At 34.7% G+C, this 72,089-nt stretch overlaps 1 pseudogene; it reads left to right on the top strand.

Moving 5' to 3' along the window:
* The first annotated feature begins 35,799 nt into the window (after positions 1-35,799).
* Positions 35,800-60,834, top strand: LOC126032582 (ornithine decarboxylase-like; annotated as a pseudogene).
* Positions 60,835-72,089: the final 11,255 nt, after the last annotated feature.

Genomic DNA, 72,089 nt, shown 5'->3' with positions numbered 1-72,089 from the left:
ACTTAAAGGATTTTATACTTAAGAAATAAAATAAAAAGAAATAAACCCAAATCACTTCTTTTCACTTTGTAAATGATGAAGCTGAAGTTTATTTAACATATCCAAAACATCTCTGCATAACAATATCTAGACTTTTGGGTTTTAGCTTATTCTTCTATAAGATTATATAAACTACATTAGATTTATATCAAAATTCTATATTTATCAATGTGTTTTATTTCATTACTGACAAGTTGAGACTATCAAAGGAAAATAATTCAACAACTAAATAGTTCAAATTATTTAAAAGTTGACACAACTATGTTTGGTGATATTTTCTGATGCTATCACTCCTGTAGCTGCTTTGGAAGAATGTGTATTGCTATACATTGAAGTGGGGTCACAGCATGCAAGGAATGTGTTTTAATTCCTGTTGGAGTCAAATAGTTATCAGGCTGGACACGAGAAAGAGCTGCCCGCCAGGGCAAAGGCTGTAAGGAAAAATTCCTGATGATGGGTCCAGTATACATATATAAGTGACTCCCCAAGATAACAGATACTTGTGCCTAGCACAGAGGTCTCAATATCTGCTTTTTCGGTCATTTCCTACTGCGTTTTGCCACCAGATTCAGACATCTGTGTCTTTATTACTTCTTTCCTAATGTAATTGCTGTTTACTCCCTTCTTGTTTCATATTTTAACTCCCCTTTTGGTTAAATTTTCTAGACCTAGCTATGTGGACTTGGTCAAATAGGGTATTGCCAGTAGGCTATAAAAACCCTAAACACACAAAATAAATTTGCTATTGGCTGTCAGCCCATTTATTGACTATTGGTTAGTACAGTGTATCAGGCTGCTGATCTTCAGTCTGATGTTGGTCTCAGATTGGTTCTGATAACCACGACCCCTCAGTAAATACAACTCACAATGTATTCACTATTTCTACAGCTGATTGTTCATAACTTTTGAATTAGAATGTAAATATTGTTTAATAAACTATGCAATGATGCAAGACAAGGACAATGTGATAAGTGAAATATGTTACTCACAAATAGACAAATATTGGACTAGAGAGAGATAGTTCAGAAAGTAAACTATCTTGTTCTGTCTCACAATTTAAGGAGGAAATAATGGACCAAACAGTCATCTCAACATTAAGTAGAAATAAAAAATGATCAGACTTAAACACCAAATTAAAAGCCAACGACAACAAAATCGATACCCAGTCTACAACAAGCTAGACACAGAGGGGACCACTTATACTAGCAGTCTGGGAGGTAGAGAAAGGGGATATGGGGGCCAGAGAAATAGCATGGAAGTAAGGCATTTGCCTTTTATGCAGAAGGTCATTGGTTCGAATCCCTGCATCCCATATGGTCCCCTGTGACTCCACCCTGGATGTAGGTATAACTACTTGCAAGACCCCGCCCATTCCTGGGAGGGGTCTTGGGAAGGTTAGATAAGGCCTTGGACCAGGGGATTAGGTCTTTTGCCAGCAAGGAAGTTGGAGAAAAGATGGCTGAAACAGTTAAGATGCAGGGCAAGCTAAGAATAGCAAATGTTTAAATAGGTTTATGATATAGGCCACACAAGTGATGGTCAGGGCCAATAAAGATGTTATCTCTCCTGAAGCCTGTCTGAGTGAGTCTGATTCCCCACGCGAACACCTGAAGATAATGACCTGCCGGTTAATGGGGGATGGAGCCACGTGGCCAGGACCTAAGGACAAAGGCCTCCATATCCATCAGAGCCCATCCTAAGGGCTGTAACTCTACAGTCCCCCGAGCCTGCCAGAAGCGATTTCTGAGCGTGAAGCCAGGAGTAACCCCTGAGCACTGCCAGGTGTGATCAAACCCCCCCCCCAAAAAAAAAGAAAGGGCATATGGGATGCATGCTGGAAACAGGGGTGGTGGGAGCACAACATTGGTGGTGGGAATGCCCTGATTCAATGTCACTATGTGTCTAAAATATTACTGTGAAAGTTTTGTAATCCACTTTGGTCAAAATAAAAATTATTATAAAAAATAAGTATAAAAAAATTCCCTTTGTAAAACAGAAAAAGCAAGATCCTATAATTACTGTTAAGAATAATCAATTAAATAACACTTAATCTCTGAACATAAGTAAAACACAAAATATAGAATTTAATATATGGACTTTCCTTCTTGGCTTCTAATTATTAGGAATGGTGAATATTGAGTTTCAGACAAGTAACTGTCAGATCTACCATAAACGATGTTCAGTAACTCATTGGCTTTTTAAGTTTACAATTAGCTCAGATTGTTTTTTTTTTGTTTGTTTTTTTATTTTTTATATTTTTGCAGAATTACTCTGAATGCATAATAGCAAGATAACTACTATAGTTTGCATAAACAATTTCAAAATCTCCTCACAAATCAGTTCACTTTTGTTTACTAGGCAAATACTTTATGAGCATCTTGTGCTAAGTGTGTTTTTTAGAAAAACTTGGCATTTTAAAGAATGAGCATTGCATTTTTCCAACCATAAGAGCAGCTATAATGCATCAGAGAATTTTAAACTATTCATTTGAATTGTGATCTCATAAAAAAAATCACATAAATTTACTTTCAGAGAAAAAGGGAAGGTTATAAAAGTGTTTTTTCAATAGACATTATTTTGAATTATAATCTAATCCATTGAAGAAAGCCTTGATATAGCTTAAACCTTGAAAGTTTCAAGGCAGAAACTCACTATATTTTCCACATATATTTCTAGTCCAACTTTTATATTTTATGAGAGAAAAATATGGTATATTTCCACATCTGGTCTTGCCATCTGGCTGTCTTGACTGTAGTGCTTAAATGTAATGTTAGGAGAATTAAGAACTACAGGACATGAAATAAATTGGATTCTAAATGTAGAAAGGGGAACTATTGATAGACCAATGTCTATATATCTTCAGAATGGCAGTATGAAAGACTTTGTAATAGTTTCATGAAAAATTATATGAATATCATTAACTTCTTAAAATTCTTCAGAAATGACCATAAGTGAGTAAACATTAAACAAAGTACCAGTCATATAACAAGAGTATGTGGAAAAGGAACACTGATTACTCCTTCTAAACAACTCCCACTTCATCTCTTCCACCATAATTCAACATCTCGAATGCACTATTTTGGGTATGTGTTCCTAAAATAGTGGAAGCTTTGTCTCCTCCCATGTCTAATAAAAAATGACTGCATCTACTTAAGACTATAGTTCTCCAGTATTTCTTATGCCCCTTGATCATTGTATAGCAAATGCTGGATTCCAAGTGAGTTCCCTTGAGAGGTAAGGGCCTCTTAATATATGTTTCAGACCATTTAAAGTCCTGGAATTGGAGAATATCTAGTGTGTAAATAGAATGTAAATTCCTACTCAGTTTGGCTAACATCAACCTGACCATAACTTAATATTTTATCCAGGCACTGATATTCCATAAGAACAGAGATCTCAAGATTCAGCCAGTAGAATTACTTAGTTTTGAATGGAGAAAAAAAGAGTTCAAATCTAGTGCTATTATCATAAACAGTGAAGTCATGACAATAGTGATGCAAATTAGTTTGTTATCTTTGTATATGCATCAAATGACACAGTAGGATACCTCAGTGAAACCAGAAAAAGTGCAGTTTAGAAAATACTTTCTGGTAAGAAAAAAATCTAAGGAATTGTTCTTAGAAACTGGAACTCTCATTCACTGCTGGTGGGAATGCTGCCTGGTCCAACCCCTGTATGTATGGAGGGTTCTCAGTAAAATCAAAATTGAGCAATATGACCTAGCAATCCCAATTTTAAGTATCCATCACCAGGACAAAAAAGCATGTATGGGGCCCGGAGAGATAGCACAGCGGCGTTTGCCTTGCAAGCAGCCGATCCAGGACCAAAGGTGGTTGGTTCAAATCCCGGTGTCCCATATGGTCCTCCATGCCTGCCAGGAGCTATTTCTGAGCAGACAGCCAGGAGTAATCCCTGAGCACTGCTGGGTGTGGCCCAAAATCCAAAAAAAAAAAAAAAGCATGTGTACATACCACTATTCATTGCAGTATTCATACAATAGCAAGAACTTGGAATCAACCTTGATATCCAATAACAAACAAGTGAATCATGAAGATGTTTTTCATATATACAACAGAATACTAAATAGCAGCAACATAGATGGAACTGGAAGATATCATGATAAATGAAGTAAGTTAGACAAAGGATAAATACAGAATTTAATCACTTATATGTGGTATTTAGACTAATGCATGAAAAAAATGCATTGGTCTTATTGGAGTTGCCTCAAACACCCTTGGTCCCAGAGTATAGCTGAAACTGAGTGGAATAGGAGAAACACACAATATGAAAGGAAGTGTGCCTGTGATCAAGCTCTCTCAGGTGAACTGTTAATGTTAAACAAAGACAGAACCAAATGAAAGGCAACAACAATGGAATCAAAAGACACAAACTTTTGATATTCATTGCAGCACTATTTATCATAGCAAGACTCTGGAAACAAGCAAGATGCCCTTCAACAGATGAATGGCTAAAGAAACTGTGGTACACATACACAATGGAATATTATGCAGCTGTGAGGAGAGATGAAGTCATGAAATTTTCCTATACATGGGTGTACACAGAATTTATTATGGTGAGTAAAATAAGTCAGAGAGAGAGAGAGAGAGAAAAACGCAGAATGGTCTCACTCATCTATGGGTTTTAAGAAAAATGAAAGACATTCTTGCAATAATAATTTTCAGACACAAAAGAGAAAAGAGCTGGAAGTTCCAGCTCACCTCAGGAAGCTCACCACAAAGAATGATGAGTTTAGTTAGAGAAATAACTACATTTTAAACTGTCCTAATAATGAGAATGTATGAGGGAAATGGAAAGCCTGTCTAGAGTACAGGCAGGGGTCGGGTGGGGAGGAGGGATATTCAGGACATTGGTGATGGGAATGTTGCACTGGTGATGGGTGGTGTTCTTTACATGACTGAAACCCAAACACAATCATGTATGTAATCAAGGTGTTTAAATAAAATATAAATAAAAACTTTAATCTAATCTTAAAATGGACCTGTTATACTGGCAGACTGGAGGGCAGAGAAGATGGTATGGGATGCACTTGGGGAACATTGGTGTAGGGAGGTGGACACTGATGGTGGGATTGGCTTTGATTCATTGTCTGAAATCCAATAATAAAGATCTTTGTAAATCACAATGGTTTCAATAAAATTAATTAAAAAAAACCCTAACACTTCAAATGGGAAGCTAACAAAAGCTTACTACAACTTTTCTTATTGTATTACTGACTTCATTGAAGATACATTGAATACCACAGATTTACTTGCTACTATACTTCTTTTTTGCTTTATTTTTTAAGTTTCTTTTTTCTTTTAGTTCCTTTTCAATAACTTTGCTGTCACTTTTCTGGAAACAAATGTATTATTTTCAACTAAAAAACTAACCTCAAAATGAGAAATGAGAGCCTACAAAAGAACATGTATTGCACAATTTTTTCATACAAAATATTCATAACAACAAAATAGAGGTAGAGAGTAGATTACTGATTGCTTCGTATTTGACTTGTTGAAATTGGGGTACTCATGGGTAATAAATGTTATTAGGTTCAGAATATCTTTGGGGTCAAAGTATTTGAAAGCTGCAATTATACATTATGTATGCATTGATTATTTCTTTTTTAAGTAAATAATTGTTGGTTTTTAATATCAGTAGGACAGGTGAATAAATTGTTTCTAAAAAATCCCTAAAAAGAAGGTGTCTTTTAAAACTATAGATAAAATAAACTAGTAACATTTAAGAACATTTGAAACTGTTCATGCTTGGTCATTACCAGCATTCTATAGTTATTGTAAACATGAAATTCTGTTAATCGGGCCACTATCTGAAGATATTTTCTACTTTTGTTAATGCTTATCTCCTTATGGCTCCTGACAGACTCAGGACAATGAAATGAATCAAGTGATTAGTTAAGTTTATATAACCTTCCATGCAAGTGGGTCTTAAAAGTACAAAACTTATTTCTGTTCTCTTGGATACTTTGGTCCTTGTAAAAGACATTGGTGAGGTCATATCCCAAGATGTAGAAGTCACTTGTGAGGTAGGATTCCAGGTGAGTAGAATATTCACAAAGAAGTATCCACTAGTCACTTTGGGAGAGTAACTCAGTTTATTGCAGGTGGGTAATAGTTTATAGGAGACCAGGGCTTGGACTCTGTGTCAGCCAATCAGGTAGAATATGAGAAGGGGTTAAAACTGGGTGTGTCCTTCTGTGTTTAAGAAGACAGCATAAAGGGATAAATAAATTAGGGTGTGTGCTTTGGGTTTTAAAACAGAGTGTGTAGTTAAGGTGATTAGCTACAAGCCCTTATCAGATGAGACTTTCTCAATTATAGAAAAAGGAACTCAATTTTGGGCAGAAAATGTATCAAATATAATAAATATGCACAAAAATAGTCATTAAAACAGCTTAGTATCGAAATAAAGAGAGACCCTCAGCTCAGTGGAATAGACCTGAGTATTAAATGTGTCCCAGATATACAATCAATTACTCTTTGATAAAGGGGCAAGAAATCCAAAATGGAGTGAGGAAAGCCTCTTCAACAAGTGGCATTGGAACAACTGACCAGCTGCTTGCAAAAAAGAAAACTCAAATATCCATCTAACACCATGCACAAAGGTCAAATCCAAATGGATTAAAGGCCTGGATATCAGACCCAAAACCATAAGGTATATTGAACAACACGTAGGTAAAACACTCCATAACATTTAGATGAAAGGCATCTTTAAGGCAGAAACAGCACTCTCTATACAAGTGGAAACAAAGATAAATAGATGGAACTATATTAAGCTATGAAGCTTCTGCACCTCAAAGGAAATAGTGCCCAGGATACAAGAGCCACCCACTGAGTGGGAGAAACTATTCACCCAATATCAGACAATGGGCTAATGTCTAAGATATACAAGTTACTGACAGAACTTAATAAGGAAAAATATATCTAACTCCATCAATAAACGGGGAAAAATGAACAATTTCTCAAAGAAGAAAAACAAATTGCCAAAAGGCACATGAAAAAATGCTCCACATCACTAATCATCAGGGAGATGCAAATCAAAACAACAATGAGGTACCATCTCACACCACGGAGATTGGCTCACAACACAAAGAATGAGAACAAGCAGTGCTGGCGGAGATGAGGGGAGAAAGGAACTCTGTTGGTGGGAATGTTGTCTACTTCAGCCCTTACAGGAAGTGATATAAAGATTCCTCCAAAAACTAGAAATTGAGCTCCCATACGATCCAACTATACCACTCCTAGGGATGTACCCTAGGAAGAACAAAAATACAATACAAAAATCCCTCCCTCACTCCTATATTCATTGCAGCACTATTTACAATAAGCAGACTGAAAACAACCAAAATGCCCTTCAAAGATAAATGGCTAAAGAAACAGTGGTATGTATACACAATGGAATATTATACAGCTGTCAGGAAGATGAAGTCATGAAATTTTCCTATACATGGAAGGACATGGAAACTATTATGCTGAAAGAAATAAGTCAGAGGGAGAGAGACACACACAGAATAGTCTCACTTATCTATGGATTTTAAGAAAAATAAATTACATTACTTTAATAATGCCCAGAGATGAGGGCCTGAAGGACCAGCTCATGAATTGAAGCTCACTTCAAGAAGGGGAGAGTGCAGTTAGAACACTAATAACATCCATGACAATGTTAATGAGTGGGAGAAGTAGAATGCCTGTCATGAATACAGACAGGGTTGTGGGTAGAGGAGTGTGGGGAGCATTGGTGATGGGAATGTTGCACTGAGGGTATTCTTTTTGTGAAAAAAAATAGAAAAAATTAAAAAAAAACACATAAATAAACCAACACACAGATAAAAATATGCACAAAAATAGTTGTAAAATATACATAGAGTTTGCGAAAAGCCCAAGGACCAAAGGAAACTAGCAACATAAAGCCAATGAAGGGCCCCAAAAAAGCTGGGAGCACTGTTGTTATCCATGGAGTGGTAGAAAACCAATTTTTGTACCAGCTCTCACTCTGCTCTATATCTTTTTGTCTATTTACTAAATTATCCTCTATGTGTTGAATGCTATCCCTAACTAAGCCGAATTTATTTTAAAAAGCAACATTTTACTCTAAGGATGACACAAATTCCCCCCTCCCTCAAAAAATGTTAATTTTGAACCACGGCGGTTATTCTGCACTCTTTGCTAGGAAATCAACAGTAGTGTAAACTTCTTTAAGTTTGTAAACATTTTTAGCAACAGTTATAAGGCATTAGCAGATTCTAGAGTATGAACCAATGAATAAATATTTGTGCTTACACCAATAACACCTAGGCCTTATTAATAAGGCTAGGGTGATGGCAGTGTTTGATTTTTGTACTGCAGCGGGGGAGAGACACAAGATTATATTTAAGAGGTAATAAGACAATTTTTGATCTAACAGTCAATTTAGACATTAAAACAACCAAAACACAGTGGTACTAGGACTAAAGAAACAAATGTAAAACAATGGGGGAGATAAGCTAGTGAAACAGGCAAAAAACGTTAAATTGGGGGCAATCATGAACTGAAAGGAGAAATCAACGACAAGAATTTGATTACAATTTTAGGGGGAATCATATTGGGTACCAAAAGGCAAAGTTCAAATTCCACCACCTGTTCCAAGGTGATGCCGAAGTGAGGCTTGGGGCTGGATTGCAGGGCGAGGGGGTCAGAGACAGGCAGGGGGTCGCCGAAGCAGAAGGGCGGTTGAGATGAATAGCAGATAGGCAGGGTCAGTGATGGTGGAGGCGTTGACCATCTGCAGGATGAGGTTCGAGGTGGAAACTGGACCAACAGGTTTGATGGTTAATCTAGGCATTAACAAAGCTAATAGTCATGATAAGCAAGAAACATTTTAGTAACAATATGGGGAGAATGTCCAGTGGAGCTGGGGGCTTCAATGAAGATGGAAGTGTTATTAACCACAATGGTTTGATTGCAAATGTTTGATAGTTGGACAGGGGGGCGCATATATGGTCCGAGTAAGCAAGGTCCCACGCCCATGACCTGTGTCAAAGGTATGCCTTGATGAGTCTCAGCTCCCCAGTGGAGGTCAGCAGGGTTGTTGGTAGCAGTGGGCATGCTGAAGGTTTATAGAAGGGCTGCCAGGCAGAGTATCATCCAGCCTTCCCCTTAGGCAGAGTCAGTCAGAAACAGGTCCGGCAGAAATGGTGGGCTAGCAGGAGGGGTGACAGGCTGTTTTAAAGTGAATGAGGACAGGACTGCTGGAAGCTGCAGGAAGTCTGTAAGAAAACAGCTTGGCAGGAGGTAAAATGGTTATTTTTGAATGCCACGGGAATGCCTCCTGACTTCTGTAAGACTTCAGCATTCAAAAAAATTTTATAATTAACAATCGCCAATTGTTTAAAAACTTTTAAACTGAACTTAAATGCAACCAGAAAGGACTCAAAGGTTCTGTACCAACAACTATGCACCTCAGAAGACCAGCTGACACCTGACATCTCCCCTCCTGCCAACTCTCCGCCACTTAAGTTTGAAGTTATCGAGGAGCTGGCGCATAGACCTCAATCTGTGCGCTTGCGCCTTGCCAAGCTTTGGAAACGACAGACTCAAGGGTAGCAGATGCGGTGACTGGAAGCCCCACACCTCTTCACCCAGTGTGGCCAGTCCACCGAGGCACGTCTGTCCCTTCCATATTGTATACTAAACAGGGGGAGGTGTGGGAGACCGAGCACCCCACATATCAAAGGAACTCTGAATGAATTTTTCACCGCCTGCCTGATTCAAGCCACAAAAGTTTGCATAGCCTGGAACCAACAGAAAACTCTGCAAATAAATTTAGCTCAGCACAAAGAATCTGGCTTAACCAGATTCCTTAACCTTTCCATGGAACCTGTTTTTGTAACTGCTCTCAAGCATGTAGTTATAGATATGTTTTTGTAAAGTTTAAATTATGATCCTTATTGCTTGCACAAAAGATAGATCTAAATGGAAAATAGGCTAAACAAATAATTGTATTTGCGTAAATATCAACTAGTTATTTGTATAAGAATTTGCTTCCCCTCCCCCCATCTTGCCAGGTTCCTCTTTATCCTTCCCGCCATCAAAATGTGTTTATGCTCCCATTGGTTAAAATTGTTGTACTTGTATAAATAATGTTTTATTGAGACCGTGTGAATTAAAAGTCTTTCACAGTTAAAAAAAACAACTAGAAAATGAGCTATTTAAGAAAAAAAATGAACAAAAGTCCCAATGAAATGAGACGTTATTTTACAGGCTCTAGTGAAAGTAGATATCTTCCCTAACAACACAGCCAAGGGAATGATACAAAGAAGAAAATTTAGGCATTGCCAGGAAGAAAGATATACTATCCCATGGGATCCTGTTCTAGTCAATTCTAAGCCAAAAGGACACCTTGGCTTTTTAATGAAACTTGGCAAGTTCCAGAAATACCATTTTTAAACTTAGCTCCAAATTTAGATCACTGGGTTTGAGACACAAACCTCTCAGGTGATCTTTCCAGGGGGTTGTGAAAGAAAACACATTTAAAGAAGACAAGAAAAGAAAAGAGGAGGAAGAGGTGGAGGCTAGGGATGTGGTTCCACTGTAGAGTAGATGACCTATATATGTCAATGCCTAAATTTTATCTCAAATGATCTCATGTTCATGCTCTATTATTCTCACAACTTGTATGATTCATGTATATCTGTATGTATAAAAATATGTGATATACTTATGAATGCTCACATATAATAAAGCAACTGTAAAAAAAAAAAGAAAGAAAATATACATAGAACTTGCTTCATGGTATATTTTAAACAGACATTTAATTTATTTAGATTGTGGTTGTATTGGTTTATCTTTGAGGTTATGGGAGAAAATTAACCATATCTACAATTTAAAATAATTGTATAATTTGAATACATTGAATAGGTTAATATTTGCAAAATAATCCCAGAGAATAGCATGGAGATTAAAATAAAATACTTACCTCTCATAAAATCAAACTTAAGTTGATCCCTGTCAGTATATATAGTTCCCTTATCACTGTGAAGAATGAACACTGACACATATCTGTGATTATCTCAACGTGGTGAGATAAGCCTCCCAAAAACAAAAAAATATAAACTATTATTAGTAGTCATCATGGATTTAGGTATAGATTCTACCATAGTAGCATGATAGATAAACAAATGCTGACGAACCACCTAACATAACTCAGGTTAGAGATGATAACATGAAAATGACCATAGTAAGTCGATATAACATCAGGCTCAAGTTTTTCATGAGTTCAATAAGTCAGGACATAAGAATTTAAATAATTGATTTGAAATATTTGTCAAGGCCCCATTAATAAAGCAGCGTTGGAAAACAGAAGAACTCACTGGTTAGTTGCTTAGAATTTAGTCCTTGGAAACTTTACCATATGGGTACTACTAAGCAATCTGTGCAAAGGAATTGCATTTTAAGTACTGACAACCATATAAAGTTCTACAAGCTGAGTTTGCCCATCTATTTAAACTTTTTCTTTTCCTACTTATTTAATCTTTCTACGTACAGATATCCTGGTTCCATCACTCTCAAGATAAAGAAAAGTTCCAGGTTCCAGTTGCAGACTCATGTCTAAAGATGCAGTGCAAGCATAGATTTAATTTTAAAAGGAGTTATGTGTAATGGGTTTAAAGTAGAAAAAAAAATTCTAGGTCAGTCTAACTGAAACCAGAACATTTTTATCTAGATAATCTTGGCAAGACAATCTGCTCTACCAAATGCTAGTTATTATTTTTAAAAGAAAAAGGAATTCATAAAACCATATAAACTGAATAAAACCAGTTTTATAGAATAGAAAAGGACACAGGAAATCACCTTGCTAAACTATTGCACTATATAAAACTACAATATAATAAAATGTAAAAAATGTTTTCACTAATTTTTGGACTATATATAGAGCTGGCATTTTACAGTACAGAATAAAGTCTGTCATTAATATGTTATAAGGAATATATTCACAAGGAGACCAAATGAAGGTTAAAATGTTATATTATCTTGATCCTGGAAATGATGAACTAAGTTCTTCCCAAATCTATTTTCTGGGCTTAAAAAATAAACTTATGAAAATAAAGAAAATAAACAGAAAAATATACAAACACATAAACACAAAAATGCATTTATTGATACCCAAACAAAAATATTTTTGTGGTTATGTGTTTACCTATGTATAATTGCACAAATAAACCTAGTGAAATATTTACACAAGATAAGTATTGCATCATTTGTCAACAATTAACCCATTTGCTTCCTCATGTCTACCACCATGGAAAAATTCTGATATCGAGAGTGAATAACAACAGTTTTGCTGGAAAATTATTTGAGATCTACTCTATGGGGGAATAAACGAGTAACAGGAAGGGTCAAACTACCAGGATACCACAAAGGAAAACTTCTCTGCTCCTTGGGGTCTCTGATCAAAAAAAAAATAATCCAACTTAGGAATCCATTTAAGAAGAAGTAGATCAGGCTTCTAAATTGACACAAACTAGGTTTTAGAGAAAAACCAGAAAACCTGGTCTTTAGCTTTTCAAGGCAGTTTTTCAAGATTCATCACCTTGAGCCAAATATCTTAGAAGATATAAGGACTGTTTTAATTATGAAAGTAAAGAAAGAGTATTTTTGCAGACTCCAGAAAATTTTGGATCTATTTGGTACTTAGAATAAATGGTATAAAGATTTCAATAGATATACTGCATCTATCTTATTCCTCAATCATCATTATTCAGAGGAGGGCTAATCTACTGTGAGACTATTAGGGATGACTATGCAAACTGAGCCAAAGTCAATGTAGATCAGAAACACTCATAAACTTGTAAAATTTATGAAAATTTATGGGTCAGGTATTTATTTCTAATACAAGTTTTCTGAAATTTTAGAGTGTTTTATGTCAGGTGACAGGATATGTGTTGACAGAGGGACACAAATTTATAAAAGTTAAATCACTTTTATATATTCAGCCAACTGAATTAAAGTCTTTGATATAAGGCTGATCATATGATGTTGTTCCATCTCTTTAGTGTTGGGTGCTAATATGGTAATCCCAGAAATAGGAACCACAAGGGCCAGACCTAGTTTGATGGTAGTCTGGGACCCTGCAAGTTTGTGCCTTGTATTGTTATCCAGCCTTGTGATGGTGAGATTCAAACTAAAATCCCTGTGTGTGTGACAACAGAGCTATCTTCCCACCCAAATAAGAGTTTTAATATTAGATATTTTGCTGATATTCTTAGTGTTAGCCTTAAATTTGTTGATGTTAATTTGTTTTCTTCCTTACCATCAATTATGCTTTGATTTAAAAGTATCTATATGAGGCAGATGCAAGTGATAAGATATATTTTATGCTACATTGACAGACAAATAAAACTACAGTATTTGTGCTGTTACCTGAAAGAGGCAATGTAAGTGATGATTAGCCCACACAAAATATAAAAAAATAAAATACAGAGCTCCTGAAATTTAATTTCATATAAGCGACTAATGCTATGTTAGGAAAGTTACGTCCCAAATAGAATATATGACAAACCAAAATATCTATAGACATAAAAAACAATCTTTATGCTTTACATTTGTTTATATTTTGTAAATCCAGAAATCCTATTCACAATGAATGACATTATATAAATTATAAAAATTTGACTTTTATTTCACATTTTCTAGATTTTCTTCAATGCTATCAATACGTTTGCCTAGATAATATTTTTCTTTGTTAAATGGGATAGTGGGAAATTGGAATATGACAGAACATGTAGCTGTGTACCTAAGTATAGTGTCACTACATTTCCACAAAAGTCCCTAATTGTGACAAATAATACCTGTTTCCAGACTTCTTAGATTCCTCTGCTAGCAAAACAGTCCAAAATAAGAACCATTTATCTAGATATTATCTGTAAATCACTTAGATTATTCAGTCCAAATCTTTCTCCTTTAGTTAAGTCATCTCAACAGCAATAAGCAAAGTGTCCTGTATAGTTACTTAAATCAGCTTCATTTTGCTCCATGTTTAAGTTTCTAGCTAATCTTTTGCTGATACATTTGATTGCTTAAAAGCAAACCATAAAAAATGTCTTCTTTCACTCTACCCTGCTTGGAAAGCTATTGTACATCATTTACTACACAGGAGTTAGAATCTGAAATATTTAATCTGACAAAAGATACTTAGAGATATATGAGAAATGTTTCACATTTATACATGGCCTTTTGACTACCGAAGAGCAAATAAACCCTCCTGTGACTTATTTGTTTTGTTTTTGACCTGTTAAAACTTCCGTGGAATGTTAAGGCACAATTTAAGATGTTTGAGATAAGAATGCTGCTGAAATCTTTTGATTCAGAAAGAAAAATAGTTGTGGACAAAGGATAAATAATGTGATTTACACACACAAATGGGTTAGCTCTTAAAGGTTATTATCAATGAAGGGCATTTAAACTCCAGCACCAAAACATTTATCTATCTCTACTCTATTCTCTACACCTGGAACAATAGGTAAGTAGCCCTTATTATGACCCAGGAACTTGTGAATGAAAGAATGACAATAGTTGATGAAGTTGACAGTGTCTGTCTGACAAAATTTATTTTAAAGGTGGAGTTTATTTCCTATATTAGTACTGAGACGTCACACCTAGTAATATTGGTGATCTATGAGATGTCACTGGAGGAGCTAGCTTATCCCTTAAGAGTACATGCATATACTCAAGTCTTATTAGATATCCCCCTAGAGCCCAACAACTAATTAAAAAATATATACTGTTAACTTGGTCTTATATTCAATTAAAGTTTGGTATTTTACAAGAGAAATAAAACGTCATATTCAAATACTTAATAAGTGATTAAAAGTCTCATTAGACTCAACATTATAATGTATTAAGACACATTGCAGGACTTTAAATTTAAACCAGTTAAGCTACATTTTCTAAGTGTTATTTTATAATTTAGAGGATTTAGGCATATGACTAACTAAAACATAAAATATGACAAGCATTTATTCAATAATGAATAAACTAGCAGATGAAAATGTAATAGGAGAAAGAAAGTAAAGGGAAGAGAACTTAAGAATAAAAATATTTAGTTATTTAATCAGTAAAATCATGCAGAAAATATTAAATATTAAAATAAAATAAAGTGATTTTTTTCTAAAATTATTTCTTGAAGAGCTAGAGAAGTTGTACAGCAGGTAGAGAGTTGCACTTGTACGTGACTAGCCCAGGTTGTATCCCTGGCACTGCTTAAGATTCCCTGAACCCACCAACATTAGTTCCTAAGTGTAAAGCAAGGATTTACCTCTGAACAGTGCCAGGTTTGTACTCAAAGCAGACAAATCAAATGTAAGCTTAGACAAGGTTCTGGGTATAATGCTTATTCTCTAAAATTGATAGAATTTTAAAAACCTTGAAAATTTGCATAAATAGTAATTAACTGTGTTTTAGCTATAAATATATAAAAACAAGCAATTTCTCAAACACTAATGGTAATGAGGCTGATAAAACCAGTTTCATCATTCTGAAACAGCTGTTGAAATATGACTAATAGGAAAAAAAGAAAAGGAAAAAAATTCTAAAATGTTTTTCTTGTATTTTTCTGTGTGTAAACAATTAGCTTAGATAAATGTAAATACATATAGAACACAGCTTTGTTATTCCATTATTCAAAATATAGTGAAAATATTTAGTTGAAGATAAAAAACATGCTGTTGTATTTTCTTTAATATCTAAATTGTATTATTTTAATAGCTAAGAAGAATATCTACCATCTTGAACAGAAATCCTCTTCTTTACTTTTTATCCAGCACTACTAGATATCACAACTTAGAGAAAGACAATATGATATGAAATTGCAAAATCATTTGTGTTATCTTCTTGAAATATTTTTTAAAATTTTGTGACTTGACTTTCCTTATTGAAAAAAAATAGAATAACAGTAAAATATGTAGTGATATAGAAAGATGCTTATAGACTATTTAGACAACATTTTGTTTGTTTTGGGGTCACAACCAGGAGTGCTCATGGGTTACTCCTGGCTTTATGCTCAGAAATAGCCCCTGGCAGGCACAGGGGATCATATGGGATGCTTGGATTCGAACCACCATCCTTCTGCATGCAAGGCAAAAGTGTTACCCCATGCTATCTCTCCAGTCCATAGACAACATTTGATTGAAGCGAATCAACAAAGTCCTTCTACTGTGTGGTTTCTTATTCAACTGAACGTTTTCTGATAACATATGAATTCTAATGCTTTGATATTCAAATGATTTCTTGATTGGTTTGTTGGTATTTATTGACAGTCAATGTTATTAAGGAGTTACTATTTGGTCAGTGCTCAGAAGACCTTTGATCAAACCTTCATGCAGAGCATGTGCTCAGTACATTGAGAAATCTGTGCATTATTTTTAAATCTCTATTACAATGAAATACAAATGTTTGCAACGATACAAGAGATATATATGCTCTTCATTGGACTCTAAATCAGTTCACATCAAACTGGTTAGTTCAAGATAACTAGAATTTATTAAATTCAAGTACCCAAAGATGCTCAGAGCCATATAGAATATTATTTGCAAAATTTACTTAAACTGAATCTGAGTGATGAGAAAAATAATATAATAATTATTAATTGGGGGGCTGGGTATAGGCAGAAATGCTTAGGCATCGCTCCTGTCTGTGCATTCAGGAATCACTCTTGGTAGGCTTGGGGGACCATGTGGGAAGCCTGGGATCGAAGCTGGTCAGCTGCATTCAAGGCAGCTATTATGCCATCATTCTAGCTCACTAATAATTAAAAAATTTAAATAGAGAGAATGAATTCTTCCCTTCACCATCTCCATTTGAAAAATCTAACTTATACCTTGACTTCTGCATTTTACATAATCTAACATCTCTTCTGGTCTCAGTTTATGTGTTGTCTGCTGTTTTATAATTTTTGTTTGTAAAGGAAAACTATTTTCCCATAGAACAAAGTTATCTCTATTTGTAAGAGATAAAGAAATAAAGGTAGATTTGAAAATATCAGTAATTCAATATTCAACCCATTATGTGGAGCAATGAGTGATTTTTTTCCATGTGCGTCGAATTGTTCAAAGCAATAAAACATTTTAAAGAAGGCTATTGAGAAACTTCATGGCTTCAAAGTATAAGCAGAACTAAAAAATACACTTGAATAACAAGCCAAGTGGCTGTTTATAATGGAAACAATTCTGTTGAATCAGATTTAAAAATAAAAAATAAAAAAGAATACCATACCCTCAGAAATACGATTAGTTTTGTTTGTAAGAAAATGTAGTCAAGATATTTTTCTTCCTTCCATCTTAAAATTAAAATATTTTGTTATAGGTGGAAAAGAGCATTTATAATTCTTTACCACAGATATGATATTCAGTTGCTGAAATTGGGCATATAGAATCTGTAGAAACAAGTTCTCTGATTTGTCCCTTTGCCAATGTAAAGACAGAATGCAAAAACTTTTGCCAAACATTCTTTTGAACCAAAATTTGCCTGTTAAATGTTTAAGCAGAGAAGTGTCTTGTTATGCTATATTCTTATTCACAGCTTTCTAAACAAAAGGTCAAATATTTTATTTTTAAGTTGTCACTAACAGCTGCAAGGAATTTTAAGTAACTAGCATCTACTGCATAAAAAGTTGAAGTCTAAAGGTATCTTCTTAAAAAAAGACTAATAAATATGTAAATTGTTTCCTAAAGTGAATTTATCTTACTTATCAAGATTCTTGAACTGTTTAGTTTTAATCCATAGGGTAGTAGAATTCTCTAGGCTGTTTTTATTACTATATTAAGAATATCCTTGAGACAAATAGTAATTCAGCATAAAAAGAACAATTCCAAGTAATAAATTCAGGGGAAAATATTAAGTTTGAACAGAAAATAAAATGGTGTTAGAAGAAGAAGGAAATTCATGGTGTTCTTTGCAGAAGGATTTGGGGACATTGAAAATAGGTGTGGTATTAAAAATGGTGCATGATAATATCCATCACTAGCCATATTATAAAATAAATCTCAATAAAAATTTAAAATAAAATCTAAAAATAAAATAACCGTTTTCAAACATATAAATATAAAATATATACATGTAATTTGTTTGTTTGTTTTCATTTTTGAGTCACATCCATTGATGCTCAGGGGTTACTCCTGGCTATGTACTCAGAAATCGCTCCTGGCTTGGGGGGCCATATGGGACACCAGGAGATTGAACCGCAGTTCGTCCTGGGATAGCCTGGGCAAAGCAAACGCCTTACTGCTTGTGCCACCAAGCAGTACATGTATGACATGTACTTATACATATACATGTGATTAAAAAAAACTCTGATAAAAGAGAATAGGGATTTAATTTTTAATTTATTTTTTAATTTTTTAATTCAATTTAATTTTTTCTTGTTTCACTAATACCAGCAAATATCTTACCTATCAGAAGACTGAATTTTTTTTGTTGAATCACTATGACAGAGTAACAAAATTGTTTATGTTTGAGTTTCCATCATACAATGTTTTAACATCCATCCCTTCATCACTTTTGCCACTAACACCGCCTCCCTCCCAACACTCCCCACTAGCCTTCTATATCACAGAAATTACTCTCTCTACATCTATCTCTCACTCATTTCCTTTTAGACACTGTAATTTCCAATACTTTTACTGAAGGGGTATCATACATATCACTTTATCTGCTTTTAGAACCCAATTCTCATTCAGAGTGATCATTTACAACTATCATTGTCATTTTCCCCCTTGTCTGTCCTAACTGTACTTTCCACTCTATTTGTGAAATGCTTCCTACCATCAACCAGTCTTCCAGATCTTTATTTCTATTGTCTTTGAGTATTAAACTCATTTTATAATTTTTACCTGTATACTTCTCACACAAGTGCAATCATTCCATGTCTGTTCATATCCCTCTGACATTTTTCACTCAGCTTGATACTCTCTATGTCTATTCATGTATAAGCAAAGTTCATATTTCTTTATAATACCATACACAAAGGCAAATAAAATTTGATTAAATAACTTCATATCAGACCTGAATTCATAAGATAAAGGAGCAAAAGACTGACAGAATATTCATGGCATTGAAATTAAAGACATCTTTAAAAATAAAACACCATTGGCCAAGCAACTGAAAAAAATTAAGCTTCTGTAACTTAAATAAAATGCTAACAAGGATAAAAATGTACATGGAATGATATTTACTTTCTCAAAAAAAGAAAAAAATGAAACATACCTGGAAGGCACATGAATAATTGTTACACATGATTTTATTAAAGACATTTAAATCCAAACAACCAGTGCTGGTGTGGAAATGGAAAAAATGGATTGATTCACAGGTAGTGGGCTTTTTGACTGATCCAGCAATATGGACATTTCAACAACAAAATAGAAACTGAGTTTCCATTTAATTCATCAGTATTGTTAAAGGTAATATATCCTCAAGACTGAAAAAACATAATGTGCAAAAGGCATTTTTTCTCTTATGTTAATTGTATCACCATTCACAATACCAGAATCTGAAAGAAACCAAAGCGCCAGAGAATAGATGAGTGATTAAAGAAACTATGGTATACACAATGGAATACAATGCTGATGTTAAGAAATAAAATCTTGGGGTCTGATCAGTGAGGCAAGCAATAAGGGGGTCTGCCTTGCCTGTGCTAGCCTAGGACTGACTGCGGTTCGATTCCCCAGTGTTCCATATGGTCCCCCAAACCAGGAGTGGTTTCTGAGTTCACATTCAGTAGTAACCCCTGAACATCACTGGGTGTAGACAAAAACCAAAAAAATAAATACATGTAAATAAAATCTTTTTAGCATGTCAAAAATCTATATTAAGACCTATCACACATCTAAGCATATTTATGGAATGCCATTTTCAACACATGAAGTTTATTTCATTTAAATTTAATTGTTAAAATATAAAATTAAAAAGGGCTGGGGGTGGCGCAAGCAGTATGGCGTTCACCTTGCATAGGACAGACTGCAGTTCTATCTCACAATGTCCCATATGGTCCCCCAAGCCAGGAGCGACTTCTGAGTGCATAGCCAGGAGTAACCCTGATCAACATCAGGTGTGGCCGAAAAAACAATATATATGCATATGTATATGTATATGTACATGTATATGTATGTATGTTTCAAATTTGGGAAAAAGTTAAAAATATATCAATTCTTATGCATGTCAAAGATATAAATTTTAGTCATTTTTAAAATTATTAAATATTTTTAATAATGCCTCAAATAAAATTAGGTACATTGATTGATACATTTGTTGATTATGAAAAAAATAGTGTCTTGGGATGTACCTGTCCAAAATATATGACTTATTTCACAGAATGCCTTTAGATAGATAAATGGAGACCAGGGAGATTATCAAAGGGCTAGAGTTCATTCTTTGTAAAGATTGCACCTTTGTTTCAGTTGTCTCTCTAACACACAAATTACAATTTATTTTTAATATTACATTATGACTACATACTCCCTATAAATACCAACATCTGGAAAACCATTAGATATCACTTCTGTAGCAATTTTTCCTCCTATAGTATTTTTTCATTTTACAGAGACAGCTACTTCTACAGAAATATATTTTCTGAGTTTTCTGATGAAACTAGAAAATTCAGTCCTCAGAAGCCAACAATCATATCCAAATTTGTAATGAAACTCTATGATTTATTTAACTACTGTTCCTTGATGCCAGAATCATGTTCATAGCAAAACTCACTCAAAAATGCTATAACAACTCTTTACCTTTAATGATAGAGTTTTTATAACTAGAACAACATAATTGAAACTACAAATTGGTTGATTTGAACAAGATTTAATTGTCTCAGTTCTCAAGGGTAGAAATAAAATAATATGGTGCTACCATGCTAGATTTTATTGGAAAACTTCTCTTGTCCACTATTTCATTATGTATTCACATCATCTTCATCTTTTGTATATTTATAGGAGTGGAATGGAGGCATAGCAATAGGGAATCAGAACATTCTAGTTTTGTATTCTATAAAGACAACAATTCTATTGGATCTGGCCACACCCACATCATTTTCTTTTACCTTAATGACTTTTTTGCTCCAACTAGAGAGAGCAATACTAGATTAGGGTTTCATTATATTGATTTTTGAGAGGAACAAACACTCAGTTAATAGCCTATGCCTACCTGAACTCTTGAAGATCTTTAAAAATGCTTTATGCAGATACCTTATAAATACAATAATTATTTAAAATCAAGATACATTTTGGCTGATGCATACTGCCCAATATCTATACAATTAGAAATATTCATTTGACAATCTCATTAGCATATTTTGTTCAGCATTAGTTATTAATTTATGCTTTTCTCTTTCATTTGATGAGCACTAGAAAGTTCTAAACAGTCTTTCTTAGACCCCCATCTCCCACTATTCATGAATAAATATGCTTAGCTGAAAAATGAACTGATAAATTTTCCCTAGACAATATTCTAACAAAATGACTGTGTTTTTTATGAAAAGTAATCAAAAGAAAGTTTCTACCTGAATGATATAAAAGATTAAGATGGCATACCTTTGGAATATTGATAAGAAAAATGAATATGTTGTCTCTAAGAAGCTATTTTTTCCACCCTAAAGTTGGTAGCTGTCATCCTGGCATCTTAGTTTACATCCTGGACTTTAAGCATAAGCTATAAGTATACCTAATGGAGTTTTCAATAGTTTTGTTTATCTCCCTGAGGACAGAAGAAATCTGCTGCTTAGAAATGTCAGATCTGAAAGCTTACTTCTGTGAATTGTTTTTATTTATGTTCCACCTTGTGTTTCTCAGATGCACACACAAAAATTTGCTTCACAGAACTATTTGTCAGTTTTGAAATTCTTAAGTAATTAAACTTTAGCTTGATGAACCACCTGGAAATGTGTAAAGAAACAGCACATCCATGCTTTAAATCCAGCCTATGAATATCCAGCACTATTGACATCACATGTTTGTGTTCCTGAAATTTAAGCAAACCTATATTTATATTTCATCATCAATATAAAACATAACATAATATTACAAGTGTATTCTTACATATATTTTACTGTTAGATTGTTCTGGATTTACTATTTTATTCTGAATGATTGTAGAAATTCAATGACCTAGCAATCAATGAACTTATAAAAGTATTCTAGATAATAAATAAAAGCCAAGTAGTAACAAAATTATTTTGATTCCAAAGCCATGATTTTTAATTTAATGCCAAGCCACCATTTGTTTTATAGAATTGTACAAATCATTAAGATCATAGATTTATTCTTTTTTGATAGTTGCTTAGCATAGACATAAAACATTAGTGGGAAGTAACTCAGAATAAATCCTTAAATATCTTATTTTTGCAGCAGAGCTTGATTAGAAAGTGAAGTCATGAAGTTAATGAGCAGCAAAGTCAAGAAATAAATCCATTTCTATTTTTTTTAATATTGAACCATGGTTAAACTTCTAGCTTCTCTTAAATTACACCATATTCTTTTAAAAATTGCTTAACATTTCAAGCATATTATAACATTACTTGTTACTTATCAACATAGTATCTTTCCTTTTACATAATAAGTAGTATGTGGCAGGGCTTCATAATATGATTTCTTTACTAACATATTCCCAGTGCCTATTATATTGCTCAATAAATATTTAATGAAAGAGTGATTATTTTAAGATAGTAAAGGAACCTGTAGGGTTTATTCAATACTGTAAACCTCCCAGTCTTCTAGACATTTCCCTGTGACTTGTTTTGAGAAAGTGAAGCATGAGTGGGCATGATACATACCAAGTCTTGGCACTTGCTTGGTTTTGTTAGCCTCTTGGCTTTCCTCATCTGCTTTAGGAAAAGAACATTCCATACAGTGCTTTTTTTTTCTTCTTGGAAAGATAAATGAACCAAAACTTTTGCCTGGAGCAGAGCTTCTGCAGCTGATTCACAAGTCTGGGAATAAAAATGAAATATAATTTTGGAAGCAAAATTTTTGGCATCATTATTTAAACAACATTTAATAAAGAAACAATAACAACAAAACAAAGTGCATACAAGAAAATTTCATTATTTTAGAACATGGGTATTCTATGAAGTACTTAAAATTATTATACCTTTGAAATTATTATTAATTTTTTGGTGTTTGAGTCACACCCAGTAATGCTCAGGGATTACTTTTGGCTATGAGCTCAGAAATCGCTCCTGGCTTGGGGGACCATATGGGATGCTGGGGCATAGAACCATGGTCCATCCTAGGCTAGCGCGAGCAAGGCAGTTGTTTTACCACTTGTGCCACTGCTCAGGACCTAGCTTCAAAATTATGAATTGAACTAGGTGGAAGCTAAAAATAGTTATAGAATAGTTTTTTTATAGATTAATTGCTCAGTCTATATTTTATTTCTTTAATACAGACACAGCTGCTGGTATAAAGCAATATATTTTTCAATCTTTATTGTATAGTTATTTATCAAAATGACTAGTATGTTTAAGTTCGTATCACTTTCATCAAATAGTAAATATTAAAACCATATATATGCAAGGAATAATGCTTTTTCTTGTAGATACTGAGTTGTGCCCAGATTCTTAATAGTGTTGAATTAATTTAAACATTAATAGACATGATTAACACTTAAATAACATGAGGAAATTTGTTATTCTCACTACTGAAATTTTAATAATTGCTTAATTCAGAGAAGTTATTATTCATAACAATAAAGGCATTAATAAGAAATATGTGTTTATTTAATCATATTGTTTAGTATTTATGATTCATTGTAGATAGGTATTATTACTATTTTTACTTTCTGATATAAAAATGAACCTAAAGGTTATTTAATGACTTGCCATACATTATTCACTCAGAATATGATGAAGTGCAATTTAAGGCAATTTTTTGTTTTGTCTTTTAATAGTTCTGATCACATACTGAATAATTATTTTACTTGACAAGATTACTAACTGTGACCTTTCTTGTTATTATCTAATAAATAGGTAACTATGATGATAGTAAGTGGTTTTCATAAGGCTCCTTTTATGACTAAATAAGATAGAATTTTATATATTAGTTCAATACCCTCAAAACTCATATTTAAATTCTACAGTTCCCAAACATTTACAGGGCCAGTGAGTAGCACACCGGATAGGACCAAAGAGTTAGTACTATGGAGAGGGCAACCTTGAACAGTCAAACTGAATTCAATTCCATAGATGGCTCAGAGGTGACCTAAGTGCCTGCAAGCACAACCATTTTGTGTGGTTCAAAAAATTAAAATAGGACCTGAGCGATAGCACAGTGGTAGGGTGTTTGCCTTTCATTGGCTGATCCAGGACAGAACTTGGTTCGATCCCCGGCATCCCAGATGGTCTCCCAAACCAGGAGGGATTTTTGAGTGCATTGCCAGGAGTAACACCTGAGATTCAGAGTGTGTGCCATCCCCCAAAGTAAAATATAGAACAAAAGAAAAATAACAAAAATAAAAGAAACAAAAATATTGCAATAAGTTTAGTGTTTTCTTCATCTTTTCACAAAAAAAATTCTTATGAATTTAGTCTTCATGTCATTTTCATGTTCCTATTGTATAAACTGAACAAACAATAACACTATAACCAAAATTTCCAGAAGCATTTTATAAAATCTTGTGCCTATTAAAGTTTTTATTGTCTGAAGACTCAAGATCTGACTCACAAAGACTGCTAGTTGAGTAGTTAGTAATGCAAATGCTCAAAAGTTTATTACTGCTCTTCCAGAGAGTTTATTACTCTCCCATGTGGCAATGACACAGATGGGGATTGCGTGCCATTTTATATGGCTACTGGGTCTTCAGTCTAGGGGAAAAAGTATAGGTTCTTAGTACATGTTATTTTAGCCAGTTTATACTGGTTAGCTAAAATAGTAGAGGAGGGGCTCAGGTGCCCAGTGGGTGATTGGGACTTTGACATAATATTACATAAGGTTTATAGCCTGCAGGTCTTCTGGTGTTTCTAGTTTATCTAACTGTCCTGGTACCTGCCTTCAAAGTTCCCCGGAATTGGCTGTTCTGGGGCTAGTCCCTTATGCCACATATCGGAGGCTTTTTGGGACAGTCCTTATGTCTAAAGCAAAGCATGGTTACACAGCAAAACAGCAGCAGTTAATTCTAAACTTACATTTTCTTCTATAATTTTGAAATAAGTTTTCTCCCTTATTTCATGAAGATAAAATGTCTTGTGATACCATATAGAGATATTTTTAGCTCAAATTATGTTTGTTCATTTTTTGATTTTTGTGTTGACTTCAGGAACAGTGAAGTGCTACTTATATACTCCTCAGCTGCACTTTCAAGAAACAGCTATTTTAATTTCTGTCCCAATGTTATGAAACATACTTCAGAAAATAGAATAAATGGATTTAAATAGGAGAGTAGTAGAAACCTCTTAGTATACAACCCGTAAGTCATATTGCAACTAAAATTTTGCATTAAATTTTAGACTGTAGAGACTTCTATTTTTATTCAGTTCTTTAGCTCTTCCTTATTTTGTATCTAATTGGAATTCCCTGATATAGCTGCCTACTGACATGCATTTTTCTATCTGAACCAACACAAATTGATTCCTCTCTTCTACAATAGAAATTCATTGATCAGAAGCACTTTGTATATTTCCTGAACTAATCTTATAAATCCTTCAGTGGATCTCATTTTAAGTCATTGTATCTTAATTTCTATGCTTACTATTAATTTATCAAATATATCTAGATTTATCTAAGACATTTTCATTTTATGACTGATCTTCAGTAATCAAAACACAGTAGGATGACTATATTAAGTGTAATTACAATTTTAACATAAAAAAGAGATATCTTAATGTATCAAGAAATAGAAATATGTTGTGATTATATTGGAGCACTCTTGAATATGCGAATATTGATTAAAAATCATTGTGTTGTTTTTCACTCTTCAACAGAGCAGTTATCCTTTAGTCCTTACTGCCTACTAAAATAGTCATTCTCATTTATTGTTAATTTATATGTTTATGCTAGCTTATTGCTCACTTTTTCTTAGAGTCTGGAAATAATATCTGGAGGGAAAGTGTTGTATTCTATCATTCTGAAAGATCAAATATATTGACTGTAATTACAGCAGTTAATACAACGGTGGTATTCACTGAGATGGGGTAGATCTCCACTGATAGGAGAGGAAGGGGGTCTGAGAGTGACTATAGAAGCTATGGCAAACTCTTTATATATAGAAAGTTCATATTCAATGCCCCCAGAAAATTGCCAGATGCAGACCTAGATGCCTTTCTAGCACTCTGGGAGCTCAGGTAATCACTTTCTGTTCAAAGACAGAGCAATACTACACTCCCAGGTTTTTATATTCAACTACCAACTGAAATGGTTTGAATGACCTGGAGGGTTCGCAGGCCTGCCTCAAACAAGAAATCTATCGTGTAAATAGACATGCCAAAAGGAAGAAAAGAGAAGTCTTGACTATATATATGAAAGATTCAAGCTAAATTAAAATTAACAAGAATTCCTGATAATAAACGTTTGAAACACAGTGAAAATTTTGGCATTGAATTAGATGAACAAAGATTGATTCTCAATCCACTGTTCTAAAGTCATTGGAGTCTTTGACTCTAGAGAGAGAAGTTGACACTCCGTGCACATGAGCATTGAGGGAAATACCTCTCATTGAACTTCTCTTATAGTGAGCCCCTCTGATTTGATTCTATTTAAAGTGACTTATATCCTCCAAATATCATCCACTTCATGTAGGATTGCGCCTTATTTTACCTAAAACAAAGTATATACATAGTTTTTTTTGTGTGTGTGTGTGTGTATCTGCTTGTTTACAACTTGGTTTCACCGAAAACAAAGATTGTCTTATATGTATATCTGAGAGAAAGGGTCAAGATAGCTTCTCCACATTAGGGTGGTCTCTATATTCAATAAAAATGGTAGTTCTGGCAGGCATCAGGGGCTCGATAGTAGGTAGAAGCTGGCCAGCCTACAAGTGTTTCACCTTCAGCCTGGTTTGGATTATTCCTTGTGTGACTCTGATTCAGACTCGTTCATCTGAACTTGGTGATACAGCTCGTGGGGGTGATTTTACAACTGAACACTGAATGATTCAGTAATATTGATAGAATGTGGACTTCACCCAACACACTATATTGTGCTGAAAAGCAGTTGAACTAATCATAAAATATCATCTACTTTATGTTGGTAGTTAACGCTTTTTGCTATCTGAGCCCATTATTATAGAAAAACTACAAGGTATGAAAAATCATACTTGTGACATCTAATAAGAAGTTGATTTTTAGCATAGGATATCAGAACTTGAGGCAAATTTTTAAATATTCAGATATAACTGTGCATGCACATACATATACCCACCCAAGCATACACAAATGAGTGATTTTGAAAACCTGGCTAAAGAAAGTTTAGGTCAAGTCTGCAAGTTAGGTAGACAGATGGACAACTGTGGTTGCCATTTCCTACTGTGTACTTTGACTACAGTTTGTCTCTTCTCACCAGGTACCACCAGGTTTGTTCCAAATCTGGAAACAATTAAAACATCCTGATAAAAACAGTGAAGTTAATGGAGCCAGAGTGCTAGGACAGCAGGTAAGGCACTGACGTTGCACATACTCAACCTAAGTTTTATACACCACACTCTAAATGGTCATCGGTGATCTCTGAGCACAGAGCCAGAAGTAAATTCTAAGCACAGCTGCTATGACCAAAAAATTTAAACAATAAAACAAAACAAAGGAAACAACAACAGCAACAATAACAAAAGCAGTGAAATCTGGTTGACCAATACATAGAGGATAGTGTGTCAGTGAATCCTCACTATTTCCTGATCAGATTGAGTTGCTTAAATGATATCATTTCAGCAGGTCAAATTAGCTAAAGGTAATTTGTGGAAGGTATTAATTAATAATAATTCCATAACTCTATGATTTTTCAGTTCTTTATAGGTTGCAATAATGCTGTGTTTTGGTTACTATGAGCATCTTGCCCCAAATATAAGAACACACCAATTTTAGTCTATGTTCTTTCAAAATCAGTATGCTGAGAAGTTAATAGTTATTTATAGAATTAATAGCTAGTTGTGACATGTTATAAATATTTTTTCTCATTAATATAAGGAATGTTACTTTGGATCCCTTGTAAGTCCTTAATCTTTTTATGGTTTAAGTCATTGAGATTCTCAACAATTTTCCTTAAATTTATTGTCACTTGTCAGATGCTTGGCAACTTTTTAGAAACAACTGAATCCTTGATTCTATCTAGTTATAACATAACAGAGGTTAAATCATTTCTAAGGAAAGAGTGTAGATAGGTGGAATAAGGAGTTATTTTACTATTTCTTTTTTGAGTTTTGTTTTTATTTTTTAATATTTGATGTTTCCCCATGTTTCTTCTTTGCTGGATTTTTCCTTAGATATGTGTTCCTTTTCATTTTTCTTCAGGGACTCTGTTTTTCCTAAAGTTTAATCATTCTTATGGCTTTCATTATTGACTAAAAAGTGAAACACATAAACACAATATTTCTTGTACTTAACATTTGACAAAAATGCTATGTTTGATGATCTACCATAATGCTACCGATTCAAGTGTTATTTCTTAAGAAAACCCAATATTTCAAAGGCAGTAAAAGGGATCAGTAAGAATATGAAACTTTAGCTAATGTGTCAGTATTTATACTCACATAATCCCCTGCCTATATGAGATATTACTGATTGTGACTAAAATGTATGTGGCTTATAAACATGAATGGGTTTTCATATTCTCCTTATGACATTTAGTGTTCCTTCATCTCATTTGAAAGTCTTAGTCTATGGTAGTCTCCTTACTTAAATAAATCTATTTTCTCAGGAAAGCTAAATTTGTTCTTTTCAGTTGGATTTTATTATGATTTCTTTTTTACTTCTTTGCAAAATTTTCTTTATTGTTACTAATATGTCCCTTGGAATAAAAGGGAGGAGAAAAATGTATTTTCACGAGGTTATCTATGACTTTATGAGTCTTTGTATAATGTAACCAAAATTTTTATTTGTACTTCTTTCTTTTACATTATTTTCAGTTGGGGACTATGCCTGCTGGTGTTTATGGTTTACTCCTGGCTCTGGACTCAGAAGTAACACCTGGTGGTATTGAAGAGACCATCTGTCTAAGGCAAGCACCTTAATCCGATTTATTCCTCTTTCCTCATATATTTTCATTAATTTAACTATTTTATTTTATTTTATTTTTTTGGTTTTTGGGTCACACCTGGCAGTGCTCAGGAGTTATTCCTGGCTCCAGGCTCAGAAATTGCTCCTGGCAGGCACAGGGGACCATATGGGGCGCCGGGATTCGAACCGATGACCTCCTGCATGAAAGGCAAACGCCTTACCTCCATGCTATCTCTCCGGCCCCAACTATTTTATTTTTTAGTGAACACTTAGATAACTGATTTTAAAGTTATTTTATTTCAATATATTCATTTTAAAAAGTTTCTATACAGAGAGAAATTAAAATAACAGTAAATTAATTTGAAAGAAAATTGAAAATAGTGATTAAGACTGTAATTAATGTAAAGTATACAATTCATTAAACCAAGCTTTAATGACTTGTTAATAATAAGTTAATATTTTTTATAAACTAAGAAAGGCAGTTACAGTACAGAGAAAAGTTATTATGATGATTGGTTGTGATCTAGGGTGAAGTAAGCTAGTAGAATAATAGAAATAGAGGATGATTCACTCTGTTTTTATTTTTCCTCTTTGATGTTTCCAAATGCTACCTTAGTAGCAATTTTTATTATCTAATAAATATAAAGTTCTGATATGATCCTCAACAGAAATCGTCCAGTGAACACCACTAGGGACTAGTCAAGAGCAGAACAATGAGTAAAACACTCCCACCCTATACCACATCAGTGTTTTTTTTAAAAGAAAACCAAAAAAAAGGATATCTTGGAATTAAGAGACTTTATAGTAGGTAAAGTGTGGACTTGCCATGCACACAGCAAATACAGAAGATACAATCCCTGTACCACTTACTGTCCCCTAATTATTGCAAAGGGTAATTCTTGATCATATTACTGTATGTTTCCCCCAATTTATTTATTTTTACTTTCAATTTCTCCATATGTATTTTACAATTCTATCTATTATAAGCATTCTAATAAACTTGTTGTTATTTCTTAGTAAAATACCTAGATTCACATCTCTCCCCTATTCCCACTCCCTTCATACATTTTTCTTCAATTCTTTTCTTCCTTCTTTCTTATCTTCTTTTTTATCTTTCCCTGTTTCTCTCTTTTTCATATTCACATACAAATAGTCCACCTACAAATACATTTACAAAGGACCCAGATATTGAAAACTGAACTAAGGTCTCCTTTGCCAAAAGGAAAAATGTTAATTGTAGAGAGGGAATAGTATTTTATCTTGTAACATCATTTCTAAATGCATCCTCACATATTCCTTCACAATAATCTTTGAGGTTAGTATTAACAGGATTTCTAATTTGTTAATAATCATAATATAGGATGATAAAGAACTAAACGATGGTTTGCCAGAAATGAGTATTGAAACAGTATTAAAAGGCAATCTCCAATATTTCACAATGGATGAGTGATTTTATATTAATGGCTGATCAATAATGTGCAATCATTTTTTATTTTAATGACTTTAATTTAATTTCTATCATTAAAGTGTAGGGATGGATTATACTCAGTTAGATCTGAGTATATCATTGTCTGAAATAGAATTTAAGTTTTGAAAGAAGCTTGAAACATGAGATTCAGAAAGCCAGGTTTGTTTTAAAGTCAGTTTCATCTGTCATTAATTACTTTTGTAGATTTAGTGTTCATTTTCCCTTTGTTTAATCTTATTTTATTGTTCTAAGAGAGAACTTTATTTTCCTAGAGAAATGTGAGTTAATTTGTTTTTCTTAGTTTTTATCCTTATAATGTCTTGATATGCTCATGCAAGCAATGTGCATTTAAAAAATTTGGATTGAAAATTTTTATATTTGAGAAATTGTATGTTGTAGTTTATGTGTTATATAATATGAATATTAATGGGGAAAGTTGAATGGTTGAATTTGTATAACTTACCTAACCAGATATAAATGCAAGTGCTTAAAGTTTTGTTAAATTGATAACTAGAGAAATCCAAGGAAAAATGTATTACATAATCCAAGGAAAATTCTCCACGTAATACTAATTTGAAAAGAACTCTGGAAATATACAACCAAGAAAACAGGATAAGCTATGGAATAAATAAATATATATTATAGGGCCCGGAGAGATAGCACAGCGGTGTTTGCCTTACAAGCAGCCGATCCAGGACCAAAGGTGGTTGGTTCGAATCCCGGTGTCCCATATGGTCCCCAGTGCCTGCCAGGAGCTATTTCTGAACAGACAGCCAGGAGTAACCCCTGAGCAATGCCGGGTGTGGCCCAAAAATCAATATATATATATAATAAATTTATTTATTTCTATATTGAAAAACATTAAAATTATAGCGGTTAACTTTAAACATGTGTATAATAAAGTTACTAAATCAAAAAATTAAGTTTTAGAGTTATAAGTAACACAGCTCAAGGCTATTATTCCTGGCTGTGCTCAGGGGTTACTCTGGCAGGGCTCAGCAAATGATATTCAGTGTCATGGATCAAACTGGGGTTAACACCACGCAAGACAAACATCTTACTCATTTTACTATCTTTACTGCCCCAAACCAGACTTGAAAAGTTTATATTATAAACTCTCACATAAGTTTCAGTATATAGGTTGATAATTGAGGTTGAACTGAATAAAATACCTTATGATCTAAATCAAGATGACTGAATTCAGAGACACTCACTCAGGTTTCCTTTCATCAGAAGCCAGTTTGACTGGAGGATGACACATTATGCTCAGCAGAATCTCTCACCCTTAACTTTGCTAACTTGACCTGATTTATATGTCAACATTAGTAGAGTTTGAGAAATTTAGATACAACTAGTTTATCACAGCCTCTGAACAGGAATAATAGACTCAGGTCCTATCATCAGTTCCACATTCTGTACACGCTATTCTGAGATTACCTCTTGCAAAGGTCTCTACTGAGACTAGTTTAGAGCTAGTACTGAAAATGTGTCATTTTTTAAATTCCTCCACAATTTAACCTAATATTCAGCATCCTGTCCTTGTTTTTTCTTACCTCAATCCCAGGTTTATCAAACTGCATAAACCTTTGGTTTGAGGCACCAATCATGAGAATAAAGCATTCTAATATTTGTGAAAATACTCATCTCTCTACAAACTCATTCTTCAGAAAAAAAGGGTGATTTGTTTTCTCCCATTTAGCCTCTTTAAATGCCTGCAATAAATAAATAAATAAATAAATAAATAAATAAATAAATAAATAAATGGATACTCTTATTTGGGTTTCTGTATTTATTAGCTAGAATAGCATCTAGTAGTTTATAACATTTCTCTCCAGTGTATTCCAGTTCAACTGAGTTTGAGAAGTTTTTCAAGGGCAAGATGGATCCATTGAAAGCTTGTATAGAGACTTAAGTTTGGAATTCAAACAAATCTGTCTTTGAAATCTGATCAAGTCATGAATCCTAGGTTTAAGTTGAGAAGATTTACCTTAATGAAAGATTTGTAAGGAAAATATGTACACCTACCTATATACATCAGCAATATCACTCAAGGGACTCTAGAATTATGGCACCATCCTGGTTTGACACCTATCATTTTCTCTTTGGTACGTTTTGCTAAAACAGGTTTAAAATATTTTTACCTGTTAAAGTTTAGCTTCAAGTGTGTGCAGTTTGGAATCAAAATACTGGTAACAGAAGAGAAAAAAAATCATAAAATTGTCAGACAGTTAAATGTAAAAGTGACTCTCAAATTAATGACCCCAAACATAAATGAGTTTAGCTTAAAAATCTTAGTTTCCAGGGCCCGGAGAGATAGCACAGCGGCGTTTGCCTTGCAAGCAGCCGATCCTGGACCGAAGGTGGTTGGTTCGAATCCCGGTGTCCCATATGGTCCCCCGTGCCTGCCAGGAGCTATTTCTGAGCAGACAGCCAGGAGAAACCCCTGAGCACCGCCGGGTGTGACCCAAAAACTAAACAAAACAAAACAAAACAAAACAAAACTTAGTTTTCAGATGATAGTTAAGGAGAATAAAGAGTTTATACTACAGTATCAAGAGTGGAGAAATATATCAAAAGTTGGCACTTAAGGAGTCTAGATCTAAAAACTAATAATAATCATATAGCAACAGAGTAGTAAAAATGCAGTATTAGTTTGGTGACCTTAACTTTCAAGGTTGTTTACATTATCAAATTTGTAGATTTTGTGTTGTACTTCTTTATTTGTATCTATAAATTTAGTTTATTTGTTAATGAAACTTAAAATACAAATACAGAAGCCGGAGAGATAGCACAGTGAAAGGGCATTTGCCTTGCAAGCAACCGACCGAGGACAGACGGTGAGGACAGACGGTGTTTCAAATCGGTGCCTAACAGGAACAATTTCTGAGAGACGAGCCAGAAGAAAACCCTGAGTGCTGCTGGTGTGGCCCCCAAACAAAAACAAACAAAAAATACAGATACAATTAAGTTTATCTGATTCAAGTAAGTGAATTTTTGCTTCTAGTAAGAATAAATATAATAAAACTGGCTTTTCACATGTTGAAATAGGATGCAATCACCAGTTTGTATATGTATATTTTCTTTACATGCAAGAAAAAAATATGAAAAGGAACTACTGGGAGAGATAACATGGAGGTAAAATGTTTGCCTTGTGTGCAGAAAGTTGGTGGTTCGATCCTCGCATCCCATATGGTCCCCTGAGCCTGCCAAGAGCAATTTCTGAGCATAGAGCCAGGAATAACCCCTGAGCACTGCCGGATGTGACCCAAAAACCAAAGGAAAAAAATAAGAAACTTCTATGTGAAGTTAAAAAAGGTGTTCAGCTTCACAATATAATACAAGCATTCCATTTTGAAAGTATAGTTATTTTTATTTTCATAATATGCAATCCCCTTATCAGCAAAAATTTAGTTACCTTAAAACTAGACTACAGAATAAGATTTAGGTATTTTGTCCAGTTTTAAAACTTCTTACAGTTTTCAAGAATAGTATCCTTAAAAACTATAAAATTTTATATAAAATTACATATGTTATATATAATATTTGATGAAAATTTTGATAGCAACACAAACAAAATTAAACTTTTGTATTTAAAAACATATTTTGAGGGCCCAGAGAGATAGCACAGCGGCATTTGCCTTGCAAGCAGTTGATCCAGGACCAAAGGTGGTTGGTTCGAATACCAGTGTCCCGTAAGATCCCCCCTGCCTGCCAGGAGCTATTTCTGAGCAGACAGCCAGGAGTAACCCCTAAGCACCGATGGGTGTGGCCCCAAAACTAAAAACCAAAAAAAAATATTTTGAAAGAATTATGCATAATTAATGTTTCCTACTTACTTATATTGTTAGAATGTTAAACATTATGACCATAAGATTACTTTAAATTTATCTAATATAGTAATGAAAAGAACATTACTTAGTTTATGTACAAGTGCAGTTCTAAACTAAACAGCTACTGACTAAAGATAATAAATTCATCTATGTTTCCAATTTTTCCTCTTCAACATTATATTTGTGATAATATAAAATAATTAATACTTGCTCATAAATTATGGTGGAAGCTTTTAAATTCTTAGGACAATGCCGTGAACATAGAAAAAATCTACAATTCTAATTTAATTTATAATATTAGGATTTAGTCTTTATCACTCTTACGTTCACTATGATGACTTCCTAAAGCAATCATAAAGACTTTTTATATTTTTGTTTATTTTTATGAGAAGGTACTTAAAATTACAATTTATTGTTTAATTATTGATATAAAATGTAATCACAAAAATTATACTACTTTATATTTATTAACAGAAAGTACCACATGTATATTAAAAATGCGATATTAATTATGTGAGAATCTCTACTTTTTATAGTTCATTTATAGTTCATTAGTGATTTTGTTGTTAGCTAATCAATATTCATTTTTTATTAATATTTTATTTGTGGAAAATTTTTTGAGGGGGCCAAAATGTGCCTCAAGTATCAGAATGCCTAACTTGCATTTATAAGTACTTGGATTTGATTCTTGCATTGCATTTTGCTTCCTAATCCAACACTGAGCATAGTTGAATGTGGTGTCCACAAAAATTAAATAAAATGCATAAGGTAGATGTTAAAGCTATGGCAATAATTGTAATTTATTCACTTATTTCTAACCAATCATATATGCTAGTAATAAAACATTAAATTGTTTTAAAATATTGTTGCTTTTAGACAAATTTTGAATCATTCTACAATGAAAATTGTTTGAATAAAAATAAACCTTAAATCTCAGTTTAAGTTCAAGTTTAAAGAATTCATATAAAGTGCTATTTAAATTACTAATCTTAATTTTCTCTAGAATCATTTACTTATAAAATATTGTCACATACTACTAATTCCGATTCTGTTTGTACTGTATGCACCTTTTATTATGTGATCTGCATTCTTCAAAAAATAATCTTATTGTAATTGTTTACATGTTTCCCTCTCCAAGATCATTTTTTCCAATGGGAGCAGTGGCCCATGGAATTAGCTTCATAGAATGATCAATTGTAGCACAGACTCCAGGAAAGTAAATGGTTTCACTACATGAAATTATAGAAATTCCATGATTCATCCATGACACAGGCCTCAAATTGCAACGATGACTTCTTCTGTTGGAACAGTGAGCAATTTTAATGTGATAAATACAACTTGTGTTCACAAAAAGAAGTCCCTGTTTCTAAAGCGAGCCAATGTTTATTCAGTGAGTCAATTGGTTTGCTACTTGCATGTGATCTGAGCATACAAAAAACTTTACCTGTATCCATAAATAGTGTTGCTGTGTGAATTGTTTTAATTTTCCTACTTCAGCATATAGATTTTTGATATAGAGAGTGTCCACTGGACCTTGAAAGCCAATATAAGTAATCTTAAATGCTCAGATAAAAGAAAGAAATGAAAGGCAAATATGTTCCCATAAGTAATAATTTTATTTTCAAAATCTACTGTGGAAATAGTCTGACCCACATTATTAAAAAGGTTTATTGATTTTTCTTGGAGTAGCAACCTGATTAAAAATTCCATTCAGAACATTTTAAAGTACAGGAGTTTATTTCACTGGCATTATGACAACCTAAGAGAATCGAAAAGATTCCCTTCAAGAGCTGTGACAGAAAATATAAAATCAAAACAGTCGTCTTGAAATTTTTAAAAAACATTATTTACCACTCCTGCCATTTACTATGTGCATTACTATAACTCTTTGTATTGACATCACTTTCAATAGTCTAAAGAATGAATTGAATACATCTCATATGAGTTACAGTTAAAAAATAGAATAAAATAAAATGCAGGTTTTATTTTTGAGGGTGTCTCTGGTTCTCTATCATGTTTAGAGACTTTTAGAGTCATTTCTTTTTTGTGTATGCAGAATTCACAGCAAAACATTGATCATGGAAACAGTTTAACTATCACGTGCTGTCAGCTCAATGTTTAGAGTGAGTCATAAGCAAAATATAACATCCTTTAAAATTACTAGCCTATACTAAGTTAGCACACATTTCATTCAAAAGATAAATGAGAATAATTATATCATCAATGGTGTGGAAAACTATATTAGGAATGGTGAATAGAATGAACTATATCATTCTTAGTTTGCAAATAGTGCTTTGTTTATCATTTGTTTCTAATTAATTCTATATCAAGATATTTATATTGAAATAATTGTTTACAAACCCATCAAATTATTTGTTTATTTATATTAAATTCTACACTAGTATCTTCATGTTGTGATAATTGTTTACAAACTCTAATTCAGGGGTCTTCAAACTACGGCCCTCGGACCACATGCGGCCTGCAGAGGAGTCTGATCCAACCCGCCAGCAGTGAGCGCTGTTTGGTTGCCAAGATACCTGCAAGCATATACACTCAGTGTCACTGTTTCTCAGGGATGATGTAAACCGCCTCTGCCCTTGGCATGTTGTGTGCTGGGAGGGTGGGCGTGAGGGCAGTGTTGAGAGGGACACTGATGCGCACTTGCGCCTGGCGCTTGGTGCACGTGTTGCTGATGACGTCACTGGAGGGCACCGGAGTACCACATGTGGGTGACTATATGATGTAAAAAGGTGCCTGCTCCATCCCCAGGCAACGTGGTGTCTGTGTGCTGTGCCTGCCTGTCAGTGAGGTTTTCCTCCACTCCCTCCACTTCCAAAGGTCAGTCAAAAGTGCCATAGAAATAAATTTTTGCCAGATGGGGGGGGTTCTGCCCGATTGGGCTGTGGGTGACTCATATGAAAATTCCCCTTTGGGAGTGGTGAGGCGTTCAGTGCTGAAATCAAAGTTAGGGGGTGGGCAGTGTTGGGAGGTTAGGGGTTCGATGCTGAATTGCCGATGTGGAAAATTAGGGGTTTGATGCTGAAGCATTTTAAAAGGGTTACATTGAAAGTTTGATATGCATTTTGCAATTCCTTTTCAGTGTTCACACGCTGATTCCGAACATATCAATTTGGGCATTATATAGGGAGATATAACTGAACTATCATGGACTGAGCTGGTTTGCTTAGAAAAGCCTGCAAGGGGTAAGTGTTCACATTAGGGACTAATAGGGGTTCATACACTGTATGTATATATACACACATATTTGTATTTCACTAATATCAGTTTGGAATCCCTAGGAAACAATGATGTCAAGAAAAAGAAAACTGACGATGAGTGTAGGATATTCAAAGAACAGTGGACTTAAAATTACTTTTTTATGCAGTACAAAGAAAAAGCTGTGTGTCTGATATGCCAAAATATAGTTGCTGTGTTCAAAGAATACAATTCGCAACGCCACTATCAAACTCAACATAAAGATAAATATGATTGTTTGGTTGGAGAAGTGAGAAAAGATAAAATATTACAATTGAAACATAAACTGACGACTCAGCAAAATACTTTTGTGAAGCAGAAGCAGTTAAATACTTCCTCACTGCAGGCAAGTTTTCAAGTTGCCAAGCTAATAGCACGCAATGGCAAACCATTTGTGGAGGAAGAATTTGTTAAAGAATGCCTTATTTCTGTTGCCAAAGAGATGTGTCCAGAGAAGGCCGATTTATTTAGTACAGTGAGCCTTTCAGGAGTTACAATGACACGAAGGATTGAAGAAATGGGAGAAAATTTGCTGCACCATTTGCAAAACTCTGCAAAGAAACTTTACTATTTTTTCTTGGCACTCGACAAAAGCAATGATGTTCGTGATTCTGCACAACTTCTCATTTATATGCGTGGGACAAATGAGTATTTTGAAGTCACAGGAGAGCTTGCTGCACTGCAAAGTATCAAAGGTACAATCACAGGAGTGGATATATTTGAAAAGGTTCGCAAAACTGTGAATGGTTTGGAGCTGGACTGGGTTAAACTAGTCAGTGTAACAACTGATGGTGCTCCGAGCATGGTGGGGTCTAAGAGAGGAGTAATTGCTCACATTACACAAGAGATGGACAAACATAACCATCCTCATCCAATTGCCATACACTGCCTCATCCACCAACAAGCACTCTGTTGTAAATCACTGAAGTGGGACTCTGTTATGAAAATTGTGGTATCTTGTGTTAATTACATTAGAACTCATGCACTAAACCACAGACAATTTCAGGAATTTTTATCTGAGGTAAATGTTGCCCATGAAGATGTTCTGTACCACACAGAAATTCATTGGCTGAGTAGAGGGAGAGTTTTGAAACATTTCTATGACTTACTTCCGCAGATTACAGCTTTTCTACTTTCAAGAAACCAAAAAGTACCAGAGCTCAATGATGCAGAATGGAATTGGCGCCTTGCCTTTCTCACAGATATAACAGAGCTACTCAACAGTTTCAATCTGCAACTTCAAGGCAAGGGGAAGCTCATCTGTGATATGGCATCGCATGTGAAAGCATTTGAAGTAAAATTAGGCCTTCTCATCAAACAAGTACAGGAGGAAAACTTCAGTCTTCTCCCAACAACTCAAAACCTGTCAGCCGACAAAACATTGGTTGCATTCCCAAAGGAAACATGTCTGGCTTCACTAGAATTGTTGCAAAAGGAGTTTCAATTTAGATTCAAAGAGCTTCATCTCCATGAACAGGACATACAGCTTTTTCGTAACCCATTTTCTGTTGAGATTGAAAATGTCCTTACAATTTACCAAATGGAACTGGCTGAACTGCAGAATTGTGACTCTCTGAAAGATGCATTTAAGTCAAGTAACCTTTTGAATTTCTATGCATCTCTCCCCTATGAGATATATCTAAATATCAGGAACCATGTACTCAAAATGGTAACTATCTTTGGTAGCACTTATGCCTGTGAACAGACATTTTCAAGAATGAAATATCTGAAATCTCCAACCAGATCAAGATTAACTGATGGCAACTTGCATCACTTGTTACAGCTGGCAGTGACAAATATGGAACCAGACATTGACCATCTCATTAGCCAAAAGCAGGCCCACAGTTCCCATTGAAATACTGGTGTGTGATCTGTTTATTTATAAATGGTTTCATTTTATTTATATAAGATATGTGCAGTGTGAGTAGGAATTAGTAGTTCATATAGTTCGGCCCTCCAGCTCTCTAAGGGACCGTAATCTGGCCCCCACTTTAAAAAGTTTGTAGACCCCTGCTCTAATTCATTATATGATACTTTTTTTGGGGGGTGCCACACCCAGTGATGTTCAGGGGTTACTCCTGTCTACGCACTCAGAAATCGCTACTGGCTTGGGGACCATATGGGATGCTGGGGGATTGAACCACGGTCCGTCCTTGGTTAGCATGTGCAAGGCAAATGCCCTACCATTTGCGCCACCACTCTGCCCCCTCATTATCTGATTCTTGATAATGAATCTGTTCTGCAATGACTTTGCCACTGGTTAATAAAAATCTCAAAGTGGGAGTGCGATGCCCTGAGGCCCCTCCACCTGAGCACACAGGGACCCCCGCATCCCTGTGCCGTTGCCCAGGGTGAGTGCATTCCCCTGGGGCCCTCCATGTTGGCGCATGTAGAACTCCACACCCGCCAGCCTGCCTGCCTGTCCCCAGAGTGAGTGCAGTGCCCTCAGGCCGCTCCACCTGGGCACGCAGGGACCCCCGTGTCCGCGACCCCCCTCGCCAGTGCCAGGGTGAGTGATTTCCCTGGGGGCAGCTCCATGTGGGTGTACCGAGACCTCCGTGCCCGCCAGCCTGCGTGCCTGGCCCCAGAGTGAGTGCAGTGCCCTCAGGCCGCTCCACCTGGGCACGCAGGGGTGTCTGCGACCCCCCACCCCCGTGCCGGGACAGCCTTAATACTGCTGGGTCACCAACAAGTGCCAGCTCTAATATGATATCCTGACAACGAGGAAAATGGGAACAACTTGACCTAAGAGCAGGTTATCCTACCTTACCAGCTAATGATAAGACAAAATCAGAAGACTTGTCATCCTTTGGTAGGTCCAAAAGCCAAGATAGCCATTTACAGATGACTGGCTGCTAGAACCATGATCAGACTGTATATATCTTGGGACCAATAAAAAAGCCCTAGTCTCGGGTTTGAACTACGACCTACACAATAACCATGATCCCCAATTCCAAAGGTCTAGCAGAGACAATTGCAACGAAATGGGGCTTCTGAAAACACAAAGAAAGATGCTATCCTAGGTGCCATCCTAGGTTCAGTGCAAAGACCAAGACCACCAACCACAGAAGATGGATTAAAATGACACTGAGGGAACAGAACTTCTAGAACCATAAAGGAAGACTTCATCATAAGTCCCACTCCTGGATCTGTGCAAATACTGAGATCTCTAGATACAGAGGTCTGATTTTATCACCCAGGACGGAGCAGAAGTTTTCCAAACACCACGAAAGCACCAGCGGGAGAGTAAATGAACCTAAACAGAGTCTATAGTTAATCCCATGACAATATACTCCAAGGGTGGAGAAACCCCATATCTCTTAGGCCAACTGAATTTCTTTTCGAATGACCCCAATATTTACTCTGCCAGGGCAGGAGGGAAAAAAAGCAAAAAGCACAAAACATTGTTTATTTTTTATATATTATTTTTATCTTCATTTATTATTATTATTATTATTATTATTATTATTATTATTTGCCTATCTATTTTTGGTCGATTTCTTTGTTTTGGTGTGGTTATGGAAGTTGTTGCCCCCATTTATACTTATTTTTTTTCTCTTTTCTTTTCTTTCTTTATGTGCTCTGCCATGCTTCTTATCTCAAGACCATGGCTTTTTTTTGTGGTGCTTATCGTTATTGTTGGAGTCCTCACTGGATATTTGACACTTCTTTTTGTACTGGTGGAGTGTTTCACCTTCTTTTTCTCCTTCGTCTCCTAAACTGATGATGAGAGCCTCTAGAAGGATTCTGCCCATTTTCAAAACATTAGACTTTTACCCCAGTTTATTACTTTTCTCTTCTTCAAACAAAACCACATAACATGAACTAGCTAGTCCTGCCTCCCAGTTAGAGGGGGAAATATGGGAGGCACCAAGACCAAACAGGTGCAAGACTACTAAGAAGTAGGCTAGGTACAGAGGGGACCACATATTCTAGCAGCCCCGGGGGTGAGGGAAGAGGATACAGGAAATAGGACAAAAACGGAGGTGTAGGGAGGACAAATTGGTGATGGGAATCCCCCCTGATTTTATGTAAATATGTACCTAAAACATTATTGTCAACAATATGTAAGCCACTATGATCAAAATAAAAATTATATTAAAAAAAAGAAAAATAACACACTAATAACTATCATGACAATGATAGTGAGTAAGAGAAATAGAATGCTTGTCTTGAACACAATTCAGGTGGAGGGAAAGGAAGGGATTTGGAAGCATTGATGGTAGGAATGTTGCACTGATGAAGGTGGTGGATGTTCTTTTTATTACTGAAACCCATCAACAAACAAGTTTGTAATTATGGTGCTTAAATAAATATATTATTTAAAAAGAAATTCAAAGTGAATGGATAGATTTTAGACTACATTGAAATGAAAGAATCAAGTTTTCATCTCCTTTTTTGTTATGTCTGTCAATCTTTATTTAGTCATTAAATATAAGAAAATTGTATACACAGAAAATGTAAAATAAAACATTCAAGATAAAATCTGTAATTTTCTACATGATACAAAAGTTGTGTCTTGGTGCCCAGGCCTGCATGAGGGGTGCATCTGGGATTTCTGTGTGGAGGTGGGTCCAGAGAACACATTGGTTTTACAGCTACAGTCCTGGGGTGAACCCCACCCAGGCCAGGGGACATTGCAGACACTCACACACACACACACACACACACACACACACACACACACACACACACACACCTATATACTTGAAGCTCCCAATAAAGACATTGACTGCCAAAAAAATGTTGTATCTTATAAATAAGTGAAGATACTCGAAAATAAGTGAAAAGTCATACCAGATATGATTCTAAAAAGGACCAAATTATTCTTCACCCTACTATAATATTTAAAAGGTGAATATTTTATATACATGCAGTAACAGACTAAATGTGAGAAATATGACTAAATATGAGACTAAATATGAGAAAATAAATGTAAATAAATGGTACAAGATTTTTAATTGACATCATGTTTTATAATATGCTATTTTAGGAATATTACTTCATACTATCTATGTGTCTATTCTTCACCACTCCTATCACCAAATTTACAGTGCTTTCTTATCAGCAAAAAGATCCTCTTCTCTTTTTCTCATTCTCATTTTCTTCTGAAAATTATTACAGTGTTTACTGAGCTTAGGAATCAGTTTTTTTGTTCCTTTTTGATATTTTTTGTTTTGGGCACACATATTATGCATAAACTAACCCATTTTATTTTCATTTCTTGCTAAACTTAGAATATTTATATCAAGGTCAATCCATTTTTTTCCAAAGTCCACAATTACATCTTCTTAATGGCAGTGTGGTATTTCATCATGCACATTGTTAGCTAAAATAAAATCACTGCTTTATGTTTAAAAATAAACTTTATTTTCCATAGTTTAAAATGTTTAGATGCTTGGAGGAAGAATGTTACAGAGAGTTCTGATTAGAGTCTTCCCCTGAACCCCAATGCAGTTTTCAGTTTTTATACTGTTTTGACAAGTGGGTTATTCTCAGTAGAGGAAAAATTTTCTTTTGAACTAATCCCTAGAAGGAAACGAAATATTTATCTTTGACAGGCTCATGATGATTCTCAGCATCCAAGCTCAACAACAAAATATGTTTGGACTTTGAGATTTGTTATGAGTGAGGAAGGAAACTTTCTAGAGGAGAACTTGTGCATATTTTCTTTGGAGAAAGTTTGCGCATGTTTCGTGTCATTTCTAAAAAAAAAAGTAGTTTATTTTTTTATTGTACAGTTTTGTGAGTTTTCTATATATTTTGTATATCATCCTCCATAATGTGCATCTTCCCAGAGGGTAAGTCATCAGTTTTAGGGATGGGGGAGTCACGCCCAGTAATGTTGGGGCATTATACCTTGCTCCACATCAGAAATGAACCCTGAAATTGCTTCAGGGATCAAAGAGATGCAGGGGATCAAACCAAGGTCAAGTGCATGCAAAGCACATACCTTACCCACCGTACTATATCCTTAATCCCCATCTTTATTTGTTTTGTGATTTATTTTGCTATGTTTGATATGATACCATTTCTGTAGTCTTGGTTTTCTTCCATTGATTTCCCAAATCAAGTTTCTGGATTCTATCATAATTTATGTTTTTAATATGTATTTTATGATTTCAGATCTGATATCTGTCTTAACACATTTTATGTCAAATTTTGCTTATTCTGTAAGATAGTGCTTGCGTTTATTTATAGGGCTCAATATTTTATTCCTTTGGTCTTCATGCCTGCTTTTACACCCATACCACACACTTAAGTTACAGCTTCTTCCTGGTATTGTTTTAATCTTGTAGTATCATGCCTCTATTTCTATTCCTTTTTTCAAAATTTCCTTGTTTACTTGGGGTATCTGTGGATAGCTGAAAATTTTAGAATTGTTTGTTTTATTTTTTGAAAAATTCCATAGGCATGTTGACAATGATCTTTTTAAATCTATTGAATTTTAAGGTGTGATAATCAATAAAACTTTAAATAAAATGATCAATGTATTAGGGAATTGAGAAAAAAACTAAAAAAAGAGATGCACATATTTATAAGACTTAATATTGTATAATATTTCCCTCATTTGAACAGAGAACATAATGCATATTAATTTAAATAGTTAAATGTGTTAACAGGGATTTATGTTGCATTTTATAAAGACACACAAAAATAAATTTGAAAATACATATTAAAAAGATGTTCTATCATAGTACCAACAATGTCTCAGGTTTAAAGAAAGTATCATAATTATTAATGTCTTGAGGCTGAAAAACAGAAAAGAACCTATTAATAATGATATTTATGTATAGCTAACAGACAAGTTCCAGGGCTTTCCATTAAAGGAGGCAGCAACTACCAAATGAAGATAATTTATTCTCATGATGAAAAATATATTTTGAAAGGTAAACAAAAAATAAAGTTTTTGAATTGGTTTCGGGTCAAGACCAGCAGCACTAAAAAATCGCCCCTAGCAGGCTCTGGGGACCATATGGGATGCCTGGAATCAAAATACCATCTGTCCTGGGTTGGCTTCATGCAAGGCAAAATCCCTACTGCTGTGCTATCTTTCAGGTTCCCTAAATAAAGTGTCTATATGTAATTAGATTTTTTCTGTTCCATTACCATTTTTCTTTGGTCTACAATGTTTACTTATCTTATCTATACATTTATAATATTTTTAATTTTTAATTTCTTTATCAGTTGCTTGTTTCATTATTCGGATCTGTACATTAGTGAACAATAATTTTGAAGACAGCATCTTTCCAATAATATCAAAAACATGTTCGAAATATTGGAATTTTCAATAAATATTTTAACATTACAAGACAGGTTTATGTACTCAGAAAATTATAAATGAGAGTCCCTAAATAATATGTAACTGGAAGAAAATTATGTTTTATAAAAATGTATCATATTTTTCCAGAAATACAAAATTTTAGGATATGTTTGACTTACTTGGATATTAATTGTTCATACCATATTAGATACATAAAAGGACATCTATATTTTACAGTCTCCAACTACTACTTTATTTCTCTTTAAATATAAATCAAGACTTTTATTGATATCATGTAATACAGGTATTTAGTTCTTCTATCCTTTTAAAAATAGGGAAGGATCCAGAGAGATAGTACAGTGGGCATACTTACTTTGCATGTGACCAACCTGGATGCCATCCTAAGCATGGCATATGGTTTGTTTAGCACTGCCAAGAGTGATCCCTGAGCACAGAGCCAAAAGTAAGCCCTGAGCAAGTCTGAATGTGAACAAAACAAGTAAAATGACAATAAAAAAGTACTATGATGGCCTAATTGATTTGTTTTGAAAATGAGAAGGGGAATAAATCTCTGTCCTACTTGATTGATTTCCAGCTCTAGATTTTGGCTTCCTTGCAATATAATTGTTCTCTCTCTCTGCCGCTCTCCTTTGCTCTCTCTCTTTCTCCTCTCTCTCTGTTTCTCTCCTCTCTTATCTCTCTTTGACCATACCTGGCAGTTTTTCAGATCTACAGATCTACTCTTGATTTTAAGTGCAGGGATAAATCCTGTTGAAGCTCATGGGGGTAGACGAGGTGCCAGGCAAGTGGCCTGTTCCCTTTTTAATCCTGTAATATGTTTATTACTTAATTCTCACAGACATATTTTTATTGCACGTAGTAAGTTATGCATATTAATAATCAGTAAAAATTATAAAATCTGGTGAAATGTGTGTCTAAATAATTCCTCTTCTATTTACTGTTTCATGGAATGATTCCTATATTGACAGGAACAACTATGGACTATACATAGTTCCTGGCTCTTATGCATTGAAAACTGCGGGTTAAGTATTTTATCTGAACATTTGGTGCTGCTCTGGGTCTATGGATTGGTGGTACCAGAGATATACCTAGAAGTGTCCTAAGCCCAACCCATTGTAATATTATCTGGTCCCTGTCCCTAATTAATATTTTTAAATAGCAGGAAAAATTTAATAGACTATATATTATGGGATAATATTACTACAATTTTAAGGCCATATGTTTAACATAATCACAAGACACACACAACTGAGTATGTTCAATGTAGCATCAAATATATATATATATATGTATATATATAATTTTATAATTGCCTTAAAATCTATGGAAAAAACATTAATACTTGATGCAATGAAAGCTTACAGTCATTGTTTATGAGCTTTAAAAATTCTGAAAGAAAGTGGTATCCAGATATTAAAATAATTCCACAAAAAGAAATGTAATTAAATTCTGAGATCAATGTGTTTTTCTGCAATCTATAATGTGCCTAGGAGGCAAGATGAACATTTTTAATCTAAGCTAGATATTACAAAAAATAAACAATGATAAATGTTTGAGTATGATTTCCATAAAGTATTAGAGAGTTATGACCAAATTGAATTAGATGGATGTCAGCTTCAGTCTCCACAGAAGTTTCTGACTGTGGCAGGTGATTGCAAGTGCTATGACATCCCCATAGTATCTTGGAACAAAAGAGAACAATCAACTGGCAGCTGTGAACACAATAGTCTCTATAAAGACCAATTAGTGAGCTACCTGACAAATCCTGTATCTTGAGGGAAACCTTGAAGCATTTGGCTGATTTATTATCACAAAAGAGGCCACACCTATGACAGCTTTTTAGCATGATGATTTAACACAAAATAATTTTATCCAAGAGAAAACATTCATTCTGTCTAAAAGCTGGTGGCCTACCAGATCCTAGAGCAAAATGTGTCCACTTATAACTTGCTTTACTAATATAGAAAGGTCACTGTTTTCATTCAGAATTATGTGATATAGCAAATCAAACATTATATATACTACTTAAATGTGCATAAAATGATTCTTTTCCCCCTAGTTTTGTCTTTCAATTTTAATATTTAATTTTATTACAGTAACTTGTTTAAATTTTCTTAGTTATAAAGATAAAAAGGAGAAAAAAGTAGTATAAAATTTGCATAGTCAGTGGATCATTTACAATAAAGAAAATTATAGCAGTGTGTATATAAGCTATTAAAAGTTCTATCTTCTGTATTGAAAATCTTTAACAAGTTCATTTTTCAACATGTTCAATTTATCTGCCCAAAAAATCAGTGCTCTATCAGAAGAAAGAAAATTTTACAATCCTATATATATAAGCTTCAGCAAATGGTTTGTTAGACAAAGTGGAGGATTTGCTAGAAAAAATTCTTTTTCTTTAAGTTTTTTTATTAAAACAAATTTATTACATACATGATTGTGTTTGGGTTTCAGTCATGTAAAGAACACCACCCATCACCAGTGCAACATTCCCATCACCAGTGTCCCAAATCTCCCTCCTCCCCACCAACCCCTGCCTGTACTCTAGACAGGCTTTCTATTTCCCTTGTACATTCTCATTATTAGGATAGTTCAAAACTTAGTTATATCTCTAACTAAACTAATCTCTGTGGTGAGCTTCATGAGGCGAGCTGTAACTTCCAGCTCTTTTCTCTTTTGTGTCTGAAAGTTGTTATTACAAGAATGTCTTTCATTTTTCTTAAAACCCATAGATAAGGGAGACCATTCTGCGTTTTTCTCTCTCTCTCTCTGACTTATTTCACTCAGCATAATAGATTCCATGTACATCATGTATAGGAAAATTTCATGACTTCATCTCTCCTGACAGCTGCATAATATTCCACTGTGAATATGCACCACAGTTTCTTTAGCCATTCATCTGTTGAAGGGTATCTGGCTGTTTCCAGAGTCTTGCTATGGTAAATAGTGCTGCAATGAATATAGGTGTAAGGAAGGAATTTTTGTATTGTACTTTTGTGTTCCTAGGATATATTCCTAGGAGTGGTATAGCTGGGTCATATGGGAGCTCGATTTCCAGTTTTTGGAGGAATCTCCATATTGCTTTCCATAAAGGTTGAACTAGATGGCATACCCACCAGCAGTGGATAAGAGTTCCTTTCTCTCCATATCCCAGCCAACACTGCATGTTCTCATTCTTTGTGATGAGTGCCAATCTCTGGGATGTGAGGGGGTACCTCATAGTTGTTTTGATTTGCATCTCCTTGATAATTAGTGATGTGGAGCATTTTTAATGTGTCTTTTGGCCATTTGTATTTCTTCTTTGTCAAAGTGTCTGTCCATTTCTTCTCCCTAATTTTTGATGGAATTAGATGTTTTTTTCTTGTAAATTTCTGTCAGTGCCTTGTATACTTTGGAGATTAGCCCCTTGTCTGATGGGTATTGGGTGAATAGTTTTTCCCACTCAGTGGGGGGCTCTTGTATCCTGGGCACTATTTCTTTTGAGGTGCAGAAGCTTCTCAGTTTAATATATTCCCATCTGTTAATCTCTGCTTTCATTTGCTTAGAGAGTGGTTTCCTCTTTGAAGATGCCTTTAGTCTCAATGTCCTGAAGTGTTTTACCTACGTGTTGTTCTATATATCTTATGGTTTTGGGTCTGATATTGAGGTCTTTCATCCATTTGGATTTAACCTTCGTACATGATGTTAGCTGGGGGTCTAAGATCAATGTTTTGCAAGTGGCTAGCCAGTTGTGCCAACACCACTTGTTGAAGAGGCTTTCTTTACTCCATTTAGGATTTCTTGCTCCTTTATCAAAAGTTAAGTGATTGTGTGTCTGGGGAACATTCTCTGAGTATTCAAGCCTATTCCACTGATCTGAGGGCCTGTCCTTATTCCAATATCATGCTGTTTTGATAACTATTGCTTTGTAGTACAGTTTAAAGTTGGGGAAAGTAATTCCTCCCATATTCTTTTTTCCAATAATTGCTTTAGCTCTTCTAGGGTGTTTATTGTTCCATAGAATTTCGAACATGACTGGCCCACTTCTTTGAAGAATGTCATGGGTATCTTTAGAGAGATAGCATTAAATCTGTACAATGCTTTGGGGAATATTGCCATTTTAATGATGTTAATTCTACCAAACCATGAGCAGGGTATGTGCTTCCATTTCCACGTGTCCTCTCAATTCTTGGAGCAGAGTTTTATAGTTTTCTTTGTATAGGTCCTTCACATTTTTAGTCAAGTTGATTTCAAGATATTTGAGTTTGTGTGAATGGGGTTGTTTTCTTAATGTTCATTTCTTCCTTATTACTATTGGTGTATAGAAAGGCCATTGATTTTTGTGTCAATTTTGTAGCCTGCCACCTTGCTATATGAGATTATTGTTTCTAGAAGCTTTTTCATAGAGACTTTAGGGTTTTCTAGATAGAGTATCATGTCATGTGCAAACAGCGAGAGCTTGACTTCTTCCTTTCCTATCAGGATTCCCTTGATATCTATTTCTTGCCTAATCGCTATAGCAAATACTTCCAGTGCTATGTTGAATAGGAGTGGTGAGAGAGGACAGCCTTTTTTTGTGCCAGAATTTAGAGGAAAGGCTTTCAGTTTTTCTCCACTGAGGACAATATTTGACTCTGGCTTGTGGTAGATTGCCTTAACTATATTGAGAAAGGTTCCTTCCATTCCCATCTTGCTGAGTGTTTTGATCAAGAATGGGTGTTGGACCTTATCAAATGCTTTCTCTGTGTCTCTTGATATGATCATGTGATTTCTATTTTTCTTGTTGTTGATGTTGTGTATTATGTAGATAGATTTACGGATGTTAAAGAAGCCTTGCATTCCTGGGATGAAACCTACTTGATCCTAGTGGATAATCTTCTTAATGAGGCATTGAATCCTATTTGCCAGGATTTTGTTGAGGATCTTTGCATCTGCATTCATCAGCAATATTGGTCTGTAATTTTCTTTTTTGGTAGTATCTCTGTCTGGTTTAGGTATCAAGGTGATGTTGGCTTCATAAAAACTATTTAGAAGTGTTCCTGTTTTTATGATTTTATAAAAGAGTATTGCCAGGATTGGTAGAAGTTCCTCTGGAAACGTTTGAAAGAATTAATTAGTAAATCCAGTTGAGCCTGGACTTTTGTTTTTGGGCAGACATTTGATTACTCTCTTAATTTCCTCAATAGTGATGGGTGTGTTTAGATATGCTACATCCTCTTCATTGAACTGTGGAAGATTATAAGAGTCCAAAAATTTATCCATTTCTTCCAGGTTTACATTTTTATTGGCATAGAGTTTCTCAAAGTAGTTTCTGATTACCCTTTGGATTTCTACTTATCAGTAGTGATCTCTCCTTTTTCATTACCAATATGAGTTATCAAGTTTTTCTCTCCTTATTTGTTAATTTTGCCAGTGGTCTATCAATCTTGTTTATTTTTTCAACGAACCAACTTCTGCTTTCGTTGATCTTTTGGATTGTTTTTCGGGTTTCCACGTCATTGATTTCTGCTCTCAGCTTTGTTATTTCCTTCTGTCTCCCTATTTTTTGGGTCCTTTTTTTTTTGAGTACTTTCTAATTCTATGAGCTGCATCATTGAGCTATTCAGGTATGCCCCTTCTTCTTTCCTCATGTTTGCTTGAAAAGCTATAAATTTTCCTCTCAGTACCACTTTTGCTGTGTCCCATAGGTTCTGATAGTTTCTGTCTCCCTTGTCATTTGTTTCTAGGAATATTTTGATTTCCTCTCGAACCCACTGGTTATTCAGTGTTAGGCTGTTTAACTTCCATGTATTAAAGTTTTTCTTCTGTGTCCCTTTGTGGTTCACATATAATTTTAGGGCCTTGTGGTCAGTGAAGATAGCCTGCAAAATTTCTGTCCTCTTGATATTATGAAGGTATGTTTTATGTGCTAGCATGTAGTCTATCCTGGAGAATGTCCCATGTACATTAGAGAAGAATGTGTATCCATGCTTCTGGGGGGTGGAGTGTCCTATATATATCTACTAGGCCTCTTTCTTCTATTTCTCTTTTCAGGTCTAGTATATTCTTTTGGATTTCAGTCTGGTTGACCTGTCAAGTGTTGACAATGCCATGTTGAGGTCTCCCAAAACTATTGTCTTGTTATTGATATTATTTTTCAGATTTGTCATCAATTTTATTAAATATTTTGCAGAGCCCTTATTCGGTGCATATATATTTAGGAGAGTAAATTTTTCCTGGTCTACGTATCCCTTGATTAATACAAAATGTCCATCTTTGTCCCTTACAACTTTCCTAAGTATAAAGTTTGCATCATCTGATATTAGTATGGCCACTCCAGCTTTTTTATGGGTGTTGTTTGCTTGGATGATTTTCCTCCAGCCTTTTATTTTGAGTCTATGTTTGTTCTGACTATTCAGGTGTGTTTCTCGTAGGCAGCAGAAGGTTGGATTGAGTTTTTTGATCCATTTAGCCACTCTGTGTCTCTTAACTGGTGCATTTAGTTTATTTTCATTGAGAGAAAGAAATGTCCTGGGAGTTAGTGCCATCTTTATATCAAAGTTTGGTGTGACTGTTGGTCAGTCTTTTCTTAAAGTAGGCCATACAGTTTTTCTTCTAATAATGGCTTTGAGTCTGTCAAGTTTCTGAGCTGTTGTTTGTCTGTGAAACCATATATTATTCCTTCAAACCTGAAAGTGAGCTTTCAGGCGAAGCATTTATTTTATTGAGTTTTGTCACTATGTCCCACCACTGCCTTCTGGCCTTGAGTGTTTCCGGTGACAGGTCTGCAGTAAATCTCAAGGATGTTCCCTTGAATGTAATTTCTCTAATCAATCTTGCTGCTTTCAGAATTCTGTCTGTATCTGTGGGATTCGTCATTGTGACTAGGATGTGTCTTAGAGTGTTTTTTCTGGGGTCTCTTTTAGTTGGTACTTTTTGGGCATGCAGGATTTCATCACATGTATTAATTAGCTCTGGTAGTTTCTCTTTAATGATGTTCTTGACAGTGATTCTTCCTGGAGATTTTCTTCCTGGGTCTCTGGGACTCCAATGATTCTGAAGTTGTTTTTGTTGAGTTTATCATAGATTTCTACTTTCACCTGTTCTCATTCTTTGAGTAATTTTCCCATTGTTTGATCATTTGCTTTAAGGCTTTTTCCAATTTTTTCTGCTGTATGGAGTTATTCATCTCATCTTCCAGTGTACTAATTCTATCCTCAGCTGCTGTTAACCCATGGGAAAGCTCAACTATGTTTTTCTTCAGTTCATCTACCGAGTTTTTCAGACCTGTTATTTCTCCTGAAATTTGAGTTTGGAGTTTTCTGATTTGTATCTTCATATTCTCTGGATTCTTATTAGTGTTCTCTTCTATACTTTCTTTGAGTTCTTTGAACATCTTACATATTGCTACTCTAAACTCCTTATCTGAGAGACTGACTAGTTGGTTGGTTATGTTCAAGTCATCAGAGTTGCCATTATCATTCTCTATGTCTGGCACTGGCCTGCATTGTTTCCCCATTGTCACACTTGTATTGTGAGTTTTTCTACTTGTTGTGGTTGTATTCATTGGCTAAATGATGTGCACGGCCGGGAAGTGAAGCGGAGCAGCCATGCTCCTTTTTGGGCTTGTAAACTCACCTCCATGGAAGGTGAGCCATCCGCAGATGAGCCATACACAGGATAAAATCAGACCGAAAAAAGGATCACAGCAGAGAAGACAGGCAGTTAGGGTTGCTGGCATCTGATTTCCAGCAGAGTTCAGTAGTTCCCCCTTTCTGGGCATGTAAGCTCACCTCCAGGGAAGGCGAGCAGTCTGCAGATGGGCTACACACAGGATGAAATCAGGCCGAAGATGGAGCACAGCACAGAAGATAGGCAGATAGGGGTGCTGGCATCTGAGTTCCAGCAGAGTTCAGCAGCTTCCTCTTTCTGGGCTTTTAAACTCACCTCCAGGGAAGGCTCCAGGGAAGGCGAGCCATCTGCAGATGAGCCACCACAGGATGAAATCAGGCCGAAAATGGAGCACAGCACAGAAGACAGGCATATAGGGTTGCTGGCATTTGAGTTCCAGCAGAGTTCAGCATCTTCCCCTTTCTGGGCTTGTAAACTCACCTCCAGAGAAGGCTCCAGGGAAGGCGAGCCATCTGCAGATGAGCCACACACAGGATGAAATCAGGCCAAAAATGGAGCATAGCACAGAAGACAGGCAGACAGGGGTGCTGGCATCTGAGCTCCAGCAGAGTTCAGCGGCTTCCCCTTTCTGGGCTTATAAAGTCAGCCATTTCTTACTCACTCACTCGCTCGCTTGGTAGCTTCAGAATGTAGTTTTTAGGGGGTTCGCTTCCCAGGGCTCTGAGGAGAGCTTCAAGGATTCAGAAAAGACAGAGAAGCATAGGACAGGGCTCCCTTGAGGTCCTCAGTTTCCTCAGAAGAAGCACAGCAGGGCGGAGACTTCGCAGGTGAAGCAATCAGCACTTTACCTGGCAGTCCCCACAGTCAGCCATTTCTTACTCACTCACTTGCTCGCTGGGTAGCTTCAGCATGCAGTTTTTGGGGGATTTGCTTCCCAGGGCTCTGAGGAGAGCTTCAAGGATTCAGAAAAGACAGAGAAGCATAGGACAGGGCTCCCTTGAGGTCCTCAGTTTCCTCAAAAGAAGCACAGCAGGGCGGAGTTCTGCAGGTGAAGCAATCAGCACTTTACCTGGAAGTCCCCACAGTAAGCCATTTCTTACTCACTCTAGAGAAAATTCTTAAGCATTAGTATATTTAAGAATTAATATAGAAAATGGAGCATATATATTTCTTTTTAAAGATATATCTTTTATTTTCATTATTCCTCATTTGACACAGACATAAGAATAAAGTGAGAAGTTATCATACTATGAAAAAGTTCCTCACCAAGGAGCTAATATTTATATAAATTCCATAAATAATATGAATCTATATTGAAAAACATTAAAATTATAACTAGAATTGAAAAATAGGTAGAAGAACATTAAAATATGTCTAAAAAAGAGTTAAATATAATATGCAAATTCAGTAAAATTTAAAAGTAACATGCGATTAAATAGAAATAAATAATTGGTAGATATATATCTCACTATTTGAAAGTGAAAGTCATCAAAAGATAAAGTAAATAATGGGAAAAATTCAATACTCATAAATTACAAATTATTCATAACATGAAAATGTGAATTATATTAAAAATCAAATAACAGACTAAAACAATACTTTATATATCACATAGAAAATCATATTTTTAGGACCAGAGTCATGGTAGAGTAGTTGCCTTGAAGCAGATCAGGATTTGGTTCCGAGTGAGTATAGGAACCTCATCAGAAGTGATCTGAGAGTGCAGAGCCAGAAGTAATACCTGAGCACCACTGGGTGAGGTCAAAAAATTAAAAGAAAATAAAACTATATTCCTAACTTAAACAATACAGAAAGTAAATGGAATTACTTTGCCTTTGTTAAAACTCCATCTATTACACCCATAATAAATAGTTTTATTTTAGAATACACTGGAAGACTCAAAATGACTTATTTTTCTTTCTTAGAAGAAGGACTGATACCCTCCAGCTGTGCTCAGGGTTTTCTTCTGGCTTTGTTCACAGGAATAATTCTGCTTTAGGGTTGGAGTGATAGCACAGCGGTAGGGTCTTGCACGCTGTGGACCTGGATTGTAACCTAGTTCAATCCCCGGCATCCCAATATGGCACCTCGTGCCTGCCAGGAGTGATTTCTGAGTGCAGAGCCAGAAGTAACCCCTGAGTGCCACCTAGCGTGCCACCCCTCAAAAAAAAGGAATGACTTCTACTTTGAGAATCATAGATAGTGTCAGGGATCAAACTCATGTTAATCACTTGTAAGGCAAGCACCCTACCTCTCTTTATATGTCCCTGCCTTATGTATGGCAGACTAGGGATCCATCCCTGATACCCCATATAGTCCCCCAAGTCAACCAGGATTGATCCCTGCATGCATAGCTACTAGTAAATGCTGAGCACTGCCAACTGTGACCCAATCAAATCCCCCAAATTACATAAATAAAAAATGCAAAATGTGTAAAATGAAAATATGTAAGAGACACTGAAACAGTCAAACATGGATCACAGTTGTCTTTAATTATGTAACTATATTCAGAAATATGATGTACATATATTTCTCAAAGGAAATACACTAAGATTTAATATTTTAACTTAATATGATTTGGGATTAAGCATTCTCTCTTGCTATTTTCTGCACTCACTAAATTTTTGTACTAAACTTGAATTAATTCTATCCAAATAACAATACACATTAAAGAAATATTTATATGATTTCCACTTCTGAATATTAGGAAATATATCATCTCAAGATAAATGAAATTTAAATATGATAGTGTAGCATATAGTTCAGTAAATTATTAACATTATGCTGAATACTATACAAATCAAGAACTGATTACTCATAGGTAATTATATAAAGCTTTATTTTAAATACGTTTAAGTTGTCAATTTCAAATATAATACAATCAATTAAAATATTTATGTTGGGCAATATATGTTAAAATGTAATTGTATGAATTATCAGTTTATGTATGGTAAAAATTTGTCAACAGTGGTATTCATGCATTAAATAATGAGTTTGCATTTGTAAAGGTACAACTCTGATAGTAATGCACTGAAATCACAAATTTGATTGTTGCTTACTTGTTTATGGGGGCCCACATCTGGCAGTTATTAGGGTTTGTTCTTAGCTCTGAGTTCAGGTATCATTTCTGAGAAGTTTAGAGAAACATATGATATGAGTAAGATTAAACCTGGGTCAGTTACAAGAAAGTCAAGTGCCCTACATGCTGTACTATCACTCTGGTCTCCATTATAATTTTAAGGGCATTTAATGCTTATCACTTGGAAATTTTAAGATATGTTTTATGATCATTTTTGTTCCAAAATAAAATTATTAAACTAATTAAAATTAATTCAAAATACAAAAGCTTAATATGACAAAGAGAATTTTATTATTTAATTTATTGTTCCTTAGACAAGAATGTCTTTAAAAATGGGGCTAGTTTAAAAATAAAATCAAGGGGCCATTGATTCAGTCTAGTGGGTAAGGTGCTTGTGTTGTATTGCAGCCCACATGAATTAAATCTTGGTACCCTAGATAGTTCTCCAAGATTGATCCCTAAGTGTAGAGACAGGAGTAAGTCTTCAGTAAATAATAAATAAACAAACTGAATAAATGAAACAAACAATATAAAAGAATGAATTTAAACATTTAATTTCTTTTTTGGGGGGGGTTCAGGCCACACCCATTTGATGCTCAGGGTTTACTCCTGGCTACGGGCTCAGAAATTACCCCTGGCTTGGGGGGACCATATTGGACACCGGGGGATCGAACTGTGGTCCTTTCCTTGGCTAGCGCTTGCAAGGCAGACACTTTACCTCTAGCACCACCTCACTGGCCCCAAACTTTTAATTTCTAATAACCTATATGTATGACTTTTCTTATAGCAGAGATGTTGATAGTATCAAATGATTTCTCTATAAATATGCAGATCATATATAAACATCTACTTTATTTACTCTCTGACTCACATAATAGAAAAACTAGAACAGGTAATTTCCCTAAATCTTTCTCCAGCTTAGTCTGGGTTAAAAGCTAACAACTAATGGAATTCACAAAAGATCTGGAACACTTGAGAGGAAAAAACACAAGTTCAGAGTAATTATTTGAAGAAATAATTATGCAGATAGTATACTTGAAGTAAGTTCTGGTTGAAAGTGTCAAGAATTACCTAGTGAATTTTGAAGTTAGTAGAAGAGCTTTGTAATGATTCTTTAGATTTGTTGTAGTTGATTACTGGTAAATTCCAGAAAATTGTTGACTTAACAGAATTGGCTGTTGATTTTCTGTTGAATCTTCTTTAAAATTTATTCCATCATCCCCTTCAAGAACTGTGCATGCTTCTAATTTTTACTATTAAATATTTTAAATTTAGAATGCAAATATTACTGTCCTATACTGAATTCTGATTGATGTGCTGGAAGATTTATTTTAATAACTAAGCCATATTTATATTTTTGAGGTTGAGCCTTTTATAAAGACAGTTCAAAAATTATTTCACAGTATTTCTACATCTTATAGATACCTAGATTAAAGTTCAAAGTACTATGGTAAGATGAGGCTATGGAACATGTTTTAGCCAATAAGTCATAAACAATTGGGAATAATCATTTCTGGGTCAGATGTAAAATTGCTGGCACTTGTCTTAGATTATTTCATCCATCTGTTAGCACCATTAGCAATGCTACAGGACGTGGTCATACTCCAATTGAGAAGTGGATAAAGGAAAGTACAGATAGCTCTAGCTGATTTTTCATAGAAATATAACACAATAAATAAATAAGCATCAGTTGTACTAGCCACTATCATTAGTGCCAATTTACCACTTTATTATAACTTACCATCTTGTAAAGTAATTGACACAAAAATGTGGGTACTACTTTAGAACCATACTAAAATATATGAGAGTTTTAGAACAAGAGGAAGAGACAAAGAGGACAATTTACTCTGAGCTTGAAATATTTTGGTAAAAATTCTGCATTGGAAAAATCTTCAGTAATATAGTCTTTTAAAGTCTTTTGAATGAATATTTATTTTGAGGGATGAAGAAAAATGTTGAAAGGTGTTTTGATCTTTCCATAGTACATATGATATAATTATTAAAAAATGAATTTAGGAAAGCATTAGTGGTTTTGAAGCAATAGGAAAATAACTAGAGTTTATGAATTTAGAAATGTATTAGGCTAGGAAGCAACTGTTTTAAATTTTGTTTGTGTTTTATTGCAAAAGTCAATGCAATGAAAAATGCTTTTGACACAGAGAAATAATCAATTTGTCTTCAAGGAATGATTAAATATAGAGGGTGGCTTTATACAATCAATAATACAACTCTTCAATGGATTGTTGAAATCTGTTAGATTCTGCCAATTAGAGAAATTGCTCAGGAAAAGCAGATCAACTGTTTAGCAGCTTCCTACATAAGTGGCCAACTGAGTCTGGTTTAGTTGGTAAAGATCTGAAGATTGGAGATAAACAAATAATTTAATGTAATAAATCACTAGGATGTCTAGAAAATGCACTGTAGATAAGGCTTGAGGCTGAAAACTATCAAATAATAGAAGCAACCTACTATTATCAGATATTAATAAAATTTTTTGTTACTGTTTCTTGGGAGTAGGGGCACACGCAGCAATGCTCTGTTGGCTCTGCACTCAGGAATTACTCCTGGTGGGCTCAGGGGAAGTTTATTGGATGCAGGGGATTGAATCCAGGTTGGCCGAGTCTAAAGCAAGCACCCTAATTACTGTACTATTATTCTGGTGTTAAGAGATTTGTACTATTATATAAACTTAATATGTATATTATATTCTAAGTACAAAAGTGTTGAAAGTTGAACTTATATGATATCTATCATCTAACAATTAAAAATATTATTGAGGCCCCAACTTATTGCCTTAATCAGCTATTCTTAAAATGAATAATAGTTGCAGACAAAAGTTTATAGTATCTCTATAAAATAAAGACACCAATATAATGGTTGCTTCTCTTCAAAAGCAGTGTTGAGGCCTATTCAAATATCACCGTTCCTATATACTGGGATATTTGTACTATCAGTTCATGGTATTTTTCTTTTTGTGAGTTTATCATTCCTGATTTTTAAATATATTGTAGCTATTTTGCTATTGTGATTATAATCATATTGTGATTACAATGTGGTGCATATAACATTGAACAAGAACAAAGACTATTATCTAATTAAATTTACTATTTGTGTCTTTGATATAAAAATTCTGCCTCAGGAAAATTTTCTTAAAGATGTTCAGTGATGCCAACTATAGCGCTATTGGCCACAACAGGGCACTGGAGGTAAATCTAGTGTCACATAAAAATGATGAATTAAAATATATAAACTGAAAAAAGTCTGCGACATAACAGATGAATCTTGACAATATAAATTTTGTGAAATAAGAATAGTGGCTTCAGTCTCTGCTGGAGCCACCTTGGGCCTCAACTCTAGTGCCACCTCAAGCCTGCAGTCTTCTGCAGGAGCAAATGAAGCTGCTTTGGTGTCTCTGAATAGCCAGGGTGCGCTAAAAATATTTCCAAGCTGCATTGAGGGCACATGCATGTATAGCAGCACTGGGAATTCCAGGTGAGCATGCTTTTGTGAAAAATATCATTTTTTAAAACTCCATCTCTTAGTTTCATTGTTGCACTTCATAAAACCCTCTAGAAACTGAACACCTTCAGTAGGAAGACTTTGACTGCCATTTCCTTGATGAAGGCCTCACTGCTAAGGACATTCTGGACCAAAAATCTAATGAAGTGTGGTCTTCTATGTCTCCTACTAGCCAAGGATGTCTTCTATGTCCCTGAACTAGGAGATATTCTAAAGAAACATTTGATGTCGTCAAAAACTCTGCCTTAGGTCACCCCCTTTGCTGCCAAGTACAATGATAGCAGTACCACAGTGAAGACACTTGCTGCTCTCGGGACTGGGTTTGATAATGCCAGCAAGAACGAAATACAGTTGATGCAAAGTGTCGGGGTGCCTCCCGACTATACAAAGCCTTGTAAACACATAACTCAGATTAAGATTAAGGATGCTGACAATAATGGTGGAGTCCAGATGATGACCTTAACAGTGAAGTTGACTTGATGAAAGTTTCCAGGGCACATCTAAAGGCAACAATGGTTTTATTTATTGCCACTGATGATTCCAAAGCAATTAGTCGCCTTAGGGTTAAATTTGGTGCCATGCTCAAAACCAGCAGACTACCTTAGTGTTGAATCAAATAATTAAAGATGAATCTGAATGGAGATGGATGGAGGCCTTTGTCCTTAGGCCCCGGCCATGTGGCTTCATCCCCCATCAACCGGCGGGTCTGGGGTTCAGGAAAGCGACGGGTATTGAACTCACTCACAGGCAGGCATCTAGAAGCATCATCTTTATTCATGCCCTATTCACCACATGTGTGTGGCCTACTCATAACCTTTCAAGCACTAGTTATTCTTGGCCCTGCATCTTAACTCCTTTCAGCCATCTTCCTTTGACCCCCATACTGGTCAAAGACCAAAAGAGGCAAAGACCCAAAAGCCAGAGAGCCCAGCAGGGCAGATGTCCCTAATCCCCTGGCTCAAAGGCTTATCTACCTTTTCCAAGACCCCTCCCAGGAATGGGTGGGGTCTTGCAGGTAAGGTCAAGTTACCTAGGAAATATGGGTGGGGGATGAGGCTTCACCTTAGGAACTGGCAAATAAAAAACGGAATATTGATGTCAATGGTGTCAGCTTCCTTGTGGGATGTAACTATATCTTTGGGCAAGCCATTTCTGATGCTCACTTTGCCCTGGACATGGGGACTGAGATTGACTTCACATGTATCTGCTTGAGATTGGGGCTGGATTTCCTGTATCTGTGGATGTAAATCTTAAATTTGAAGAGATCACCAATGTAATCAACTCAGCCCTTGATAATTATTTTTTTCTGAGTTGGAAATGAGAATCATAATTGAGCCAGGAAGAAACTATATTTCACACTTGCCATTAATATTATTGCTAAGAAACCTGTCATAAAGGAACAGACAGGTTCTGAGGATGAAGAGGAATCATATGAGCAGACCTTTATGTATTATGTGAATGATGGAGTAGATGGATCATTTAATTGCGTCCTTTATGATCATGCACATGTGAAGCCTCGTCTGCAAAATAAACCCAAGCCTGATGAGAAGTATTATTCATCCAGCATATTAGCACCAACATTTAAGGACAGTTAATTAAAAGAGAAAACAAAATTAGAATCTTTAACAATTAAAAAGGTGCCATTAAATTTTTATAGGTTTATATAAGCAACACTATCATTAGCATAAAAATCAGCCCTTTTTTAACTCTTTCACTGTCTTTTGACTTATGATGTCAAGTCAAGAGTATGTGTCTAGCATATTCAATGATCTGTGTTCATTCTAGTTAACTGAGTCCTTCCAGCACTTGGCAAATAGAACACCATCTAGAGTGGCCCTATTTCTCCCCCTGTTACCACTGGAGGTATTTCCTATAATAAAAGAAAAATTATCAATAATAAAAAAGCAAATCTATGCCTTTTATTTTTGGAAAGCCAGTAGCAATTTCCCCTTTAGAAACTAATAGACAGCAACCTAATATAGATCATCATAACATCAGACCAGACCAAAGTTTATATCAAAATTTCTCAGTCAGGGACAATATAGGTTCTATGAATTCTCATAATATTTCAAGGAGTCAACAGGTGGAAATCATATCAATGAGAAGCCAACAGCATGAGAAATAGAAACCAGGTGGAAGGACAATATCACAGGAAGAAAAAAAGGTCCAAAAGAATAGTCTTAAACCAAAGCTCAGTGACCAGAATAATAGTACAGTGGGATAGTTACATATCTTGGTTGTGGCTGACCAGAACTTGATCACTGGTCTATCTGTGTTGCTCTGAGTATGGCTAGGAGTGACGCCTGAGCACAAAGCCAAGGCTTCACTCAACAACAGCAAATGTGTTTCCAATACCTAAGTAAATAAAATTATATATAATAGACCAGTTTTTAATTCTTTCAAATTTGAGTGAGTGACAAGCTACATAAAAGAGCAACCAATACTTTGATTGTTTAAGCTGAAATGAATTAATCTTTCAAAACAAAATATATAACTTGCACAGAGTTCTACTGTGAGTGCACCCTGTGTTGGTGCAATCATTTTTTTCCCAAGTCTAACAAAGAATCTGAAACTTATAGATCATCTAGTTCAACAGTTCTCTCTATTCCAATTCTCAAGACATTCGTCAGTGTGGAGAATTAAATCTACAGGTATTAATATTGCAATGAACTTCAAATTGCCATGTGACATTTTATGTCTGTCTTCATAGGAACTATTCTAAACCCAGGGACATCTAGGACAGTTGATGCCACACTTTAAAAAAAATAAATTATAAAGGAGCATTAATTTGACACATTAAAATATAAAATTATTGTGCAATAATATGCAATAAAATTTAAAAAGTTTCATTTAATCTAATTGGTAACATACTACAGATTAATATGTGTCACATTAAAATTTAAAACTTGAGAAATAAAGTATATCAAGTAGAATATTGTTTTAATAAACTATTGATTAAAAATGTTCTTCAAAATGATTTATTTTTGGCAGAATCATTTAATAAACCTAAATTATGAATCTGTTCATGTACAGATTATATCTAAGTTTTTTTAAAGACTTCCTATTCCCTGAACATTAATTGTTTTTTATTTCTACTTCACTTTTATTTTTATGCATAGAATTATAAAACTTAATATATAACCATATAGTTTGGACCCCCAACTATATTAAACTTTTTCTAAGCAAAACAAAACACCATCAGAATGGCCAAATCCAGAGTAAAGTACATTCCTTAAAGGAGAAAATATTTTGGGAGATTATAAGCATTATAAAGAATTTAGGGAGGTCATTGCTAAACCATTGGGACCAGATGCTCCTAATTCTATCTTCAGACATCTGTGTATAATTTCTCATTCCTCAGGGTTATGTTCAGCAGCTTCATTCCTATGTTTAGCATCCTACAGTGTTAGACATCTCAAAATATGAGATGTTTTCTTTGGCACCTAATCTAGTGCTCCTGAGATGTCTATTAAAAATTTAAATCATGAGACCTACACAAAATGTACTAGTTAAAATTAATGTCAAGGACCTAAGATAAAAGAATAAATCATTTTATAAGCTCTCTAAACAATGCTTATGCATGAAAATATTTGAGAAAAGATATTTTGGAAGTATGTAGTAATATAATGTATGACTTCTTCCTTCTTTTCCTCACTGTAGGTATCTATCCCTGGATACCATTTCTCCTGTATAGAAGTGCTGTTAATTCACTTTAAAAATCACAGATATAAGTTAACATGCAAATATATAAACATGGTGTAATTCAGTACTTAGTTTCTTATTTTATTTGGTTTTTAAATGAAAAATACTTGGAAGCCTTACATGAATACAAATATCCAGGTTTCAAACATTGTCAAATAACATTATTTGATAAAATATGTTTTAAAGGTTTTTTTTGTCAGTTTGCAAGGTTAAATCCAATAAAGTCACCTTTTTCAGGCTTCTTAGATAGTATCCAAAAATATTCATCAAATCCATTTATGTGTGGCCTAGTAATGGCTTTATACAAAGGCAACAATCTTGTCCCAAGATCACCATTTTGCTACTTGTTCTCCTTAAAACTAACTCCATAAATAACCTTTACAGATGTCCTTTGATTGTGATCAGTGATTGGACCCTCTCTTGGGAAGTACAATGTAAACTATAACCCTGAGTAAAAAATCCATAAAGAAAAAAGATAGGATTTTTCTGTTTACTAAACAAACTCAACACTGTAACCCAATTCCCCACTCAGTACATGTGGAAAAGGTAACCTGATATAGAGAACTGTTTATCTGTTTGCACATCTGTTGTTTGTGGATGTGCTCCACTCTTCAAAAAGCTTGTAAGAACTATGATCCTGGCTGTATTATTTGAGTCTGGGGACCCCAAGCAGATAATAAAACTTCTCAAAATTCTTAAACTTTGTCTAGGACTCAGGGTCTCAGTACTGGGGAGTTACTTGTCTTTCTCCATCATGCTATCTCTAGTCTTCAGTTCATAAGAAATATTTTACTCTGTTCAATGTGAATGGTATAAATAAGTTTTACAAACTATACTTCTAAGTATATATAGCCTGGGGATTACATCAAACCACTATATAGCACAAATTAGACAAAACAAACAAAACATAATTGAAAAATTGTAAATAAAATTAAAGACTGGAGGGCTTGCTAATAGCAAATGGAATGAAATTCACTTAAATTTATTCTAAATAATATGAATAATATCATTAGTGCATTAATATACTGAAAACTACTAAATCCTATTCTAAATATTCACTTTGAATTAAGAGCTCCCTCAAATGATATGGATATGAGATAGATTCATCTTCCCTAGGATCAACTAAATTTAATTGAAAAAGTAGTAAGGATACCAGAGAAATCGCGCAAAATTTAAGGCACATGTGTCGAATTCAGTTAATTTCCCCAGAAACTCCAAGGGCCTACAAATTCTGGCTGGAGTGATCGCTGAGCACCAAGTAAGAGTAAGCATTGAACACTTTTATTTGTGTCCTAGACCAAATGAAATAAAAAAAAAAAAAGGCAGGAAGCACAGGAAAAACTCAGGCTTACCTTTTTCTTCCTAAAGCCAAACTTTCATACTTTCAGAAGTTTAGAGAGTTTAGGATGAATAAACAAGCAAAATATGCCTCATTAAAACCATTGTGTATTGTTACCTCTCAATATTTGGTGGCTTCTGACATCTAAAGTGGATAACTATATACATAAAGTTCAAATACATTTAGATGCTTTAGATAAACTATATATCATATGAACCTATATAAAATTGTATAAAATATAGCTAGAAAAATATTCCTGGATTATTTGTATTTATTTCAACCAAAGCAGCTCTTAAAATAAAAGAATTTGGCAATTCTTGGCATTATAAAACTTATAGGTACCATAAAGTAAAATATAACCAAAGATGTTCATGAATATTAAAATAGAACACTACAATATGTGTGAGAAAACTTAGAGCTTCAAACATATTTTATTATCATTGTGAATATGCCTTTTTTACATAATGGATATAATAATCACACAGGAAATCTAAAAGAATATAATCATTTTGAAAGATAATATTGATCTGCTTGATTTAGCAATATATATTTTAGATTTTTTAAAATTCTATTTCAGACAAACCCATATTCTTCTCAACCTAACATGGACCATTTATGAATATAACTATGTGAGGTATAAAATATATGACTAAATTTCAAAGAGTTAAACTTGTAAAGAGTAGGTTTTCAGGCCATAGTGGATTTAAACTAGAAATCAATGACAGAATACTAAAAATCCCCATATAGTTGAAGATTAAAAATACTTTTAAATAATACATTATTCAAGAAAGAAGTCTCAAGAGCAATTAAATTAGTTCAAACTAATGAGAATGAAAATACAATTAAGAAAAAGTTTATTGGATAAAATAAAAGAAGTATTTAGTGAGACAAAAATTAGATGCATATGCTAGAAAAGAAGAATGGAACTCGTTAAGATTTTTAGGAATCCACAAAGAGAAATTTCTGAAGTGAAGGAAGCATGTTAAAAATAATAAAAACTAGAACAGAGCAGAAATCAATAAAAATGCAAATAGGAAAATCGTATAAAATTCAATGAAATTTAAAATTCTATTCTTTGACTATATCAACAAACTTTAGCCAAGCTAATCCAGAGTTAAGTGAAGATATATAAAGCATGAATATAATAAATGAAAGATAATTTTATAGTTATTAAGTCTATCCCATAGGCATTAAAGTAATAAAAGTAGCATGAAGTCTGTGTCCAAATTTTTATAAAGTAGAAATATAGTGATTCAACACGCATTTAAAATCTTTAGCAATTCCTCAAAAGTAGAAAGTTACTAAATACACATAAAGTTTGTTGAATGATCTATCAACGGAACATAGTAATTATTAAAGAAATGTGATTACTAAGTAATAGCATACCAAAGAAAAAGTTCCAGAGCTAAGAATTGGAAGGATTAATGGATTGGAATTTATGAATGATTAGATTTATTGATTAATGGATTAGAATTTGTGAACTAAAGGATTAATAATGTCAAAATGAAAAATCTTACCCAAAGCACTCTACAGATTCAATACAGTACCTATAAAGACATCTATGGGAGATTTTTTATTTTCTCTTTTTCCAGTTACAGATACAAATGCTATTAAGTTTTATTTATTATTTTTTTAAAAGCATATGTGACAAGTGCAGTGTGGAGAGGCCCGCCCACCTACTTCCTGCCCAATGGGGCTATGAACGAGGAGGTGTGAGTACATATAGATGAAACAAAAGAAGGCAGAAAGAAAACCATTGAAAATATTTTCTCCATTTTTTCATATTTGATTAATATATTTATTTAAACACCATGATTACAAACATTTTTGTAGTTGGGTTTCAGTCATAAAACCCATTTCCAGTGGAATCTTTCCACCACCAATGCCTCCCATCTTCCTCTTCCTGCACTCCCTACCTGTCTTTGAGGCAGACATTCTATTTCTCTCACTCACTACCAATATCCTGAAAGTTTTTGGTGTAGTTATTTCACTAACTGCTCTCACCAATCTTTGTGGTAAGCTTCATAGCATGAGATGGCCCTTTCAAACCTCATTTCTATTGTCTCTGGGAATTGTTACCATACTGACTTTTATTTTTCTTAAATACCACATATGAGTGGGACTATTCTATGTCTAGCTTAAATTTTATTTAGAGCAATTAATTCTTCCCTAAACCAAAATAGTCAATTCTAGAAAAAAAGAGGGTTGCTTTTTATCCCAACTTTAAATTATACCATAAGCTTTAGAAATCAAGACAGACTGGTAATGAAATTATATACATTCATTGAAATGAAATAAAATTGATGAGGCCAGAGATATCCACAGGATGATGATCAGATAATCTTTGATAAAGTAGCTAAGAGAATGAAGTGTTGTAAGAAAAACGTCAACAAATGATGCTGGGAAAACTGGAAAGTCACATTTTAAAGAGGTCTTAGATGCTTATCTCACACCTTACAAAAATTTCAATTAAAAATGAATTATGGTATGCATGGTACTGGAATAAAGACAGGCCCTCAGACCAGTGGAATAGACTTGAATACTCAGAGAATGTTCCCCCAGACATACAATCACCTAATTTTTGATAAAGACGCAAGAAATCCTAAATGGAGCAAAGAAAGCCTCTTCAACAAGTGGTGTTGGCACAACTGGATAGCCACTTGCAAAGCATTGAACTTAGACCCCCAGCTAACATCATGTACGAAGGTTAAATTCAAATGGATGAAAGACCTCGATATCAGACCCCAAACCATAAGATATATAGAACAACACGTAGGCAAAAACACTCCAGGACATTGAGACTAAAGGCATCTTCAAAGAGGAAACTGCACTCTCCAAGCAAGTGAAAGCGAGATTAACAGATGGGAATATACTAAGCTGAGAATTGCACCTCAAAAGAAATAGCACGCAGGATACAAGAGTCCCCCACTGAGTGGGAGAAACTATTCACCCAATACCCATCAGACAAGGGACTAATCTCCAAAATATACAAGGCACTGACAGAAATTTACAAGAAAAAAACATCTAATCCCATTAAAAAATGGGGAGAAGAAATGGACAGACACTTTGACAAAGAAGAAATACAAATGGCCAAAAGACACATGAAAAAATGCTCCACACCCCTAATCATTAGGGAGATGCAAATCAAAACAACTATGAGGTATCACCTCACACCCCAGAGACTGGCACACGTCACAAAGAATGAGAACAAGCAGTGTTTGCGGGGATGTTGAGAGAAAGGAAATCTTATCCACTGCTGGTGGGAATGCCATCTAGTTCAACCTTTATGGAAAGCAATATGGAGATTCCTCCAAAAACTGGAAATCGAGCTCCCATATGACCCAGCTATACAACTCCTAAGAATATATACCCTAGGAACACAAAACTACAATACAAAAACCCCTTCCTTACACCTATATTCATCACAGCACTATTTACCATAGCAAGACTCTGGAAACAGCCAAGATACCCTTCAACAGACGAATGGCTAAAGAAACTGTGGTACATATACACAATGGAATATCATGCAGCTGTCAGGAGAGATGAGGTCATGAAATTTTCCTATACATGGATGAACATGGAATCTATTATGCTGAGTGAAATAAGTTAGAGAGAGAGAGAGCGAGAAAGACACAGAATGGTCTCACTCATCTATGGGTTTTAAGAAAAATGAAAGACATTCTTGCAATAATAACTTTCAGACACAAAAGAGAAAAGAGCTGGAAGTTACAGCTCACCTCATGAAGCTCAGCACAAACAGGGATGAGTTTAGTTAGAGAAATAACTAAGTTTCGAACTATCCTAATAATGAGAATGTACAAGGGAAATAGAAAGTCTGTCTCCAGTACAGGCGGGGGTTGGGTGGGGAGGAGGGAGTATTGGGACATTGTTGATGGGAATGTTGCACTGGTGATAGGTAGTGTTCTTTACATGACTGAAACCCAAACACAATTATGTATGTAATAAATTTGTTTAAATAAAAAATTTATAAAAAGAAATACTTGCTCTTTGCAACAACAGAAATAATTCTGAAGAGGGTCATGCTAAGTAAAATTCATCAGAGAATGATAAAAAGACAAAACTCAATCTCACTCATATGTTGACTGTAAAGAATAAATGCAAAGCAAAAAACAAGGCCAGTCAAAAAAAAAATGAATAATGGAGCCAGAGAGATAGCATTGCGGTAAAGCGTTCACCTTGCATGCAGAAGAAAGGTGGTTCGAATCCCAGCATCCCATATGGTCCCCTGAGCCTGCTGGGGGCGATTTCTGAGCATAAAGCCAGTAGTAGCTCCTGAGCACTGCTGGGTATGACCCAGAAACCAAAAACCAGAAAAATAAAAATGAATTAAAGACATCAAAATCAAACCAGAATCTATAAATTATACTGAGGAAAACACACTGGAAGACTAGGGGCTGGAAGAAGAAACCTGAGGTAATGTAAAGGGAATTGTCACTCTTGGTGAGGGTGTGGTGTTGAAACCTTGTCTGTAGGAAACCCTCTTACTGAGAATATTTTAATCTACTGTGAGAACTTATATTTTTAATAGGAAAACATATCATCAAGAACATAGGAAAATGGCAAAGTAATTTGAAGAAATATCTAGTATCATTTGTAGATAAAATTAAATTTAAATGAACACAACTGTGTTCTACTATTATACTGAGACTAACTCTTGTTATGTATTTAAATGCCCAATAAGTAGACCCTCAGGTAGGAATGCAGAAAGTCCCTGTCACTTTGGTAGAGAATTTTTCAGAATCTTAAAAATCATGTAACAATTTGGAAGCTGAAAAGATATTAAGTCCCATAAGCTCCATATAACCAGGAGTGATTCTTAACGCAGATCCAAGAGTTACCCATGAGCATTTCTGGGTGTGAAACCACAATAACAGAGTAACAGCTTGAAAATTTTAAGGTGTGTTTAGAATATGAAAGGGCCATAAAGAGTGCAAGATTTTGAGCCTGAGAGATAGCACAGCAGTAGGCGTTTGCCTTGCATGCGACTAATCCAGGAGGGACCTCCATTTGATCTCAACATAACAGGTGGTCCCCCAAGCCATGAGCAATTTCTGAGCACAGAGCCAGGGGTAACCCCTGAGTGTCACCAGGTGTGGTCCAAAAAAAAAAAAAAAAAAAAAAAACAACAGAAAAAGAGAGAATGCAAGACTTTGCCTGTGTCAATCCCCAAACTTTTGTTTGCAGAGAACTTCAGCTGATTCAATGTGAAGAAATTTTATCTAATGTTCCCCAAAGGTAGTTTGTCTGTCTGTCTGTCTGTCTGTCTGTCTGTCTGTATCACTCTCTGTCTCTCCCTCTCTCCTCCCTTTTATCTCTTCCTCTTTCTAACCTGAAACAAAGAAGATACTCACAATTACTTCCTGGTGTATACCCATGGGTATAGACATGATATCTGCATACATATGTTCCCTGCATTTTCCCTCTTGACATGTGGTCTTTACTACTTTCACTCTGGGTTTTGTACCAGTTCTCTCTCCATCTTTGCAGAAGCTTTTGCTCTCTCTTATGCACTTTACATCATCACATTCTTAATTCTCTCCCTTGGAATAAAAGTGGTCTTCATTTTAATACTGATCTCCTCCTGAAATTCTTTATTGTAAGGGAGACAACCAGACCTTAAAGGTCTGAGCACTGAGGTCTAGGACTAATTTTCCTTTCCTGAAAAGAACAATTCCTTTTCTAATCTAGTCCCTCTACTCACTGAGAAATTATTGGGTGGCAGAGATCAACTCTAATACAGGACAGAACAAGTTGTCATTCTGTGTGTCTTAAAGTCCGCCTAGTAGGATTGGCAGAACTTCCCCACCCGCTGCCTGTATTCAGGACAGACATTGTACTTCTCTCACTCAGTAACATTGTTATGCTAGTTGTTAGTGTAGTTATTTCTCTAACTGCACTCACCACTTAACATCAATTGTGCTTCTATAAATGTTTCAATTTCACTATACGCTTCTAGTCTCATTGTGACAATTGGATTCCTTATGAAATGTAAAGTTCTGGAGCTAGAGATATAATATAACAACCAAGACACTTTCTTTGTACGTAGATGGCATGAGACCCCAGTATATATAGTCTCCAGACTATGCCAGAAGTGATATTGAGTGCAGAAAGACCAATAAAGGTCCTTCCCACTTACTAGCTTTATGTCCTTGGTCATTGCTTATCCTGTTAGTCTTGATTAATTTGATATGCAAAATGGCTATAGTAAGGAAAGTTGTTTGAAATTATTTGAATATTAATTCAGGAAAAGTATTTGGCTTATATATTTGTAAATAAAAAAGTAATGGATAACAGATATAGTTTATAATTAAAAGGTTATTTTAAACACAATTTCAATCTAAGTTTTCAGTGAAATTACTTGATTCAAACGTTAGAGGTTTCAGTTAAATGATAATTATATATTAGGTAAGGAAGAAATACTTGCTGCACATGTATTAATATATTATGTCAATGTGATTATTTTATATAATGGAGACACAATATTTAACAGAATAATAAAACATCTTTCTGCATACTTTAAATTTTATTGTTAAAAGCAACTGTACACCTATGAAAATTCACATTTTATAAAAAATATTGAGTGTGAGAAATGGAAAACATGATAAGGTATATTGAATTTCAGAATATAAAATGAGTTTCATTTAATGCAAGATAAATATAAATATTGAGTAAAACAAGAAAAAATAAAAAAATAGAGATGTGAGTGGAAATGTGGGACAAGAGAAGAAACTTTCAAAAGTGGAAAAGAAGAGAGAATAAGTAGAGTTACTTTTGAAAAATGTTGATTGAGAAAGAATAGTCCATGGAAAGTCAGTGAAGTCAAAGAGAACAATTGAATAAGCCAAGAATATAAAGAACACACTGATGAATTGGTATGCTGTAGAAAAATGAGACAGTTGCTATTATTTGAGAATGAAAAGGAGCTCCTCAAAATGAAACTGTAAGAAGGGCATCTTCAAGCAATATCATATTTAAAATATTTTCCTTATTGGAATTTGACAATAATCTTCAAACTCAAGGAAATGTACAGTAAAATATAGATTACATTAGTATTTAATTACATTAAAATATTACTTTTGTTATCTTTTGTTTTGTTTTGGATTTTTGGGCCACACCTGGTGATGCTCAGGGGTTACTCCTGGCTATGTGCTCAGAAATCACTCCTGGCTTGGAGGACCATATGGAATGCCTGGGATTGAACCCAGGTCCATTCTGAATCAGTCACGTGCAAAGCAAATACCCTACAGCAGCGCTATCACTCTGGCCCCTAAAATATTAATTTTAATGAAAGAATAAAAATGATATGTAATCTAAGAGTAAGTAAATTGAGAGTAAGTAATTTTCTGTTATTAATGTATAAGCAATGAAATTTGTATTATTTGTGAACTGATTATTATCACATATTTTCAGATATATAATTTATAGAAAAGATATTTAAAATTGGAACACCGATGTGTGAAAATATGTAAAAAGGTAGGGTATGTGCTTTACATGTGTTTTATCCCAATTATACCTAGGGACAACATATAGTCCATGAAGCACTATTATTAGGCTGTCCGGAGCACAGAGATAGGTAGCATTAAACTCTGAGCTCTGTTAGATGTGGTCCATAAAGAAGAGGATGAGGAGAAGGAGGAGGTGGAGGAGGGGGAGGAGGAGGAGAAGGAGGAGAAGAAGAAGAAGAAGAAGAAGAAGAAGAAGAAGAAGAAGAAGAAGAAGAAGAAGAAGAAGAAGAAGAAGAAGAAGAAGAAGAAGAAGAAGAAGAAGAAGAAGAAGAAGGAGAAGGAG

This window comes from Suncus etruscus, chromosome 16, assembly GCF_024139225.1.
Source record: "Suncus etruscus isolate mSunEtr1 chromosome 16, mSunEtr1.pri.cur, whole genome shotgun sequence".
Lineage (NCBI taxonomy): Eukaryota > Metazoa > Chordata > Mammalia > Eulipotyphla > Soricidae > Suncus > Suncus etruscus.
The sequence above is the reverse complement of the archived record's forward strand: the minus strand, read 5'-3'. Positions and strand labels throughout refer to the sequence as shown.